Source organism: Callorhinus ursinus, unplaced genomic scaffold (assembly GCF_003265705.2).
Source record: "Callorhinus ursinus isolate GAN/ISIS: 27379988/994484 unplaced genomic scaffold, GSC_fseal_2.0 scaffold1, whole genome shotgun sequence".
NCBI classification, from domain to species: domain Eukaryota; kingdom Metazoa; phylum Chordata; class Mammalia; order Carnivora; family Otariidae; genus Callorhinus; species Callorhinus ursinus.
Genome location: NW_027397063.1, coordinates 140,298,875 through 140,368,474, shown reverse-complemented (window position 1 = coordinate 140,368,474; position 69,600 = coordinate 140,298,875). Strand labels below are relative to the sequence as shown.

Here is a 69,600-nt window from a genome sequence, read left to right as displayed (position 1 = left end):
TTGCTTGTGGTGTGAATCAACAGATAAAACACGTATGTACCAAATCATGAACATATGGGAACTCAGTTATTCCAAGATGTGTTGTAGAGATTCTTGAGTGCTCTTAGGGAAGAAGTCATACAAAGAAGTCTTTGGATGGGAAGTTCTTTTATGAGGATGGGGTCTGAGGGATTTTTTTTTTTCCTTCCCTGCCTCCATTTTGTCTGCTTTCAGATCCGGACGCATTGGGATGCTGGCTCTGCTCTTGAAGGTGGTTCGCACGGAGAGTATTCTGGGCCTTTGGAAAGGCATGTCCCCTGTAAGCTGCCTTTTGGGTCTTCTCTTGCACCCTCTGCTGCCATAGCTAGCCCTTTCTCACGCACCTCACATACCCCCTCTTGTAAGGATAGGTGAGTGCCGGAAGCAGTGGGACGACTTAACGGTCTCCCTGTCTCATGCTACTGCTCACTCCTGTTGGAGGGCTCGGGGAAATAGCTTTATGCCCTAGATGCAGCTTGTTGGAGCAGTAGCAAGTCTAGAGCAGACGCAGCTGGTGCCCCCAGCTGCCGGCGTATCCTTGCACTTGCCCTCCGATGCAAGCAGGCCACACCTGCAGCTCTTCACCTGCAAGCTTTTTCTGGCCCTAGGAACTCAATTTGCTGGGAGTGCCAGGGCATGAATGCTCACCCCAGCCGAATGGAAGATGACAGTTGATGTTTCCAAACCTCACTCACCCTCCTCAGCTGGAGGGCCAACTCTGAGGTGTGCCCTACACCGATTCCCAGAGTTCCCCCCAAAGGGATTCCGTTATCTGGGGCAGTAATGAGTTAGGTAGCCTCCCCTTCATGGGCTGCCTTCTCTCCTCACTTCCCCGTTCTCTTATTGGCGTTCCCTCCACACCTTCAATCAGCTACTTGGATGCAAATCTCCGTCTTTGGAAAACCCAGCTAAGACAGTATCTTAGTGTCGGTCTGTGATTTCTTTCCTCCCTCTGACTTGTTCTGTAGTCCATTGTGAGGTGTGTCCCTGGCATTGGCATCTACTTCGGCACTCTCTACTCCTTGAAGCAGTACTTCCTGCGAGGCCACCCCCCCACGGCCCTGGAGTCGGTCATCCTGGGAGTGGGCTCTCGTTCGGTTGCAGGGGTCTGCATGTCACCCATCACTGTGATCAAGACACGTTACGAGGTGAGTCCGACTGCTTTTGGCCTTCAGGGTGGGTAAACAGAGGCACTGGGCTTTTGTCAGGTGGCCACCGATGTCAACTCCGGATTTAGAATCCAAAATAGAGGCCGCTGTGGTCAGAGAATGCAAGCCACGTGGGAACCAGAGCCCGTGGTGCCTGGTAATGCCACGTACCCCGAAGTCAGGTGGGTTCGTTGCTCGAACCCAGGGTCGCCACGCCAGCCACTGGTTCTGTGCTTCTTTGCAGAGTGGGAGGTACGGGTATGAGAGCATCTATGCAGCCCTGAGGAGCATCTATCGCAGCGAGGGGCATCGGGGACTCTTCAGCGGCCTGACGGCAACACTCCTTCGTGACGCACCCTTTTCTGGAATTTACCTGATGTTCTACAACCAGACCAAAAACATCATGACCCATGGTATGGACGAAAGAAGGTGTGGTGGGGAAGAGCTCTCTCCGAGACGTCATATCCTCACCACTTTCTCTGCGATCGCAGATTGTTTATTGATCTTAGCAGAGTTTTAGGAATGGAACCATGTTGGCCTCGTGTCAAGCATCAGGCCGGGTGCTAGGACACAGTGGTGGTCGTGACAGACTTGGCCCCTGCCCGTTGGAGTTTATAGTCTATTAATGGCACTGTATTGGTAGTACTGTAATTCTTGAGTGGGGTGGGGGAGGTATAAAGCATTTTTTGCAATAATACATCGCAGATATGCCTGATTCTTTAGGTTGCTGGGTCCCGCCCTAGGGCCTCCTAAAATCAGAAACTTTGGGGGAAGACCTGGGAGTCTGTATTTCTCAAGAAGCACTTGATCTGATTCTTATCAGACAAGTTTGATGAGGTTAGGGAGGTTAGCACCTCCCCTTGCCGTGTTCCCAGTTAAAATGGTTTTGAGCCCTCTATTTGGGTGGAGAGCAAGGTGTCAGACCGCAGGCGTTCTGGCAGACCCACACTGCCAGGAAGCTCAAGTTGGCATGACAGGGGCACAATCAGTGGGCTGTGAACATCTACCCGAGCAGAGCCAGATTCCGATAGAAACACATCCTGTGGAATGTGTTTCATTCTGCATGAATGAAATTCACATTCACATGTGAATACAACCTGCATTCAATAAGGTGTCTCTGGAGAATTTGAGCAAGGAAATGCAACCAAGGTCGTGTAAGTGGAAAACCGGCATGCCCCCATCATGACAATGGTGATCAAGTAGMGTTGGGGTGCTTTAGGARTTTGCTGCTCCGTCACAGGCACCAGGAGGCGTGACACTGCAGGTCACACCCTTATTTTGCCACAGAAAGGGCAGTAAGAGAGCTTGGTGTACATTTTTGACCTCTTTTTATGTGTAATTGTTTATTGCAATCCATTTAAGAGTAAGTTGCAGGAGTGATGCCCCTTTACCCTTAGATACCTCCATGTGTGTTTCCTAAGAACAAAGATATTCTCATAGAACCATCTCCTCAAAATTAGTAAATTTAACATAGATACTGTTCTTTAGTCTCCAGTGCCTATATCGGGAAGCTCGTGACATCGGTTTGACTATTGTGGGCGATGTTTAACTTTTTATCACTTGGACAAGATGGTGTCTCCAATGAAAACTCTTTTTGTAATTGGGAGACATCTGGCGGGGGGGAATACTTCGAATCTGTATAAATCTATATAAAACATCCTGTTACTTTCTCCCCAGTGTTTGAGCCTCAGTCAGTGATTCTTTCCCGAATCAATTATGATGGTGATGGTTGTAAAAAAGGCAAATTTTAACTCCATGACTCCCATCCACATTTAGTTATACCTTTAAATGTTTACTTCTTAACCCTGATTGAATCTAGACCCTTCTGACTTTGCGAAAGAATTACTGGGCAACTTGGTATTGATATTTATGTGTTGAATGTGAGATTCATTTGTCACTGAATGTTGCCTTTGTCCTGTTTCAGACCAGTTGGATGCAGTCCTTATTCCTGCTGTAAATTTCAGCTGTGGGATCTTTGCTGGCATTCTGGCCTCCCTGGTGACTCAGCCTGCGGATGTCATCAAAACTCATATGCAGCTCTCCCCAATGAAGTTTCGGTGGATTGGCCAGGCAGTGACACTCATTTTCAAAGTAAGGCTATGGAGTAAATATTGTTTCTTATTGTGGTTAAGGCTCTCTCTCTCTCTCTTTCTCTAGAATGGTAGCTCATGTCCTTTACACATTAGAATCAGCTGGGGAGCTTTAAAAAGTTCCCACCCCCAGGTCACAACCTGGGCTGCTTCTACCTGAATCTCTGAAGTGGGGGTGAAACCCGGATCAGTAGCTAAGTTCCCCACCGATTCCAAAGTGTTGCCAAGGTTGAGGATCACTGTTAAAAACCTATGGTTGGCCGTGTGTTGTTTTTGTTTTTGTTTTTGTTTTTTTGGGGGGTTTTTTGGTGGTGGGTGGGGGGAACTGACTACATTAGGACAACCTGTGATAACTAGTTAAACTTGGCAGATGGCTGGACTCCACCCCAGACCTATCAGGTCAGGCAATCTGGGAGGGCCTAGTCAGCTGATGATCAAGGACCTAGGAGGAACTCAAGTCAGAAAAAAATCACACACACATTATTTGTCTCTAGAAATTTGCTCTAATGCAAATGGACAAAAGGTATTATTAAAGATAAAAAGTACAGTAGACATAAAGTACACTTAAGCATCATTTAAAAGCCACTGAGTTGGTCCTTTGGAAGCATGCACTGTTATCACATGCCAGATATTCTTGTTCAAGCTAAGTTTGTCCCTACATTTTTATATTTTTCTGTACATCTCAGTTTTTCCACGTAGCAGAGGAAATAATGTGAGCATACACATCATGTAGCTGTCTCGCCCTAGATGTAAACAGATATTTGTGAATCTGATCATATTCCTCACCCTGCTTGGGTTGCCTGCTTTCTTATTCTCTATACCTAAAAGCGTAAACTTTGAAAATAATATTCTTCAGTATGTATGAAAATGGAAGGAATAACGACAGGAATGAATAAATCAGTCCAGATTATGAAGGAGTTGGAGGTGTTTTGTCTTTAATGCTTATGTAGGATCGACAAGAGCATACAGTGAATTATGCAAATTAGGCAAAGATGCTTCCTCCAGGCAGACAAATCGCCAAAAAGACACCTTTTCCTCCAGCCTGGAGCCAGGGCCCAGGGCTTGGCATGCAGACTGTGGCCTAGATCTTGGCTGCCAGCTGGGGCTTGGTGCTTATGTGAGCTGCACAAGCTATCCAGCTCTATACGGCCACCCTGTAGAAAGATTTTCAGCTGAGAAATAAATTCTCCTGGATAAAGCAAACCTAAAAAGATAAAGTTTAGCAAAAAATAATTTTTTTCTTTCTTTCTTTTTTTTTTTTTTAGTTCATCGTCACCTTGGATCCATTATTCATAGTTTTGGCATTATCTATAAAAATCCAAAACCCGAGGCTCACAAATGGGGTAACAGAGACCCTCAGTCTCGCACTAGGTGTGTTCATTGTTTTGCTACTCTGCTTCCAGACTGTTGACATTCGTTTTCCTCGTAGGATTATGGGCTGCGTGGCTTCTTCCAAGGCGGCGTTCCCCGGGCCCTCCGCAGAGCTCTGATGGCAGCCATGGCGTGGACTGTGTATGAAGAAATGATGGCCCAGATGGGCCTGAAGTCCTGACTGAGAGGGACTGGGAAAAGACGGGCTCTGTTGCCCTGTTGACCTCCCTGGCTCTTGCCAAGGGCTGCTTTGTCTCACTGTCCTGGAGTTATGAAAGCCAGGCAGATGTGTCCCCTTTCGTTACCCAGTTGGAATAGAGAGTAGATGGGCCTGACTCAAGCCTTCAGAATCTCCCCAAAGAGGAGTTACTGATGCCTACGGCACACGGGGAGTTAGAAGAATGGCTTGCACATCCTGCTAGACCACTTGAAAAGGCATTTCTGGAAAGAGCTCTGTCAGGTGCTTCTGCCACCCACCGATGCTAGGCTGCCTGTTTGGATCTGTTCTTGGGCAAGGCATCGCACAGCCAGAGTTGCTGTGGCTGAAGAGCTCCAGCGGGGGAAGCCAGGTCCACGGAGAGAGGGCTTATTGTCACCCACCAGGCTGTAGTCTGTGTCTGGGATGCTGGTAGGATGAAGAAGAAAAGATGTCATTACTTAATTGGCTACTAATCCCCTTCTCAGAGGCCCTGAAGAAGTGGGGAGAGTGGCTTCTTAGCATGTAAGTGTCCAAATAACGAATTTTGTTTTTGGCCTCTGCACTGTTTCAATTCCAAATTGTTCTGGCATTTTCTTGCAGCTAAAGTTTGCATAAATAAAAGTGAAGCACTTTATCATTGAAAACTGGAAAACCTAAATAGTGTCCTTCCTGTGTTCTAAAATAACCCAATCGTCTAAGGTGGCTGGCTCTTGACCCATATAGGTCCTAAAATCTAAACGTTTTTTTAAACAGCTTTATTTCACACATTGTATAATTCACGCATTTCAAATAAGCCATTCAATGATTTTTAGTAACTTTACTGAGTGGTGCAACCAATCACTATGAATCTTTTAGAACACATTCATCCCCCAAGAAGATCTCAGATTTACAGTTAATCCTCATTCTGAGCCCCAGCCCTCGGCCACCATTGATCTGCTTTCTGTCTATAATTTGCCTTTACTGTACACTTCATATAAAAAAGTCATAGAGTTTGTAGCCTCTTGCATCTGGCTTCTTTCACTTCACATAATGTTTTTGAGATTTCTCCACGTGGCATGTTCAGCACTGTCCTTTTTTGTTTGTTTGTTTATGGTCAAATAATACTGTATGCCCCTATAAGATTTTATTTATCCATTCATCTGTTGGTGATTATATATTTGAATGGTTTCCACTGGGGCGCTTATGAGTAATGCCACTATGGACATTCATGTACAGGTGTTTGTGTGGACCTATGTTTTCATTCCTCTTTCGTAAACAGATGCCCAGGAGTGGAACTGCCAGATCATGTGATAACTGTTGAACCACTTCAGAAACTACCAGACTGTGTACCATTGTACATTCCCACCCGCAGTGCAGAAAGGTTCGGGTTTCCCCACATCCTCCTCAACACTTGTTATTTTTTGTTTATTATAGCCACACTCGGGGGTTCCCAGGTGTTTCTATCAACTTTCAAACTTAGGAAAGAGCCATTATATTATCCCAACTGCAGGAAGGGGAATTTGGGTCTCCTGGTTAAGAATATGGGCTGTGTACTAGGCGGTTCTAGATGGAAAGCCTGGTTCTCTACTTTTTTTAGACACACTTGCAATTGTTCCTGGAAAGTGGTAATGGTGAGGGTGAAAGGAGATGTTTCTGGCACCCTAGGTTAGTCTCCTAGTGCTGCCACAGCAAATGACCACAAACTGGGTAGCTTCTAGCAGAAATGTATTCTCAGTTCTGGAGCCTATGAGTCTGAAATCAAAGTGTCAGCAGGCATGTATGTTCTCTGAAGGCTCTAGCGGAGGATAGCTCTGGTCTCTCCAGGCTTCTGGTGGTTGCTGGCAATTCTTGGCATTCATCAGTACAGTCTGCCTCAGTCTCCACAAAGCCTCCTGTGCATCTGTCTCTGTGTCCCAATTTCAAGGACACCGGTAGTTGGATTAGGGCCCACCCTCCTCTAGAATGACCTCAACCCGATTACATCTGCAGAGACCCTATTTCCAAATAAGGTTACGTTCTTAGGAACTAGGGTGGGGGTTAGGAGTCCCAGCATATTCTTTGGAAGGCCGGTCATCATGGATGTAGTGGCTGCCTCCCAAGAACTTAGGCTCTGACCCTCATCTTAGGCCAGGAGAGCCTAATGCCAATGGGGGCCCTCCCAGGGGCCCTTGGCAGGGGAGGGGCAGAGATGAGGCCCAGAGGTCTAAGCTTCAATTTGCTCACCTTATACTTAGCTGGTGAATTTCAGTCACAAGGGTCACCTTCTAAGCTCATTGTGATGTGGTTTTGGAATATAAGTGAGGTTCGGTGGGGGGGGGGTCCAGAGCCGACGACCAAGAGAGACGTCTTTGGTGGTTTATTAAAGCACAGGGACAGAACCTGTGGGCAGAAAGAGCTACTGCAGCGGAATATGAGGGGTGGCGGATTATATACTTTGGGGTTGGGGGAGGTAAGGAAAAAGGTTTTCAAAAGGATTTTATATGTTAAAGTAGACACGGAGGCCTTGCCATTGTCAAGTTAAGGTTGTTTTTCCTTCTAGCCTGGCATTAACATTGGGATAGTTGGGAACTCCCTGGAGGAACTTTATACTCTGCCCACTTCAAGTATTTGTCAATGGACTGCAGATTATAAGGGCATTTAATTGTACCTACATTTCCTACTGGAAGATAGGTTATTGATAGAAATGCTTTGTTCTTATAAAATGCTAAGACATTTGTAAACTGAGGGACACTCTTGTCTTGCAGGATTGTGATCTCTATTAGTTAACTGTTTTTCCTTTCCTTAGTTTTAGGGCAGCCAGGAGTGCCTGAGGAATGTCACCTAAATCCCATCTTGGGGGGAGGGGGGTTGTGGGGTGTCAGCTTCTGCTTTGTCTTCAGCTTGCCTTCTGTTCCATCAATTAGAACGTTCTTTAGGGGCAAAAAAAAAATCATTAAGATTTGGAGAAACAGTCTAATTTCCTCTACACATGGAGTAAAACTGAAATTTGCCCTTTTTCTAACCTTGATTCCAAAGGCAAGTGGCCCTGGGTATCTCCATATCCCAGGCCCCAAGAATTTTTTTTTCCTCTTTTGCAGTCTGTCACAACTATTAAAGTTTGTGAGTTTCAGCTGGCTGGAAACAGTGCCCAGTGCCTTTTTAAGTTTATTTGTTCTTGGCTGCCTCAGACTTAAAGCAAATTATTTAGAGGCAGAGCTTTGTGGAAGGAAACACTCATCTGGCCACTACAGATAAGGCCTGGTAAGGCATTCGCTAAAAAAGGACAGAAGCAAAGCTCTCAAGCTGATGTTATATTCAGTTTCCAAAAACATATTACAAAATATTTCAGTCACAAAGAGTAGAGCAAATGGTACATGGGCCCTTCATTCCCATCACTGAGATGAAATGATTAGCAGGATTTTGCTACCCTCATCTCTCTACACTCCCCTTTATGAAGTCTTTAAAAAAGCAGATTCCAGACATCACACCATTTCACCCTTCCATAGTTCATCTCTAAAAATTTGCATCTATAAAAATAACATTTTTCTTACATAACTACAATGTTATTATCCCACCTGGAAAACGTTAACAAATTTGTTGCCTATCATCCAATACCCAGCCCGTATTCACATTTCCAGTGGTCTCAGAATGGATTTTTTAGGGGTGCCTGTCTGGCTCAGTCCGAGGAGCAAAGCCCCTAGATCTCAGGGTTGGAGCCCCACATTCAGTGGAGATGATGTGGGATACAAAGGCAGAAGGAACTGTAGATAAGATTAAGTGTCTTTATAACCTGCAGCCCATTGACAAATACTTGAGGCAGACAGAGTAGAAAGTTCCTCCAGGAAGCTCCCACCTCTTAATGTTAATGCCTTGCTAGAGGGAAAAACAACCTTAGTTTGACAATAGCAACGCCTCAGGTTTCCAGCGATTCTTCTTTAGCATATGAAAATCCTTTTGGAACTTCCCTGATCTTTATTTCCCCCAACCACAAAGCACGTAATCCGTTGCTCCTCACAATCCCGGGGTAGCAGCGGCAGTAGTACTTTGTGCCCTTGAGTCCATCCTCATGCTTTAATAAAATCACCTTTTTGCACGAAAGACATCTCAAGAATTCTTTCTTGGCCCTTGACTCCGGACCTCACCAACATTCCAAAACTACATTATAGAGATTACTTAAAAATAAAATCTTAGGGGTGGCTCAGTTGGTTAAGCCTCTGACTCTTGGTTTGGGGTCAGGTCCTGATCTTGGGGCTGTGGGATGAAGCCACCCTGGGCTCAGCTGGGAGTCTGCTTGAAGATTCTCTCCCTCTGCCCCAAACCCCACATGTGTGCGTGGGCTGTCTCTCAAATATTTTTTAAAAATGAGATCTTAAAAAGAAAGGAAAAGTGTTTTTTACAGTTGGCTTATTAGAATCAAGATGCAAACAAGGTCCTGAGTTTCCTTCACCAGATCTCCCACAGGGTAAGTGATTCTGAGGCGAACCACAATTAGAGTGAGTTCCTGAGGGCCTCATCAAATCAGATAACCTAACAGCAGTGACAGTAATGGGCAGTCGCCAAGCTGAGATCTGCTACCCCAAAGAAATGTCCCTTCCATGCCCCACAGGCTGAACAGTGGGCATTTCCAACTTCTTGCTGACTTCAAATTCTCAAATCTCAACTTTTTCACCACTCGGTCTCCAAAAAAAGCTGGCTGAATGCAGTAGTCTCTAGGTGTTATTTCAGCGTCCAAGGTCTTCCCAGTGGTTCTTCCAAGTGGGATCCAGGGGGTTAGGTAGCTAATAAACACTCTGGATCTAAGATCAGTAGTTCTTAAAGCAGGCTGCACATTGGAATCACCTGAAGAGCTTTAAAAACAGCTGATGTGTGGGTCTGCCACCCAGAAATTCGATTGTAATCAAGCTCGGTTGTGGCCTGGGCACGAGGGGTTTTAAAAACGTTACCCAGGTGACCCTAACGCGCAGCCGTGGCAGAGAACCACCGAAGAGCCCTGCAGGGCAGGGTTCCCACTTGGCTCTCCGTCACCTGCTCCAAGGGTTAAGCCGGAGCTAGCGGGGCGGGGGCGGGGCTTTGGGGCGGGGGCGGGGCCGAAGAGGAAACAGGGCGGGAGAGTCCCGGTCACCGCGGCCAGCACGCCCGGCTGTTGCAGAAACGAGCGGAAACGCCTCCGTTTTACAAAACAAAGCGGTGAAGCGGGAGGCGTGCGCGGTCCGCGGGGCACGGACCTCGGCGGAGGGTCCCTCCAGTCCGGGCGCTTCGGCATCTTTGGGTGGCGATGGAGAGAGGCCTTGAGAGCTGCCGGCGCTCGGAGTCCAACGGCCTCTGGGCGCCTCGGATCACGGCGGTGGAGGAGCTGCAGAGCCGCGTGCAGAAGACCCTGGACCTGCTGTCCCCGCAGGAGCTGAGCAACTTCCGCATCTTCCTCAAGTCGGTGGACGAGGAGCCGCGCGTGACCCCCTGGCGACTGGAGTTGGAGGGCAAGAGCACGAAAGGGCTGGCCCGTCTCCTGGTCCAGCACTACTGCGAGCCCGCCGCTGCGTCGCGCGTCCTCATCAGGGTGCTGCAGCAGCTACGCCGCGCCGACCTGCTCCAGTGCTGGCAGGGCGCCGCCGCCGCCGCCGAGGACCAGGGTGAGCTGGGGGCTGCCAGGTACCCGGGCTGGGGGCGGGGCCTGGCGAGCCGGGGGGCCGCGGGGCCTGGGGCTGGGGGTGGGGGGGCCGGGCCCGTGTGAGCGCGGGGTTTGGCTGCGCCGCCCGAGGGTTCCGGGCTCGGCTTGGGGGCGGGGCACCCGGTTTGACTGGGGGTGCGGAGGCTTGCGGAGCGAGGAGCGGGCGGGCTTCCTGGGACCCAGTGACGCGCGGCGGGAAGTGGGAGCCTGGGGGGGGGAGGAGGTGGTCCCGAGAGTCGCAGTTCCCGAGCGCGGAATCCGAATGAGCCGTTGAAGAGCAGCCACCAGGATCTACCAGCACATTTTGGGATCAGATCGACTCAGCAGGCCTGAGATGCTTTGTTAACATGTACCTTCAAGAGATGATGATGTGGGAGATTTCTAAATGATGCAGTGCGGAGCATGGTATTGGAATTCCCGCTGTAGCATCACCAGGGAGTGTACTTACGGGGGCGGAGGGGGAGGGGCCCTGTTCTTGCACACCATGAGACTGCCATTAATCTATGATCAAGAAATGCAGTATGTAACAGGTTAAGGGAGGTTGGGGCTCCCCCCCTCCAGATTTAATAAACGTATGTACACGTAATATGTGTGTGAGAGAGACAGAAAAAGCAGCTCTTACATGAGAGCCGTCGAAGTAGACACGAAAATATACCGTCCGTGACCTCTGCCATTAGTATGCTTACGACCTGATCTGATCGAGCTTTGAGGTGTGTTACGGTTGCTGATGTTTAGACTTGTAATGAACGGATCACAGCGGTAATGGCTCAACGAACACGGCGTGTAGGCAGAATACCCGCTCAGTGGAAACGACTCTCCCTGCTTTGAGTCGCCTGTACAGAATTTGTGTTGTCCCTCCCAGCTCAGCTGTTCAGGTATCACATGAACACCTCTTTAGACTTTGAGTCTCTTAACTGTTGGCAAAGTGGTTTTTTTTTTTTTTCCCCAGAATCATCCACACTACACAATATTATGGCTGTACCCTGTCGGCACCCAGTAAATATTTGAATTAAATGCTAAGAGGTTATGTTAAATTAAAAAAAATACCTAATTCCTTTACTTTATCTGTCCCTTTATTGATGTCTTGATTGCCTCTTCAGAAAGTACATGTAAGGGGCACCTGGGTGGCTCATTTGGTTGGGCGACTGCCTTCGGCTCAGGTCATGATCCTGGAGTCCCGGGATCAAGTCCCACATCGGGCTCCCTGCTCAGCGGGGAGTCGGCCTCTCCCTCGGACCCTCTTCCCTCTCGTGCTCTCTCTCATTCTCTCTCTCAAATAAATAATAAAATCTTAAAAAAAAAAAGTACATGTAAAGTAATGTCAATCAATTACACCTTGTTCTTTTTATCTCTCGCCAGGCTCCTTCTGGCCTTGTGCCTAACTGGGGTCTAAGGGAGGTCTGTTTTAAGTTTCTAGCCTTGTAGGAGTTTGAAAGAGGGTGGGTTCATAATCCAGGGAACCTGTTCTAAAATGAGGTTAAAGCCTACAGGACCTGAAAACGTAAGGCAACAGAATTCTCTGGGAGGAGCTTCCTGTTAAGAGTAATGACAGTGGATTGATTGAAAAGAAAAAAAGTGGGGAAAAAATAATGCAATAATGCCCTTTTTTTGTTTTATTCTCTTTTCATGAAAATTCATTCAGGGATTCCAAGAAAGATTCCAAAGAGAAGCTATGATTGTGTGGATGGCGAACTGGTAAATATTTTTGCTCTTAACTCCAGCACTACACACTGGTGAGGAACAATGGTATTTAGCCACTTTAGCTGACATTGGAACATTTTTTTGTGCTGCTGTCTTGTTAATTAAAGGAAACTGGTTGTCTCAAGTGTCAGATCTCACTGCTTTCTGTTATGATTGTGAAAGATAAACATGAGCCATTTAAAACCGCTGTGCCTGCATTAACCAAATAGGTAGGCACTGCTGCTATTTCTGTTTTATAAATCAAGAAAAATGAGGCACTTGGAGGTTCGAGGATGACAGGCTGTGTGGCCTTGGACGGCTATATAAATTGCTGGTTGTAGGGTTTTTTGTTTTTTGGTTTTTTTTTAAGTTTTATGATGGAAATTTTCAATAAATACTAAAATAGAATAGAAAAACAAATCTCTCAAACTCCAGCCCATTGTACTTATGAGCCTGCTTCAGCAAATTAGTAACATAGGGCCAATCTTGTTTTGTCTGCTTCACGGCCCAATTATTTTAAAGCAAATCCAGATAACCTATCATGTTCATCTACAGATACGTTTGTATGAATCTCTAAATCTTTAGTACGAGAAAGAGGTTGTTTGAAACAACCACAATGCCATTATTCTACCTAAAAACAACTTCCTTAGTGTGTGCAAAGATGTGGTTGGGATTCAGATTTCATTGACTGGGTCCTATGTCTTTTGCAGGTGGTTTGTTTGAATCAGGATGCTGACTCATACAATATGTCAACACAATTACAGTCGATTGCTTTGTGTCCTAAAGCTCTTAACTTAGGATACTTCTCCCTTTAACCTTTTTTCTTATTGTTTAATTATTGAAGAAACCAGGTTATCTTGTAGCATGTCCCATATTCTGGATTTTGATGACTACAGCCCTGTGTGGTCATTTAACTCTGTTCCTCCATCTGCCATGCTTCCTTAAACTGATAGTGATAGCTATACATAGGAATTTAAAACTGAGATTGGCCTATTAGTCCTGGTGTAAGGAAGATATTTGAAAGAAGTATAAATCCAGTCATGCCTCCCCCCACCCTCCTTCCATAACTAATAAGAGAGACAGTCACTGTTGCAGCCCTGATCCAAACTGGGAAACCTCACCATTGATCCCAGAAGAAACTCATTATTTCAGATCGATGACGTATTTGGATTTCTGAGTTTGGTTTGGTTTGCTTTAAATATTACTGGCTTTCCTGGAAAATAGGACTGTTATGACCTGAGGGGCAAGCGGAAGGCTTTTGTCATGTGCGTGGAGAAGAACAGACCAGGGGCTCAGCGGGACATCCATCTAATGGAGGAGTGGCTTGGCCAGTGCCGGTTTGAGCATACACAGTGCATCGATCCTAACAAAATGGTATAATTTTCCTTTTTTTTAATTGGGTTTTGGAGGGGCACCTGGGTGGCTTAGTCGGTTAAGTGACTCTTGGTTTTGGCTCAGGGTCCTGGGATCCAGCCCTGCGTCCGACTCCATGCTCAGTGGGGAGTCTGCTTTAGGATTTCTCTCCCTCTCTCTCTGCTCCTCCCCCTGCTTGTGCTCCCTCTCTCTCAAATAAATAAATAAATAAATAAATAAAAATTGGGTTTTAGTACCTGGCAAGAACCAGGACCTGCTAAACAATCCCACGCATGTCCTGATAAGATTCTTGATGCTTTTGTAATCTTAAGTGTGTGATACCCTACCTCCCCTTCCAGTCAAGCAGGGACCTCTTGGGCTCCAGTCTTGGCTAGGGCTATGCAGATGAAGAGGGAAGGGGACCCAAGAAGGTGTTCTAAGCAAGATGGGCAAGGAGGCTCAAGGACAAGGCGAGAGTCTGGAGTAGGCAAGTTCCAGAGCCTTTGGGAGCAGGAAGGACCAAGGAAACCCCTTTGAGAAGTCACCAGGAGGCAGGCCAGAGGCATTGCAGCACTGTGAGTCCTTGTGGGATTCATTTGGAACCTGGAAGAGGTGTAGAGAGGGAGCTGATAGCCCTGGGCAGAATTGCACTGTGACCTAACTAGTTGATACTGAAAAAATAAGGTGAAAGAGCAGTGGTGGGAACTCCATTTGACCTCTCTGACTCTACCTGAGTCATGACCTAGACCTACCATTTTTTAGGGATAGTAACATGGGAAAGCTCTTCCTAGATCCCAGGAGTCCCTGCTAATGAATGTCCGGGAACAGTGCAGCATGGGGCTGTGGATGCCACATAGACTGCCTGGGCTGGAATCCTGTCTCTTCCTAGTTGTTACCTTAAATCTGGTTCTCACCCAAGGGTGATTTGTCCCCCTCATTTGGCCGTGTGTGGAGATGTTTCTGGTTGTCACACGTGGAGGGTAATGCTGGCCTCTGGTGGGTGCTACAATGCCCAGAAGAGCCCCCACAGCCAAGGGTTTTCTGGCCCCAAATGTCCATAGTGCCATAATTTGAGCAGCCCTGCCTGAAACTGACTACTTTCCTCTCCCGGAAACGGGGTTGATGAGAGTGGCTTATTTTGGAGGGCTGTGGTGATAATGAGCTGCTGTGTCAAAATGCCCAGTAGCGGGCTTATAGCAAGTGCCCAGTAAGCTTTGATTTTATTATTATTTCAAAGGTAAAAATAAGACTCATTTTCCCCAAGGATTGTAGGAGAATCTCTTACCTATTGCATGGTTTTGAATCAGATGGCAGATACGCTGCCGGTGTTCCTTTCGTTTATTCTCTTAGGGGTCTCCGGTGGCCGTTTTGCCTACATCCTGGCAACATTTAGTTTATTTGTAAATATTTAGCAGTATTACTGGCAAAAGTATTTCATCGTTCTTAGTTTCATTTTCCAGATTATTAGTTTGGTTAAACATCTTTTGGCCATTATTTTCCTTCTGTAAATTGTCTGTTCTGTTTCCTTTGCCCTTTTTCCTGCCGGGTAGTCTTTTTCCTGCTCTTATAGTTATTTTCCTGGACTTTATTCATTTACAAAACGTAGTGCACATACTTCTCTCTTGTGTCTGTTACTTTTTTGATTTTTTTTTTGTTGTTGTCTTAAGTTGTATAGAAGTCTTTTTTAAATTTTGTGTGAGTAAACCTGTCAATCTTTTTTGGTGGCTTCTTGATTTTTGTGTCTTGATTAAATCCCATGCCTTACCAACTTAAAAAATGTTTAAATTATTTTTCTGTACTATTTGTATAGTTTAAGGTTTCCTTTCTAACTCTCTGGAATTTTACTTTTGACGTGTGAGGTAAGAAGTCTTACCTTATGTCCAGATGTATAGTCAGTTGTCTCAACGTTTATTGAATGATGTGTCCTTCCCCCACCTATTTGAAACTCCACCTTTATCATGAAATAAAGTCCTATAGATAATTCGATTGGTTTCTGGAAACTAAAATATCCCATTCGTGTTTATTTATACTTCTGCCAGTATATCACTGTTTCATTCACCATGATTTTTTTTAGGACATTTTGATGTCTGACAGGACCTATCCCTCCTTTTTTTTTTTCTTGTTTGACTTCTGAATATTCTTGGCACTTCTTGAACATCATCTGTTCTCTGTGAGCTTGAGAATAATCTGGCTAAGTTCCACTGAAATCCTTTGGGAGTTTAATTGCCATGACACTGAACTGAGATTCATTTGGAGTGAATTGGCAAATTAATAGTGTTAACAGAGCATGGGCATGTCATGTGTATGTTTCCTCTTCTCTGAAGCTTTCTTTATCCTTTTCCTCATCTAGGTGATGTGTGTTTCTTAGGTTTATTCCTAGGTATTGTCCTTGTTTGGGTGTGACCATGAACAGGACCCCCTTTTCATTATGTGGTTTAAATGATTGTTGCCAGGGCACCTGGGTGGCTCATAAGTCGGTTAAGCGTCTGCCTTCGGCTCCGGTCATGATCTCAGGGTCCTGGGATTGAATTCTGCATCAGGCTACCTGCTCAGTGAGGAGCCTGCTTTTCCCTCTGCCCTTCCCCCTGCTCATGCTCTTTTTCTCTCTCTCTCGCAAATAAATAAAATCTTTAAAAATTTAAAAAAAAATAAATGATTGTTGCCAGGTAACTGGGGCGGGTGGTGGGTGGTGGGCATTAGATCTTTGTGAGTTAATCTTGTGTCTGGTCAGCTCGCCGGTCGCTAGTTCCAGTAGTTACTTGGTTGATTATTTTATATTTCTAGATAGTCATGGTATCTGTAAGTAATGAATTTTAGCTCTTTGTTTCTCGTATTTAGACTTCATTTAAAAAATTTTTTTTATTTAAATTCAATTTAATTAACATATAGTGTATTACTAGTTTCAGAGGTAGAGTTCAGTGATTCATCAGTTGCATATAACACCCGGTGCTCATTACGTCAGATACCCCCCTTAATGTCCATCACCCGGCTACCCCATCCTCCCACCAACCGCCTCTCCAGCAACCCTCAGTTTGTTTCCTAGAGTTAAGAGTCTCTTATGGTTTGCCTCCCTCTCTGCTTTCATTTTATTTTATTTTTCCTTCCCTTCCCCTATGTTCATCTGTTTTGTTTCTTAAATTCCACATATGAGTGAAACCATATGGTATTTGTCTTTCTCTGACTGACTTATTTCGCTCAGCATAATACCCTCTAGTTCCATCCACATTGTTGCAAATGGCAAGATATCATTCTTTTTGATGGCTGGGTAATATCCCATTGTATGTGTATACCACCAGGGTAGCTCTATTTTCAACTTTTTGAGGAACCTCCAAACTGTTTTCCAGAGTGTCTGCACCAGCTTGCATTCCCACCAACAGTGTAGGAGGTTCCCCTTTCTCTGCATCCTCACCAACATCTGTCGTTTCCTGAATGGTTAATTTTAGCCATTCTGACAGGTGTGAGGTGGACTTCATTTAACTTTTACTCACTTTACTGAAGTGAGGAGCTAGGATCTTGGCTACGAGGGCCATGGGAGCTGTGATAGTGGCCATTTCTGTCTTGCTTGCCTCTCTGTGGGGCTTGATTCTGATGACGTCTCCCCATAGGTCCTGGCAGACCTGTATTAGGTAGACACTTCCATTCCCTTCCATTTCTAGCTTTTTGAGGGCATTAGTTTTTGAGAATAACAGTTTTTATATGTTAAAATAAGTTAATAATATAAAATTTACATACACTAGCCCCTTGGGGAGCTATCATTCTGTTGTATTTTGTGGTAGAGAATTGGAAATGCCCTAATTCTGTCCAGGAAGAACCAGTGGCACAAGAAGAAATCGTGTGAATTCTGAAAGCAACCAAAAGGGAAGTTACCAGTTAAGGAACTGATATTTACCTCATACTAAGCCTGTTTGAGATGTGATTATTTTTGTATTTGTCATGTCCTCCGATTGCCTAGGAAAGGGGCCATCTCTAGCATTTCTGGTTTTTCTTACCTCCAGTTCTTTTGAATATGTTATCCTATTTTACAGGTGTTAATTGAGAAAATAAGATCATTCCGTGATGGACTCAATGAAAGTAAAGATGATGTTGGCTGTTGTCTTGTTACCCTTATGTCCCACGGAGAGAAAGGGTTTATTAAAATGGAAGATGGTGAAAAAGTCAGCCTGGAGGACATTTTTGAAATGTTTAATAATAAAAATTGTCCAGCACTTCAGGAGAAACCAAAGATCTTTATCATCCAGGCCTGCAGAGGAGGTAAGTGAAGACTTCTTTGTAACAGTCATGTTTCTAGGAAATTCTACGGATGAGTGAGAAAAGAAAAAGAAGTTAAAAATATTTGTTTGTTTCTTTAAAATCAGAGGCCCCTCTGCTGCTGTGACTTTAGTTGTGTAGTGTACTAGCGGCTTTGGGCTGGGAGGAAGGGATAGAAGAAGAACTCAGGCTGAGGAAGGGTCCAAGTCCCTCACGTCGTGAGGTGGGCCAGGGAGCCTCACGTCTGAGAGAGATGTGTGCAGTTTCCAGGGGCCGTCCCACCGTCCATGGGATGCCAGGCGGCCGGCCTACAGGGCCGACATCCAACTTCTGTAGCTTCTGCGGATATTTCTGTCTCTTGTGGAGATACAAGCTTGTTGGGACTTTGATTGAGGGCTCCTGGTGTCTGTGGTGTATTACTATAGTTTGTATTTTTGTTCTTCAACAGAGAAAAGAGACACCGGTGTTGAGACAGACGATGAACCCATGGAGTCTGACGACGTATCCCAGAGGAGGAGGCTGCCCACCTTCAGTGATTATTTCATCATCTATCCCACCCAGGCAGGTGAGAGCTGAGGGTAGATGACAGTGACACACACTTTCTTTCAGAAGGCTTGGGTCAGGGGCGCCTGGGTGGCTCAGTTGGTTAAGCAACTGCCTTCGGCTCAGGTCATGATCCTGGAGTCCTGGGATCGAGTCCTGCATCGGGCTCCCTGCTCGGCGAGGAGCCTGCTTCTCCCTCTGACCCTCCCCCCTCTCATTCTCTCTCTCAAATAAAAAAAAAAAAAAAAAATCTTTGAGGAAAAAAAAAAGAAGGTTTGGGTCATTCGTACCTTTTTTTTTTTTTAATTTTTTAATTATCGGTGCTTTACAAATTGACACGTATAAGGAGATTTTTCATTAACCCATCCATCTCTCTTTACAAGTGTTCCCACTTTTAGAGATGACAGGTTGGCATCTTACTGTTCATTTCTTCCGGGAAGGCACGAACCTCTGAGCAAAGTATCACATGGTAAATAAGATCATTGGCTCTCCTATGAAAAAGATCTTGGCCCAAAACCTAGTTCTGCCACTTGCTATATGGGAGAATTTCAATAGTTTTTGATCTCTAGATATATCAGTTTCTTCATGTAAAACGGGAATGATGGAATTTACTTATGTCATTGAGATGTTACATAAATTGAATAATATAACCACAGACATGCTTATCATAATAACTGGCAAAATCCAAAAAAAGAAATTAGCTACTATTATTACTAATACATTATGCTAATAATATCATCACCATTACTTCATTACTAATACTATTATTAATAAGGTAAGGTCCAAAAGAATCTTGTGTGTGAAGAGCCACCCCTTCACTTGATTCACTTGTAGGAGAGAGAGAATTAAGAGGTCAAGGACATTTCTTTAGCTGGGCTGTTTTTTTGTTTTTGTTTTTGTTTTTTGTTTTTTGTTTTTTTTTTAAAGTCATGTCTGCACCCAACATGGGACTTGAACTCACAACCCGGAGATCAGGAGTCGCATGCTCCACCAACTAAGCCAGCCAGGTGCTCCCCTTTAAATGTTTTTATCTTAACAAAGAAGATTAAGGCAGTTTACAAAAATGTATATGGAATTCAAGATAAATTTTATTTTTTTATTTTTTAAATTTTTTTTAGAGATTTTATTTATTGATTTGACAGAGAGAGAGAGATCAGACAGGCAGGCAGAGGGAGAGGGAGAAGCAAGCCCCCCTGCTGAGCAGGGAGCCCGATGTGGGGCTCGATCCCGGGACTCCAGGATCATGACCTGAGCCAAAGGCAGACGCTTAACAACTGAGCCACCCAGGTGCCCCCAAGATAAATTTTAATAAAGAAATGTAAGCAAAGGAACATAGGGCAACAACTTAAAATGAAACACAGTGGTAACATGTGAAAAACACCTCCATTAAAGTGAGATGTCAGATTTCACTCCTTGGTTATTTGCCCAAGAGAGATGAAAGCATGTGGCCTCCCAGAGTGGCACACAAATGTTCATAGCAGCTTTATTTGAAGTAGTCAAAGACTAGAAACAACCCAAATGACCATCAACAGGTGAATGAATAAACAAATCGTGGTATGCCATATATGGAATACAGCTCAGCAATAAAAAGAAATGAGCTGCTGACATAAACTAACCACAGAATTATTATGGAGCAGTTAAGGGTCAAGGTGAGGAACTTCATGTTCCAGTTTTATTGAATGAATGAATTTTATGACTGTGTGCTGGGCTATACATATTTAAGGGCTAGAGATTCAGTATTGAACAGAAGAACTAAAAATCTCTGCCTCCACAGAACTTATGTGCTAGTTGGAGACAGACAATAAACACATAGAGAAACTATATATTGTGCTATTTTATGATCCCATTTGTATAAAGTTCAAAAACAGGCAAAACTGATCTGTGATGTTAGAAGTCAGGATAGTGCTCGCCCTCCGGCATACAGTGTTTGGGGTGGTAAGGACCAGAGCGGGCAGGCAAGAAGGGGACTTCTGGAGTGCTGGCACTATCTTGTTTCTTGATGAGGGCACTAGTTACAGGGTGTGTTCGTTCCATGAAAATGTATTGAGCTGTTTTATACCCCTAAGCTTTGCACTCTTTTCTGTGTGATGGTTACCTTTCAGTGAAATGTTTACCAAAAATAAAGTATGTTACATGGTGACCATTGCTATGGAGAAAAATAAGGTAGGGACAAGGGATATAGGGAGTGTCCAGGGGCAGGAGTGGAGATTGCAATTTTAAAAAAGAGACGTATAGAGATGTCCCCACTGAGAAGCTGATTGTTGTGTAGACACTTGGGGGATATGAGAGAGGGTGAGCTATGCAGATATTTGAGAGAATTTGTTTTGTAAGATAAGAATACTTCATATAGGGGCGCCTGGGTGGCTCAGTTGGTTAAGCGACTGCCTTCCGCTCAGGTCATGATCCTGGAGTCCTGGGATCGAGTTTCGCATTGCGCTTCCTGCTCAGCAGGGAGGCTGCTTCTCCCTCTGACCTCCCCCCTCTCATGCTCTCTCTCTCTTTCATTCTCTCTCTCAAATAAATAAAATCTTTAATAAATAAATAAAATCTTTAAAAAAAAAAGAATACTTCATATATAGCAGTATCAAAAACTCTATGTATAGCGTGTCCCCACTGAGATAGAAGAGAGAACCTAGAGGCAGAACCAGCTATGCAGGGAAACGAGACATGTGACAAGCCATTGCTGATCAGTGTGGAGCGAATGGGGGGCTGTTCAATATAGTGCTGGGAAAACCAGCTTCCCCGTGGGAGAAAAGTAAAAATTTATTTTCAGATTTCTTGGCCCAGGGTTCAGGGCCTCTTTAATCATGTGAAATGTCCAATCTATAGTAATGCTCCTTTTATCTCTGATATTTGTGGCTTTCTTCTTTTACTCTTTATCGGTCTTACCAGTAGTGTATTTAGTTAAGAACCTATTTTTAGTTTTGTTAATCCCCTCTAGTATCTGTTTTTGATTTCATTAGTTTCCATTTTTCTTCATTTGGAGGCTGTTTATGCTACTCGTCTTTCCCCGGCTATTTCAGTTAGGTACTTGGCTCATTATTTTCTATCTTTTTAAGCATATGAGCATTTTTAAAGCTTTAATTCCCAAACAAACAAACAAAAAAAAGCTTTAATTCCCTCTGAGGACTGCTTTCACTCTGTCCTTCACATTTTAACATGGACCAGTTTTATCCTTCAGTTCTAAGAGTTCTTAAATTTCCATTGTTCTTTTACATGTTAGAACTATCTCTAAATTTCTGTGTTGGGATTTTAAAATTTGTCCTTTTGTTACTGATGTCTGGTTTATTTGTGTGAGGAACTGAGAAAGAATACGGATGACGGTACTGATCTGAAATATGTTGAGACGTGGGTTATGCTTTGGTCTTTAGTAAACTTATTTTAAAGATTTATTTATTTTTTAGAGAGAGAGAGTGAGAGAGAGCATGTGAGCCCCGGATGGGGGTGGCGGGGTGGAGGAGGAGCAGAGGGAGAGAATCTTCACATAGACACTATGCTGAGTGGGGAGCCCAACCCAGGATTCAGTCTCAAGACCCTGAGATCATGACCTGAGCCGTTTGAAACCAAGAGTCGGACCCTTAACCGACTGAGCCACCCAGGTGCCCCTCTAGTAAACTTGTTAATGGCAGCTGGACTCTCCTAGATATTCTGTGTGTGCTTAAGAATATGTGTCCTGCACTTGTTGAATGCAGGGTTCTAAATATTTCTATCAATTAAGCATAATTGTGTTCCATTGTTTTATGTCTCCACTAAATTTGCTTGACCTGCCAATATCTGAGATAAGTGTTTCCATATGTCATGTTATTGTGGTAGGTGTGTCTGTTTCTTCTGTAGTCCCAGTGTTTTTGTTTTCTTTATTTTGACACAACCTGAGTAGAGGCATACAATTTTAGAATTGTGAAATATATAGAAGAAATAAGATAAAATGTTCTAAGCACTCTTTAGTGAACCTACTGTCCCAAGTATTGCTTTTTTTGTGTTAGTTCCTTTTGTCTGGAATTTATATAGATACTTGAGTATTCTTTTGCTCCATATTGGCCTGGTATACCTCCTTCAGACTGTTTTCTATGAACCTTTCTGGGCCGTTATGTTTTAAGTGGGTCTCTTTTAGATAGGATATAGCTGGGTTTTGGTTTTGTTGTTGTTTTTTTTTTTTTTAATTCAGTGTGACATTATCAATCTTTTTATTGGTAAATTAGGGCAATTTGTCTTTATTGTGACTATTGATATATTTGCCCTTTTGCCATTTTATTTTGTGCTATTTATTTTTCTTTGCTTTATTTCCTTCCTTTATGGCTCTTGTGTTTGCTTGATTAATAGTTTAGTATGTTATTCTAACATTTTTTGACCCCCTGCTGACCTAGAAGGTAGGCATCCCATAATTCTTTTTCTCATGGTTACCCGTGAAATTTTATACATGTGCAGTTAGCCTAAAGTTAATTTTAAAAAAGCTTATTTTTACTCCCTGATGATTCAAGGAACCTTAGAACACTAATTCCCATTACCTTCTCCCACACCTACGTGCTACTTTTAAGATTTATTTCTTTTCTTTTTGTATCTTGCTTGACATTGTTTATATAAAAATATTTATGTGTTCTTAAATTGCCTTAAATTATCCTTCCACTGCCCCCTGGTTTTCTTCTGAATTAAGACATCAATTTAACACACTTTCATCAAATGTGTTGGCACACACTAGGGTGGCAAGCACTGTTCTAGGTAATACCTAGTCCTTTTTTTAAAACCCCACAAATTAGAACATTATTTTTTTTTTTAGGATTTTTTTTTTTTTTTTTTTTTTTTTTACAGAGAGACAGCGAGAGAGGGAACACAAGCAGGGGGAGTGGGAGAGGGAGAAGCAGGGAGCTGAGCAGAGACCCCGATGTGGGGCTCCATCCCAGGACTCTGGGATCATGACCTGAGCCAAAGGCAGACGCCCAACCGACAGAGCCACCCAGGCGCCCCTGGAAGGAGGTGGAACCTGAATGATTATCTGAAAGGCACTTTGAAACTGCAGCCATTTAGTAGGTTGACAGTTGAGGAATAAGATCGATAGATCATTCCTCACTTCAGTCCCTTTTTTTTTTTTTTTAAGATTTATTTATTTTAGAGAGAGACAGACAGAGCATGACTAGGGGGAAGGGCAGAGGGAGAGGGAGAGAGAGAATCTCAAGCAGACTCCCCGCTGAGCACAGAGCCCCACGCAGGACTCGATCCCATGACACAGATCATGACCTGAGCTGAAATCAAGAGTCAGATGCTCAACCAACTGAGCCATCCAGGCGCCCTCAAGTTAGAACATTATTATTATAAGTTTACAATCCATGTTTGTTTCTGTTTATTCATGTGATTACCATTTTCTTCTCTATTCCTTCTTGAATCTCAGATCATTTTTCTGGATTCATTTTTTTTCTTCCTGAACTATATCCTTTAGAAATTCATTTAAGGAAGATTTATAGGTGAGAAATCCATTTTAGCACCCAAATCTGGCTGATTATTTGACAGAATCTTTGCTTATTTCTTCTTGTGAGTCCATGTTTTATTTCTTTAAACATTTCAGGCGGTTATTTTATATTTTGTACCTAATACTTCCAACGCCTGCTGGCTTTGGGGGTCACTCATTGGGTTGCTTTTGTTGACTGTCGCTCATGGTGGCTTATTTGTGTGTTTGAAGTCTTAGTTCATTTGTCGAATCTTAATCTGTGTGACTCCTGGGAGCATGAATAGGGAATGCTTTTCTTTAGGGAGGATTATTACCCACGTGGACTACTGTAACCCTCTTTGGGGTCACAAGGTGAATGCAGGAATCTTAGGTTCATCTCCGGCACCTCCGGGCACATCTTAAAGGATTTTGTGCCCTCGCTGGAGGTGCTCCTACTCCCTCGGACGGGGTGCAACTCTGTGTTTCATGTTTACTTTCTGCTCTGAGCTCAGGTTTCAGTTTCCTCGTTTGGAGGAATAGGAGCCTTGGAGATTTCCATGAATTTCCGTCAGCCCAGGATAGCAGTAAAAGTTTTATTTTAATCAAGTTTTATATCTGGAGGAGCATTTAAAGTATATGGTATCGGGCTCCTGGGTGGCTCAGTTAGTTAAGCGACTGCCTTCAGCTCAGGTCATGATCCTGGAGTCCCAGGATCGAGTCCCACATCGGGCTCCCTGCTCAGCAGGGAGTCTGCTTCTCCCTCTGACCCTGTTCCCTCTCGTGCTATCTCTCATTCTCTCTCTCTCAAATAAATAAATAAAAAATCTTTAAAAAAAAAAGTATATGGTATCAGAAGTGGAAAATTTGGAATATGTGTTAAAATCTCTCAGAGTTACCCACTTTTATTTCATCAGAGAACACATAAATGGCCTGGCAGTACTGAGTATATGTGGGGATATGGAGCAACAAGTACTTCCATACACCACCAAGGAGAGCAGATTAGTTCTACTTCTTTGGGGAGCAATGTGTGATACCTAGTAAAGTTAAAAATAGGTTTATGCCATGACCCAGCAATTTCACTTCCACATATATACCGTAGTGCTGTGGTCCCCAACCAGGGGGCCACAATGAAGTCACATAGCTCTACTTAATTCTGGGAGCCGCTAGCTTGAGATCGTTTATGGTTTCTACAATTAGATTATGCTGCATTCTTTTCAATGATACCATATCTTGGGGGAGTTAAGTTTTGGAGGGTTGCTGAGATAAAAAGCAAGTACTTAGGTATCCTAGGTTGAAAAGTCATGCAATGCCCAACAGGTGCACACATCCCATTAGTAAGTAATTATGGTTCTTTAAGAAAGAAATTAAAATATTATTTGTCTTTCAATTTGTGTGAGTTCTTTCGCCCTAAATGGCTAATAAGTTATTTAGATAATAATACGGAGCTTAGACCTAACTACTTTAGTAAATGGAATTCTTAGATATTTCTTTTGGCCTAGGAGCAGTGCAAAAAAAGTTACTAAGACACTAAGGCACATGAACTGAGAAAGTCTGGGAACTTCTGCGTAGGGGAATCTTTTGCACATGTATATGCGTGATATGGGATGACCAACTGCTCTAGTTTGCCAAGAGATGGAGGGGTCTCCTGGGATACTGGACTTTTCAGTGCTAAAACTGGAAAGTGGGTGAATGAGGATGCGTTGAGCACTCTAATCTGGGCGCTCCTTGAAATTGTTTATAGTAGGGAAAGTGAAGAGGCGGGAAACTAAAAGCCACTGGGAGTGGTATATTCATACTGTAGAATATACTATGCCACAGTTGAAAAGAATCCGCGTGGAGAAGTTTTAAATGTAACAATGAATGAAGATAAGGCAGCTGTAACAGGATACAGATAGTATGCCTTTCAAATAAAGATTTAAAAACACAATAATACAATCTATTATGACTGAATATATAGCTGGTAAAAGTATAAAAATATGGCACAAAGAACAGCCAACACCTTTGTAACAGGGACTACCTCTGGTAGAGGTACAGAAGGCAGGGAAGTGGGGCCAAAAAGTAGTCAGGGAGAAAATTCAAATGAGGCTTCAACTGTATTTCACCAACAGAGAAGGGCTGAAGCAAATAAAGCAAAATGTTTCCTGTTTGTTAGATCTGGGTGGTGGATGCTCAGGTGTTCGATACACTATTCTGTGTTCTTCTTTTGGTATTTTTAAAGAGATGGGAGCTAAAGAAAGAAATTGGAAACTGCAGATGCAGCCAGCTCTGATGGAGTTTTGCTATAAAGGGAGTTGAGAAATAGACAATCTGGATGGTGATGAGGGATCAAAGGTTTTTTTGTTGTAAAGATGGGCAGTACTGCTGCACAGCTGCTGATGGAATGATCCAGTAGAGAGGGGACTTTTTTTTTTTAAGATTTTATTTATTCGTGAGAGGCAGAGGGAGTGGGAGAAGCAGGCTCCCCCTGAGCAGGGAGCCCGACACAGGTCTCAATTCCAGGATCCCGGGATCATGACCTGAGCCAAAGGTAGTTGCTTAACCGACTGGGCCACCCAGGCGCCCCAAGCCGGGGGGATATCTTTAGGAGAGATTGCAGGTGCAACAGCTGGTGGAGCTGAAATTTTGAGCATAGGCAGTGTATATCCTCCAGGGATTAAGTTAGACTGATTTTTCAAATGGAAGAAAGAAGTTGCCCTTTTCCTCTGTGGGGAGGACTCCAGGAATAAAAAAAGTCACAGTAGATTTGGGTTTGTTTTGGTTTTATTTATTTAAAGTTCAAGCAAAAACACAATGTGTTGTTCAAGAATAGCATACACACGTATGTATGTATATGGTAAAACTGACATTAGTGGTTTCTGTGTGGAGGAGACGGAATGGGGTCTGGGAGGGGCACACAGGTGGATGCTAATTTTCCTAATACCTGAGTCAGTGAGCAAAAGACCTAATAGAACATTAGGTTTGGGCTATTAACGGATAATTCCTACGGAACACCATTAACATGGAGAAGATGCTCAATTTAGAAGACGAAAGTAAACAATATTGGAGTACCACTTTTCATCTATCAGATTGGCAAGAGATCAAAAAGTTTGAATGCCTACAGGGAATATACTTCTTAATTCCTGGTGGGACTGTAAATTGGTAGCATTTCTTGGGAGGACCACTTGGCATCGTCTAGCAAAATTGTAAATGCACACATAATTCCTTGTCGAGGATTTTATCTTCCAGATATTTAGTACATGTCTGAGTGACATGTGCTCAACGTTGTTCAGTGACATTGTTTATAATAGCAAAAGTATAAGGACAACCTAAACATCTATCTATAGGGGACTCGTTAAATAAATTATGATAAATCATAGAGTAACAATTTAATCAGAGGAAGAAGCTCTTTATGTATTGATGGTGAGCAACCTCCAAGATGAACTGGCAAAAACAACAACAAAAAAAATCAGGTCCTAGAACAGCATGTATAATATACTACTGAGATCGGGAGGAGGGTGGTTATGCCCTCAAATATGTATCAGCCTCTTTGTACGCAGCATAGATCTGGAAGGATACACAAGAAACAGGTAACTTTGGTTTTCTTGGGCATGGAATGAGGAGGGGAGGGAGACTTTGCTGGATTCCTTTTGTAATTTGAATTTTAAAACATTTGTATTTGAGTCTGTTTTTTTGGTTTTTGTTTTAATTTTTTATAAGATTTTATTTATTTGAGACAGAGAGCTACAGAGAGAGAGCATGAACGGGGGAGAGGCAGAGGGAGAGGGAGAAGCAGGCTCCCCGCTGAGCCGGGAGCCCAATGTGGGGCTTGATCCCGGGACCCTGAGATCATGACCTGAGCCCAACTGAGCCACCCAGGCGCCCCTTTTTCTTTGTTTTTAGATTCCACATATAAGTGAAATTATATGGCAGTCTTTCTCTGTCCAGCTTGTTCTACTTAGCATAATACGCTCTGGTCCATTCATGTTGTCACAGATGGCAAGATTTCATTCTTTTTTATGGATGAGTAATATTTTACTGTGTGTGTGCACATGCACACATGTGCACATATAAGATAAATACGTAAAGATATATATATGTATATATACAGACACTCTTATCGATGGATGAATTGTGAGTCATTTGAATGTATTATCCATTCAACAAATAGATTTAATCACTTCTTGGCCTTTTGGCTAAGATCATGTGCAAAAAATGGATTCAAAACGTTTTTAAGTTATCTTCTTTTAGAAATTGGAAGATTTCAACAAAATTCAGGTTTCTGACATCTTAGCTCACCATAGACATTTATACCAGCTACCTGACCGCAGTGAGTCCTTAGAGCTGTCTCTCCTGCTTTGTGACAGAGGCATGTCACCTGTATGCAAGAGAAGCTGCAACGTGCTTTCACCTGCTTATTGGCTATTTGAAGTTAGTCTTGTGATTGTCGCTCATATTCTATGGCCAGAGTTCTCTAAACAACTTATTTTTTTTTTAGATTTTATTGATTTATTTGAGAGAGAGAGAGAGAGAGAGATCATGAGCAGGGGGGAGGGATAGAAGGAGAAGCAGGCTCCCCACTGAGCAGGGAGCCCGATAGGGGACTCGATCCCAGGACTCTGGGATCATGACCTGAGGCAAAGGAGACGCTTAACTGACTGAGCCACCCAGGTGCCCCTCTAAACAACTTTATAATGCAAGTATGGGGAGTCCCGGTCCTAACGATATTTTATTTGACCTTGTTTGGTAAATCTCTGGACATTTACTAGCTTTCGGCCAGAGTCTAAAGTTCTCCAATATCACTCATCAGACTCATTTTTTTTGTGGCCTAGAATCTGTCCTGAGGACTGAACCCGTGGCCATGAACGTAGGGTCGCTGATTATTTTCAAAGCAATGAGATTTATAATCTGTCATTTGATAAGATACTTGGCAGCTACTCTGATTTTCGTTTTGCTGACTGGCATGTGATTCTTCAAAGGTGTTGAGACTGTGTTAGGTCAGAGGTTTTCAAAGGTTAGTTGCCATAACCCACAGGAAGAAATAGCTATTGTGTTTCACTCAGTCTAATGCCTTGATTGTAAGACATACCATTATTTTGTATTCTCCAGAAGCTACCAATTAGTCTGTGCCACAGAAGAGATTATACATCACATCCAGATTTCAGATTGGTGGGAAAAAGAAACTTCGATCTTAGAAGTGATAAAATACATAATCCATTGTAGTCTATGATATCTATTTATATAGAAGTATAAATATACATGTAATACTAGTTTTATAAATCATAGCTGCCCTTGCTACATTTGAGCCACTTTGATATTTTCTATTACAGCCAATTTTATCCCATTGTAAAAAAAGGCAGTTTCAGTCTGCTAAATTGATTTCTTGGCTGATTATTGGGTCACAACCAGCAGCTTGAAGCACACTGGACGAGATGGATTGTCAAGCTTTGTGATGAGGCATTTCTGACTCAGATTTACTCTCAGAGGGACAATACTGAAATTCCTGTGTAGTTCCTACACTGAACAGATAGGTTCTGTGGATTTGTTTACAACATTATGGAGATGTAATTGAAGTATGAGCTGTACGTATTCCACGTATACCATTTGAATGCATAGGAGAATACATTCATGACACCATCACCATGATTAAGATCAGCGTAGACTTCTATCACCCCAAAAAGTTTCCTCATGTTGAAATCTATCCCTGCCTCCATCCCCATCCCTGGGTCACCACAGTTGTACTTTCTGTTACCACAGAGTAGATTACATTTTCTGGAATTTTAGATAAGTAGAATTATATAGTATGTATGTTTCCTGTCTGCCTGCCTGTCTTCCACTCCACATAATGATTTTGTGATTCATCCACATTGTTTTGTCTATCAATAGTTCATTTCCTTTTATTTCTGAGTGGTATTCAGTTGTGTGAATATAACACAACGTGAACACAGTGTGTTCAGCCATTCACTGGTTGAACATTTGATTTGTTTCTAGTTTTTGGTTATTAGAAGTAAAGCTGCTGTGGGGGCGCCTGGGTGGCTCAGTCGTTAAGCATCTGCCTTCGGCTCGGGTCGTGATCCCAGGGTCCTGGGATCAAGCCCCATATTGGGCTCCCTGCTCGGCGGGAAGCCTGCTTCTCCCTCTCCCTCTGCCCCTGCTTGTGTTCCCTCTCTCATTGTCTCTCTCTCTCTCTGTCAAATAAATAAATAAAATCTTAAAAAAAAAAAAAAAGTAAAGCTGCTGTGAACACATGTGTGTAAGTCTTTGGGCATATGATTTTGTTTTCTTTGGGTACATACCAAGAAGTGGAATGGTTGGTTCATACAGTAGGAATATGTTTGACTTTTATTTTTATTTTTAAGATTTTATTTATTTGTCAGGGAGAGAGAGAGCACAAGCAGAGGGAAAAGGAGAAGCAGGCTTCCTGCCAAGCAGGGAGCCCGATGCGGGGCTCAATCCCAGGACCCTGGGATCATGACCTGAGCAGAAGGCAGATGCTTAACCATCTGAGCCACCCAGGCACCCCTATGTTTGACTTTTAAAGAAACTGCCAAATTGATTCTTTTTCAAAGTGGTTGCGTCATTTACATTCCCGCCAGCAGTGTATGAGAGTTCCAGTTTCTCCACATCCTCATTATCAGTTGGTTTGACCTGTTTTAAAAATTTTAGACAATCTGATGGGTGTGTAATAGTATCGCCTTGGGGGTTTAATTTGCATTTCTTGGAGGACTAAAGATTATCTTTTCCTGTACATATTGGCCATTCATATATCTTCTTTGGCTGAATGTCTGTTCATATCTTTTGCCCAATTTTTTATTGGGTTGTTTGTTTTCTTGTTAACTTGTAAGAATTATTTATGTATTCTGGATACAAGTTCTTTGATATGTATTACAGATATTTTTTTCTGGATCTGTGGCTTGCTTTTCATTTTCTTAATAACATCTTTCAAAAAAACAAAAGTTTTGGGAGCACCGGGGAGGCTCAGATGGCTAGGCATCTACCTTTGGCTCAGGTCATGATCCCAGGGTCCTGGGATCGAGTTCCGCATTGGGCTCCTGGCTCAGCGGGGAGTCTGCTTCTCCCTCTCCCTCTGCCTCTCCGCCCTGCTTGTGCACACACACACTCTCTCTCTCTCATGAATAAATAAAATCTTTAAAAAAAAAAAAGTTTTTAATTCTGATGAAGTCCAATTTATCAGCTTTTTCTTTTTATAGTTTATGCCTTTTATGTTCTAAGAAACCTTTGCCTATGCTGAGGTTGCAAAGATGTCCGCGTGTTTTTTCTGTTCCAACCTAGATTTATTATCAGAGGGTACAATTTTGATATTCCCATCAAATTTCCACACTAAACCGACATATTTCATGTTTTTTAATCTAACAGTAAAAATAATTTCACTGAACTTTTGAGGACGCCAAAATGAATTCTATATGGGTGTGTTCTGGGGGTATTTAGCTTAAAATCCTAAAGCAAAAGTCAGAAATTAAAAAAAAAATAAAGAGAATGAAGTAAATATGGCAAAATGATGGTAACTGTTGAATCTAGGGGATGATTATATGAGAATTTGTTAAACTTTGCTTTCTACTTTTGTGTATATTTGAAAAAGTTTTATTTAAAAAATTCATATAAGAGAATTGCCCTCTTGAGGGGTTACGTGCTGTGGTCACAGGAGTCCCCTGGGAGGCTCAGGTGCTTCCTCTTTTTGTGTCTGTGTCTCTTACAGCCCCAGACATACTTATTAATGCAAGAGTGCTTCTGTATTCTCAGTTCAAAGCCATTTTCCAGGTTTAAATGTGGGTAAAAGACAAAGTTTGGTGCAAAGGGAGGAGGAAAATGGACGAAATGTCTTGTGTTTGCTTTGTAGATCACGTTGCTTTACGACACCCTCGCACTGGCTCCGTGATGATTGAAGCGATGTCTGAAGTCTTTAAACAGTACGGAAATAAGTGGCACATCGCTGACTTCTTCACCAAAGTAAGTACATTCCAAGGGAACTCGTGCTCCATTTGTGCTGACGGTAATGCACTTGATGAGAGCATTTTCAGGAGAAGGTTGACTTTAGCCATGAAAACACAAGAGATGCTGAAAAGTTGCTTGGAAATGATGGGCCAATCATGAGTTTCGATGATGGTGGCATTCAGAAAACATGGTTGAGCCAGCTGCTGAGGGAAACGGATAAGTGACACTCTGTTCATTTGTAATACGAGTGCATTGGATATGAGGTGAGCTTTCAAGTTCCTTCCTGCTCTGTGGCCCACCATTGCAGTCAGCTTTGGCCTGACTCAGGACTTCTTTAATGACCGACTCTGGCTCACATTTGTTTCCCCATTTTGTAGCCCAGAGTAAACATTCACTGAATGAATGGGTGCCCAATAATGGCAGTAGATTTATACACGAACCATAGTTTGTGGAGAATGGCCCAATTATTGTAGTTTATCATATCAGGATTAAAGGGCAATTTTCTTCTCAATCTGAGAGTTTTACATCCAAAGAAAGCTAATTAGAAAAGACTGTCAGACTACAGTAACATGGGGCACCTGGGTGGCTCAGTTGGCTAAGCGTCTGCCTTCAGCTCAGGTCATGATACCAGGGTCCTGGGATCAAGCCCCACATCCGGCTCCCTAATCAGTGGAGAGTCTGCTTCTCCTTCTGCCCCTCCCCCTGCTCCTTCTCTCTCTCTCTCTCACTCTCTCTCAAATAAATAAAATCTTTATAAAAAAAAAAGTACAGTAACAACAATGCTAACATCTATTATCTGTTGCATGGCTCACTCCATGTCAGTTACTATTCTCTGTGCTACACAGATATTAATCCATTTAAGCCTTCCACACCCCTCAGGTAGCTACTGGGATTCGCATCCACTGTGACAGGTGGGGGCTAGTCAGTGGCTGCGCTGGCATCCCAGCCTGGGCAGAGTGCTTCTAGAGTTCATGCTGTAATCACTGAAAAAATGTTTTGCCTACCAATGTTCATTAAACCTTTACTGAACACCCTTCATTTTTATTTTTATTTATTTTTAAAGATTTATTTATTTATTTGTGAGAGAGAGAGTGAGTGCATGGGAGGGGCAGAGGCAGAGGGAAACAGAATCCTCAAGCAGACTCCTTGCTGAGGCGGGACTCGATCCCTTGACTCTGAGATCATGATCTGAGCCTAAACCGACAGTTGGCCGCTTAACTGACTGAGCCACCCAGGCACCACCCTTCATTTTTTTAAAGCACTTGCTGAGTAGGCCCTAGCAAAAAAAAAAAAAAAAAAAAATCCAAAAATGAGCATGATGTGGCCTTTGTATTAAAGGCACATACAGCTTAGTTAGGTAGCAGATGGTAAATGTGCTCATAACCAACCCCAAGATTGTGGAGCTGTGGGATGTTTTGGACATAGCTTTATCCAACCCTTTCATTTTACCACGTGTTCCCAAGGCTTAGAAAGGGTTAATACCTTGCCTTCTATTACCCCAGGGCAAGTTGAGACCAAACCTAGGTCTGTGGACCTGAGTCTACTGCTCTTCTCATCCAGAGTGCTGCATTCCAAGCACTTGGTGGGACATGCTCTTTCAAATGCCATTTGCATCGCTTTCCGGAATGCATAGAATTCGGCCATTTCACTCTGTAGGGTTTACGAAAAGTCTTTTGCTCAGGGCTTTTAGACAGTTTGTGCTTTAATCTTTCAGGTGAATAATAGAGTGGTGCACACTGAATTTCATCTACATGAAGAACCAATTAAAGTATCACTCGTCATGGAATCAACTTTAACTAAATTTGTGTACTTCTGACATCAGGAAGATGAAAAACTAAGGAGTGCTTTGTAACAGACTTTGTAAAGAGCTGAGAGCATTTGTAGCATAGTACTCTTAGTTACCATTTTGCATTATTACTGTCAACAGCTGTATTTCTGCAAATCGTTTTGCATATATATAGTATTTTTCTAAGATTGAACCGTGCTTTTTTGACACTTAGAAATAATTTGACTTCTTTTAAAAGATCACTGTTTTTTGAAAATGATTTTTCCTGAACTGTTATCAAAACATGGAAGTCCAGCTCTATTTGTGGACCATTTTTATCATGTGCTTTTTTTTTTTTTTTTTTACTGATTGCACCCCATCCTCTCCCACTTGGTGCTGGTGTTCGTCCTCATTTTCTTGGCTGTCTTCAAGAACTGTCTTTATGTAGTTTTGTCCTATGTTTCACCTGATTTCCCCCATATTCTTGTCTGTAGCCAGACTTGTCTCCTTTTGACTCCATAAGCCATTCTCTAGTCTTCCCTGGATGTTCTCATTTGCAGTCTGTGCCCTTGATGCCTCATGTTTCCACCTTCCCCCATCCCCCAGCTTCCTCCCGGCTGCACAGTACCTTTGAACTGCTATTTTCTCTGCCTGGAACACTGTTCCACCCCAATCTATTCAGTCCTTCAGAGTTTGGCTCAAGCATCCTTTGCACAGGGAGGCTTTTCGCAACCCCTCATGCTAGGTCAGCCTTTTCTACGTGCTCACAGACCCCATGCTTTTCTTCTGCAGCAGTTAGCACTACTGTACTTAAGTGACTATGTAGTAGCTGTTAAATCTCTCTCTTCCAGTTCAGTCATAAGCTCCGAGAGGCAGAGGCCATGTGTCTCATTCATTGGTGTGGCCCAGCTTCTATCCTTGCCTGAAGACACAGAGAAGCGCTGTGATGAAGGTTTACTGAATGACTGGCCTCTGTCTTTCAATTATTTTGTCCATTCCTCAGACCTCACCTCATAACCTCTGTGCATCTAGCCACCTTCTAGTCATCCCCACCTACTTGGACGTCCTGTGGCCACTTTAACTGAACAAGTTGGAAGTCGACCTTATGTTTCCCTTAAACCTCTTCATAATACCCATCTCATTGTTAATAATCCTTTGACTCCCCACTGCCGGCAGAATACACTCAAATTCCCCTAGGAGAATATCCCAAATCCTTCTCTGTCAGGCCTTAACCTATACTGCTTGTATACTGCCTACTTGTCCTGGGTCTTGACCACTCCAGGTGATTTGCCCTCCCCTCAATAACCCCCTCTCACAGAATCAGGCTTGTGGATTACTGAATGTTGAATGAATGCTCTTGGCTATGTTATCATAGTTCATTCTCTCCTTTCTGCCTGAAATGCCCTTTGTTCTCACTGTATGCTTCCTCTATACCATGCATTCCTTAGGGTGCAAGTTGGGTCCCATCCCACTAGAATGAAAACCTGTATGTAGGCCAGTGTTTTTAGAGTAACAAACTCCGGACTGAGCATGAGTTTTCATTGTAACTGTGTTCTAACTTCCGGTGTAACTTTGGACTATATTAAACCCCGGTTTCCACATCACAGCTGGAGGTCTGGTTCGGCTGGGAACTCATTCCACTGGACTTCGATGAACTTTGGCTTAATAAACTTCGTGAATATCCTGCAGGTGTGGCTTATTCCTGAACCTAGAGGTTCACACTGGCAGTTGCATAAGACTGTTGGGCCTGTACAAGGTTACAGGTGTTTGGTGAAAATGCTCTGAAGATTGAGGGTCACGATGACTGAAGCAACCCGGAATCTCCAGGCCTGTCTCCATTTCAAGGGACAGTTATGTCCTTTTTAGTTAATGTGATTTCTCAAGTATACATATGTGTGATTGAATTTTTTAAACTTTGAGTTTTGATATTTGGTATGTAACTTTGCTTTTTTATAGAGCATTAAACTGTCACCTTGGTTCATAAAATATCTGGTGAGCCTTCTCTGTTCACTTGCATGCTCTGTGATCCTAGGATTCCCGGAACAGGTGCTCATTTCAGGGGAACGGCAGCAGCTGAAATAGGCAATAGCTCTCATTTCCTGAGAGAGGTTAAAGGACTTCTTCAGAGTCACACCATGTGGCGAAGCTGGGATTCTAATGCATGAGCACTTAACCGACTGAGCCACCCAGGTGTCCCCCTTTTTATTATTTTTTAAAGATTTATTTATTTTAGAGTGTGCAAGCAGGGGGGAGGGGCAGAGGGAGAGAAAGAACCCTGAAGCCGACTGTGCCCTGAGCGTGGAGTCTGACATGGGGCTCAATCCCATGACCCCAAGATCAGGAGCAGAAACCAAGAGTTGGAAGCTCAACGAACTAAGCCACCCAGGCGCCCCAAGTTTTTATCTTTTTAAATATGAACCCCAGAAATGAAAAGTTTACAAAAGATAGGCTCTGAGATTTTTATTAAAAACTGGCATGAACAGGGGCACCTGGGTGGCTCACTCAGTTAAGCGACTGACTTGGTTTTGGCTCAGGTCATGATCTCAGGGTCGTGACATTGAGCCCCTTGTTGGGACTCTGTGCTTAGCTCAGAATCCACTTGGGACTCTCTCTCTCTCAAGTAAATCTTTTTTTAAAATGGGCATGAATAAAAAATGTTGCAAAAACGTGTGCAGAGGACGGGGAGGCAGCAAGGTGGCACAAGAACACTACAGATATTCTTTGGTAAATGCCTCTTGGGGCAAGGGCTCCTCACCATGGTTTACTGCCACCACAGTCAGGCATTCATCATCTCTGGACTTTTGTCAACTCATTTCCTCGCCAAGGATTTTCATCACACAGTTGAGTTCTCAAGAGCAAAGGTATTGGGGCGCCTGGGTGGCTCAGTCGGTTAAGCGTCTGCCTTCAGCTCAGGTCAGGATCCCAGGGTCCTGGGATCGAGTTCCGCATCGGGCTCCCTGCTCAGCGGGGAGCCTACTTCTCCCTCTGACTCTGCCTGCTGCTCCCCCTGCTTGTGCTCGCTCATTACGTTTCTCTCTCTCTCTCTAATAAATAAAATCTTAAAAAAAAAAAAGAGGAAAGTTATTTTGTGAGAAAAATATTTTGTGGAGAAACACCTAAACATAATTACAGTACCATGTTCTCCTTGTATCAAAGGAAGTAGTCTTGGGACTGGAGTGTGCATATGGGAGGGAGCCTAGGGTGGCTTGGGAGTGTCCCAGAAGGCCCTCCAGAGGTCATGCAGTGACAGAAAACTGCCCCTAAAAGCCAGCCATTACCTTTTCATATAGCTACTTCTTTTTCTTGTGAAAGCCAAATTGTCATATTTTCAGCAGTTTCTAAGGATGCTTATTGCCATGACTAAATTTACTTCTTTCCATCTGTATCAGGTTTTTAAACTGCAATGGGGTTTTGTTGCAATGTAAAACTGTGTTCCTCAGAAAATTTCAAAAATACTAAAAATGAGAGGGGAAAAAAACTCACCCAGTTTCTCTACTTGTACATTAGCGGTTCTCACCCTGGCTGCACATTAAAATTATCTAGGGAGCTACTTTTAAGAATCAGATTTTTTAAGTCCTGGAAATGCAATATAATATACAACGTGGTGACTATAGTTAATACTGTGTTGCATATTTGACAGTTGCTTAGAGGGTAAAAGTTCTCGTCACAAGTACAACAAACTTTTTAACTGGATGGTGACAGATGTTAACTGGATTTATTGTGATCATTTCACAATATATACAAATATAGACCATGTAGTACAAGTGAAATGTTTTATGTCAATTATACTTCAATTTTAAAAATCGGATTTTTAAAATTGCGGCTGGGCATATGTTTAAAAGCTCTCCAAGTGATTCTCAGGTGCGGCGGAGATTGAAACCTACTATGTAATTTAATAACTCGGCTATTTTTTTACCATCATCTTTTAATGTATAGGGCTTCAATTATTTACTTATTTCCAGAGAGAGACCCCTCCCCAGGGAGCAGTGGAGGGAAGGGAGAGAATCTTAAGCAAGCTCCATGCTCTAAGCAGGGCTCGATTTTACGCTGAGATCATGACCTGAGCCAGCATCAAGAGTCGGTAGCTTAACCAACTTAAACCCTTTTTTTTTTTTAATTGAAGTACAGTTGACACGGGTTTCAATTTTTTAAAATAATCTCCCTCACCCTGCAGTTCTTGTTTGTACATAGAGTATCTTTTGAATATTTCTCGGTGGCTGCACAGTAATATATGAACAGGATACATTTTTAATAACCTATTGATATTCCTTTTCTTCTATTAAAAAACAAACAAACCTTGCCATCTGTACAGTCTTTTCCTTTTAATTATTTCAGGAAATTTCCCGTAAGTCAACTTTAAACATCTGAATTACGTACTGCCAAGTTGTTCTCCAAGAAATGAAAATAATTCCAGCTTTTGTTAATCGAATATTTAGGCACGTTGTGTTCAACAGCTTCCTACGTAACGGAAACTGCAACTTTGAGGACAGATAGGTACCGGCTCAAGCTCCCGGCGACCCAGGCCTGAGCGAAAATCGCAACCGCTCTGACTGGCCGCCCGCAGGCGCTCGATTCTGACGAAGTACTGGGGTGGCGGCTGCCCGGCGAGGAACATCTTTGCGGCGCCGGAAAGCACTAACGGTCGCAAACGGCCCTGCTGAGTTAGGGCGCCCATCCGCACTTCCGCTCGGCTTTTTTTTGTTGTCATTGGTTGGCGGAGGAGTATATAAGAACGTCATTTCCGCCCGCCTGTCCTTTCCGAGCTACCCGGGGAAGGGTCCATACGGCGTTGTTTTGCGTGAGTGCCTTATGGGGTTCCCCAGCCGCTCCGAAAGCCACCGGAACAGCTTCCTGCCGGAGTGAGGGGTGCGAGGACTGGGATAGAAGCTAGGAGGGAGAGCGGCTCTGTCTCCTGCCGACGCGCTCCACCTCGGCCCGGCCGCCCGCACGGTGCCCGGCCCGGGCCCGCGAGTTCCCACAATGCCCCGGGAGCGGGCGGAGGTCGTGCTGGAGCCGGGGCGGGGGTGCGGACCGGCCTGCAGCTGGGCGGCGGAGCTGCAGAAAGCATGGCCCACGCCCTGCGCTGCGATCGCTTCGGACCCTGGCGCTCGGCCGTGAGTTCGGGCCCAGGCGCCAGTTTACAACAGCTGTTTAGGCTGTTGGTTTTTCCCGTTTGTGTTAAGATTCTTGGCAGGGTTTTGCAGAAAATTAGTTGTAACCCGAGAGAGAAAGCAATCTGTTTGAAAATAGACTTGTTCGCATCAGCACTCGCGTTGCTCATCCATACCTTCACTCCAGGTTACTCTGGAGTGTTACGTGGCAATTCACCATTTTCGTCGTTTAATTATTTAGGTGTTTTTCCCATCTCCACACTCAAAGATTTGCTGTAATTTTACAATGTGTAGGATATGTCTGTCTCATCCCCCTAGATTGTAAACTGAAAGGTGTGGTCCTTGGGTTGCATTTAAATATGAAGGTGTTGGCTCTGGAGTAGTTAAGAATGCCTCTGGTCCCTTAACCCACCTAAGTCACTGGAATGAAAATGAATGGGTCATTAACTTGTTTTTCAGGTTCCCGTCGTAACTTAAAGGGAAACTTTCACAATGTCCGGAGCCCTTGATGTCCTGCAAATGAAGGAGGAGGATGTCCTCAAATTCCTTGCAGCAGGAACCCATTTAGGTGGCACCAACCTTGACTTTCAAATGGAACAGTACATCTACAAAAGGAAAAGTGATGGTCAGTCGTTCCTTTGATTTGTTGGGAAGGGCATTCCAACTAAGTAATAAATGAAACCAGATCACTACTTTGGAAATAAGCTTTAAAACTAAGTAAAAGTGGGGTGCCTGGCTGGCTTAGTCGGTAGAGCATGCCACTCAATCTCAGCGTTGTGAGTTTGACCCCATGTTGGATGTAGAGATAACTTGTAAGAAATTAAAGTGTTCTGGTGGTTTTGGGAAGGATAGCTTTCTGGACTTCAGTGCAAGAGTATGTCTGTTGATAGGTTATGGGACTTGGGTTGCTCCATGAAAGAGCTGTGAGATGATGAGGAAACTCATTAGTTTATTTTCTAGAGTGCCTTGTATTTCACAGGTACTGATACAGGTTCGTTTGAGTTCTGAGAGTAAAGTAGAGCAAGAGATAGGAAAGAACAATTAGGCTTGGAAGGTACTAGAAAATGGAAGGTAGGTTGTGAAGCCTTTATAGTAAGGCATGTTGGGCAAGGGAGTGCTTCACTCAGAGATGCAGCCACTGAAGGACATAAGCGTGGGAGTGGCATGTTGTAAAGCAGTTTTGGGTGAATCTGGCATGGAGGTAGGTTGAAAGGAAAGTGTGGCTAGAGGCCAGGAAGTGGGTAAGAACTTGTAGGAATCCATATGGGGGCCTGATGGAGGCCTAATGCAGGAAAAGAAAAAGATGCACTTTGCCTACTGAATCAAGGGTGCACACTATTAAAGCTCAAGGTTGAGGCCAGCCGTGGCCAATGAACTTGTGAGTGTCGGAAGTGTGCTATAAAAATGGCAGGATTTTCGCTAACACCAGTAGAGCTTGCCTCTATGACTGGAGTTTGATAGTACTTTCTGCTACATTCAGTTTTTTAAAAGAAAATCCGTTGCAAATTAGGTCAGGTGTTACAAAGCTTTCTGCTATCACCTAGGTATCTACATCATAAATCTGAAGAGAACCTGGGAGAAGCTTCTGCTGGCAGCTCGTGCCATTGTTGCCATTGAAAACCCAGCTGATGTCAGTGTCATATCGTCCAGGAATACTGGCCAGGTTTGTAAACAATATGCTTGGTTTTTATTATAAAAAATAAGCTTACAGACATTGTGGGATATAGGGGAAAGTATAAGAAAATAAAAATAGTCTGTAATTTAACTACTTAACACAAATCTTGTATTGCCAGTATTCTATGTCTACAATATATATACTAGGCATCTGGTGGTTTGTTGCGCTTCAGTTTTCAAGAAAGGTTTTCTTATAGGATACCAGTCCTCCAAGGCTCATCACGTCTCCTAAGAGTAAGAATCTTTGCCATCACAAGTAACTTAGTTTTTTTTAGTGGCCAGGGGGGATAAAACTTGTATTTTGCCCCATTTCTGTTTTGACAATTTTTCTGTTGAGAAAACTAGTGAATTTCTTGAAAATTGATTTACAGTTGACTGTTGAACAACACTGTGGATTAGGGGCACTAACCCCATGCATGACTGAAAATCTGTGTAACTTGACTCCCCAAAAACTTTACTAATAGCTTACTGTTGACCTTCAGAAGCCTCACGAATAAGAAAAGCAGTCAATTAACACATTCTGTATATGTATTATGTATTGTGTTTTTAGGAATACGGCAAGCTAGAAAGGGAAATATTATGCAGTACTATAAAAAAAAACACATAAGTGGATCAGTGTGGTTTAAACCATGTGGTGTCCAAGAGCCCACTAGATTAAGAGCTCTAGTAAGGATTTCAGTCAGCCCATTTCTAATTTGAAAAGGATGTTTGACTTGGATTTTGACAGGTACTTAAATTGTCTAGTGAGACAAGTTCTTCTGTACTTGTTTAGATTGATGGTAAAACTGGTTCCCATGAATTTAGGGTGTATTTTGCAGGGGGTTATTCCTCAGAGGCTGGCTTGTGACAGGACTTAAAGTTGGGTGCATAGTAGAAGACAGTTTTTGATTAGTACTGTGAATGAACTTAGTGACAACTCATCATGGCTTCCCTCAACAAAAATTTACAGGGCATGTATATTGACAGTCCAGGCAGTGTTGCTAGGGGTTTGGGATATAGCAGGAAAATAAATACCCTAGTTTGCCTTTCTGAAGGGATGCAGGAAATACATTTTTATGGAGGTAAAAAGGAAGGGAAGGGAAAGAATATGGTATATTCCTGCTTTATATAGGGTAGCTGTGATGAAATTGGACCACATCATGGGAGTGCTTATTGGTTGTCAGGCACTGTTGTATTGATGAATTTAATTTTCATGACCCTGTTGGAAGCACACAAGTAACCTGCCCAAGTCACTCACAGGAGTGGCTTTCTTGGTTCTTGAAGCCAGGTGGTGTGTCTCTGGAGCCTCGGGGATTGAGAGTAGGGAGAGCATTCCAGGCAGAGGGCCTGGGGGTGGGGTATGCTTAGCATTTCTGGACCCTAGTTCTGTAAGTAGTTCTCAGGTAGCACAGAGGACAAAGAATTGCTGGGGGTGTGAAGTGCTTTGATGTTTTCATTGTTGAGCAGGGGAGGTGGGAGGGCTCCCAACTCCGTGGGCTGCTGCAGGTAGTTACAGAACTGGGTGGGTGTCTGCACATGGACACTTGGGGAGTTCTGTGATGCCATCTCTGGAGCACTGCTAACTCTTGATGTTAATTCTTAAGCGAGCTGTGCTGAAATTTGCTGCTGCTACTGGAGCCACTCCTATTGCCGGCCGCTTCACTCCTGGAACCTTCACTAACCAGATCCAGGCAGCCTTCCGGGAGCCGAGACTTCTGGTGGTTACTGATCCCAGGGCAGACCACCAGCCTCTTACAGAGGCGTCCTATGTTAACCTGCCTACCATTGCTCTGTGTAACACAGACTCTCCTCTGCGCTATGTGGACATTGCCATCCCTTGCAACAACAAGGTAACAGTGTGATGACATTCACTAGAGCCTTGAGTGAATGCTCTCGAAACAGTTGGGCATTCCTCTGCACATTGTTAGAGCTTGGAGTTGAGGCCACTGGCTGGCCGATGAACTCACAAGTGTAGGTAGTGTGCTACACGAGGGGCAAGTCTTTTCGCTAACACCACAAGGGTCTCTGGGCCCAATGAGTGGAGTTTGATAGTAATTCTTGCTACAAGTAAAATTTCAGATATGTCAGCTTTAAGGAGAAATCCTTTTATAAATCGTCTGTGTTTTCTTTTCTCCGTATTTAACTGCTTGGGCCTCAAACGTTACTGGGCCTTTTCGATTTTCAGGGCAACTTGATGAATCCTGCTATAAGGTCCTAAAAAGGTGGGTTGTGTATGGTTCACATCGGTCCAGTTTACTGGTCTCAAAATCTTGGTTCCACATAGGAATCATCCAAAGAGATGTTTTAATACCAGTGTACAGGCACTCATTCCGGGTATTTTGTTTGATTGCCTAGGGTGGAGTCTTGACAGTTTTTTTTTTTTTTTTTAATTCCCATGGGTCCAGTGACAAGGTTGAGACCCACTAATACACAGAGTACTCCTTGTTAAAAACAAGCACTTAACAAACTAAGAGACATGTCTATTTTGTTGATGCCAGGGATCTAGATGATGGGACAAATAGGTGGGATGGGGAGGTGCAAGCTGTTGGGGGTTGACCCAAGTGTCACTTCTTAACCTGGCGCTCTTGCAGGGAGCTCACTCAGTGGGTCTGATGTGGTGGATGCTGGCCAGGGAAGTTCTGCGCATGCGTGGCACCATTTCCCGAGAACACCCATGGGAGGTCATGCCTGATCTCTACTTCTACAGAGATCCTGAAGAGGTAAGCTTCCTCCACAAAGGTCTGTGGTCACATAAGCAAATCAGACATCTTGGTCTGCTTCTTTGAAATAAAATTTGTCTCTATAAACTTTTTTTTCCCTTAACCAGATTGAAAAGGAAGAGCAGGCCGCTGCTGAAAAGGCTGTGACCAAGGAGGAATTTCAGGGTGAATGGACAGCTCCAGCTCCTGAGTTCACTGCTACTCAGCCTGAAGTCGCAGACTGGTCTGAAGGCGTGCAGGTGCCCTCGGTGCCTATTCAGCAGTTCCCTACTGGTATGTGTTGTGATAAGTCAGGCGGATGTTTCGGGTTTTTGGTATTAATTTAACTTTTAAAGGATCTCCATGGCTATTAGCATTGAAAGGTTCTCATCCTAGTGTGCTGTAGCTGTGCCAATGACTTGACAGCTTGAATTCAGGTGTTTTTGACATGGTCTGGCTGGCTTTGGGTGACAAGGACAAACGTCCTCTGAAATATGTATTTGGTGGAATTCAAGGCCCAGTGTTGGTGGGAGTGGGGCTGACTGTGTTTTTTGGTGTTTCCTTAACAGAAGACTGGAGCGCCCAGCCGGCCACTGAAGACTGGTCTGCAGCTCCCACTGCTCAGGCCACTGAATGGGTAGGAACAACCACTGAGTGGTCTTAAGCTGGTCTTCCACAAAGGCACACAAAATGGAAATAGAAATGGAAAAGGTTGACGGAAAATAAACAGTTTGTGAAAGTCGTGTCCATTTCTGTTTATTTTGCATTCCAGATCAAGAAATGCCTGGTATTACTTCAGGTCCTGACTTGTTTACTTCTAAAGCCCACTTAAGAGAAACTCTCGAAAGATACTGGTTCTTGAGAGTTTCTCTTCACTTCCTTTTTGTGTAAGGAGCAGCTGTTCTGAAAATAGATTTAGGGGTGCCTGGGTGGTTCAGTCTGTTGAGTGTCCCACTTCTGATTTCAGCTCAGGTCGTGATCTCGGTTGTGGGATAGAGCCCCAGGGGCGTGGAGCCTGGTTAAGATTCTCCCACCCCACCCCCCACTGGTGTGTACTGTCAAAAAAATTGATTTAAATAATGGTAAATAGGTGGTAACCCTGGGAATACTTTTTCCAAGTTCAGACCTGATAACTCTCTCATTGCCATCTGCCCTGGCAAATTGTGGAGCCAGAGTTCGAGCAAATTGCTCTTCAGTGACACCCTTGCCGTACGCCAGTTGGGTGGCCAATCCTCGAGTAACATACGGTATTTGAAAACCTGCCTAGGGCAAAGGTGGGATGCAGTCTTCCCTATTCTGGAACCACTGGAGGGGCCCCAGCCTGTCACCAGGTCAGCTTGCCTACTGGTTCTGGGAGGGTTGTACAGGTGTATAAAAATGTTACCACGTTGTGCTCTCCATTATCTGCCATTTTCTATGTATTTTCCATTTTATTTAAAATGTAGCACTCCTGCATTGATTTCACAATAACGTTTGACCCATTAAAGATTCCAGAGAAATAGGGTGGACCCAGGTTTTTGACGAACCTGAATGAGTACATTGATTGACTCCCCTCTTGGAAGAGCTATAAATATCCATGTGACCTGATTCCCAGGGCCACTTCCAATAGTGAAGGGATTCCATAGCTCAAGCATCATTGGCTTCATGGGGATTCTGCCCTGGCTCTGCAGAACAAGTTTGGATGCCTCTACCATATAACTGCAAAGCTCTAGTGTGCTTAGGCCTTGAACCCATAGCACTTTGTAGTGCTGCAAATGGTCATGAACACCAGTTAATTCCTGGAATCAGGATGGCTGGAGGGAGGGACCAGGTGCATGAGGAGGACCAGAAAGAAAATTGGGAGTCGGGGAGAGGTGTAGCTCGTTTAACAGCCTATTAGTATGTTTTGGGGTGGAGGGGAGGGGAACAAGGAAAACGCATTTCGTGGCAACTTAATCTGTATTCTGGAAAATAATGCTGGCTTCAAAGGCTGACTCCCAAGCTGTGTGTGCTAGTGGCCAGGACCTCCAACCTAGAGCCCTTGCTGTGTTTCTTTTTGCCCCTTGCTTGGGCACCTGTCCCCTGGCATTCACACGGTAGTTCCACAAACAGGCTTCTTTTCCTGGAATCTTAAGTTCCTAAACAAGTTCAGAGCGAAGACCACCAGCTGACCTCTCCGGGCATGGTTGGTTTATGCCCAGCATGATGCAGCCAGGAGATGGAAGTGGAATTTTTCACAGATCTTACCCACCTGGCTTTAATTTGCGCAGGGCTTCACACCCTCTTCCTGCCTCCAGGAGAATTATTTGATCTCGTTTCTCTTGTCAACAGCTGCTGAGATTCTGCTCCAGTTTGGGACCACAAGGTGGCCCAGACCTAAGTCACACCACTCGGACAACAGCTGCCCCATGGCTGCAGAGCCTGTACCTTTAAGCCAGCACGAACTGGAATAGGCATTTTTAACTAATCCAAACTCACTTCGGCTCGATGGTGCCTACCTGATGGTTAGTCCCTAAGGCCTGCTGAATCTAAGTGACAAATTAATGTCCCCCTCCACGTGTTAACCCTGCAACTGGCAGCTTTCCCCCTTGGGTGTTAGCAGCCTTGATCTTCCCCGGGGACTGCTGGAGGGAGGAGGACCTTCCCTCCCTCCCTCCCCTGCCCTGCATTTGATTTGGCCAAGGGGGCCACCTCCTTTTTTCCCTTGGCACCTCTCCCGTCTGGTCACACTAGGACAATCTTCCAGGATGCAGTAACTTAGTTCTCTTGTCCCACCTGATCTTGGAAACTGCTGTGAGTAACACATGGCTTATGATTTTTTTCCTCTTTATTGTGGAAACAATACCATAAGAAGAAATGTCCAGTTTAAGATTTTTCTTGTTTTTATCACAGCTTCCAGCTCTTGATGCACTTCTTGGATTTTTGTCTTCTAAACTTACAGAAAGTGAATTACATCCAGAAGTTTCGTAGAGTTGCCCCTTTTGTCCCTCTGCTTTCCTAAATACCTTGGGGGCTTCTTGCATAGAACACATTTCTTAGTACATCCCAGTACAAAGGCAAATCAGCATCCCCACTGAATTCAGCCTAACACAGAACTTGACGCTTGGTAGATACTAGTGAGTGAGTACTCTGAGTGAACAGAGACGATGGTTAAGGATGGCTCGGTCAGTTAAGCATCCGACTCGACTTTGGCTCAGGTCATGATCTCAGGGTTGTGAGATTGAGCCCCGCGTTGGGCTCCATGCTGGGCATGGGGGCGGCTTGGGATTCTCTCTCTCTCCTCCTGCCCCTACCCCCTTGAGTGCTCTCCCTCCCTCTCTTCCTCTTTCTCTCTCTCTCTGATAAAATCTTTTTTTTTTTTTAAAGATTTTATTTATTTATTTGAGAGAGCGAGAATGAGAGAGAGAGAGCACATGAGAGGAGGGAGGGTCAGAGGGAGAAGCAGACTCCCCGCCGAGCAGGGAGCCCGATGCGGGACTCGATCCCGGGACTCCAGGATCATGACCTGAGCCGAAGGCAGTCGCTTAACCAACTGAGCCACCCAGGCGCCCACTCTCTGATAAAATCTTTAAAAAAGAATAAGTCTTAGAGATTTACAAAGCATTTAAGAAAGAGCTGGAGGGTTAAATTCCATTTGGCAAGCCTCAGGCTCTCAACAAGACTGGAGGTGCCCACTCTTGCACAATATTCGGCAGCACAGGGCTCACTTCACAGGCAGCTGCATCACCTGCTCTAAAACTTCCCTAGGGTGTTACAGTCCGCTCCCCTACGTCAAAGCCTTAATTTCATACGGTGTTTCAGGGACATGCTACACTCCCCAAGGTTGGCTTGGGTTGAGGTCTTCTGGTGAGGGGGTGGGTGAGACTGGGTCTGGTCTGGGCCATGGCCCCGCACCAAGGACACCCTCACCCAGTGACCTGTGAAAGGATTCTGGCTGTTGCATTACCCTGGACATCATGTGCTATGGGTGAAGCCGATAGCAGAGCATACTTGGGAATCAGCTGTGCCTGAGATGATGAAAGCAAGCCCTGCCTAGCTCCTTCCTCATGTATGGCTCTGGGCAAGAGATGTCTCCCAGTGGCCCAAGTGGGGATAATCATGGGGTTGTTATGATTATTGTTAAAAGATATATGTTGTTAAGATATAACAGAATCTTAACAGATTGTTATGCACAGCAATTAGCCTGGATCGTGGCCTGTAGCAAACACTCATTCTACGTATCACATGGTCTTTTGTTAGTGCATAATTTAAAAAGAATTTTTAATTGTAAAATGCATCATGTATGCAGATGACTACAAAAGATATATTTGTATATTCTAGAAAAATAAGAATCAAATGAAAGCCTCTGTAATCATTACATGGGTTTTGAAATAGAAAGGTACCAGGACCTGAGAAAGTTGTCAAGTGAGCCTCCTCTTCCTTGCTTGCCCCTGTAGTCACAGGGTTCCTCTCCTACAATCCCTTGGTTCGGCTGATTTACCTAAGTGTGCCCTTTCAATCAAGAATTGTTTAGTTTCCCTGTTTTTGAGTTTCCTATAAATGTATTCCTAGCATATTTTCTTGTGTCATTTGCTGCTTTTTATTTTAATTTTAATTTTTTTGGTGGGGAGGGCAGAGGGGGAGAGAGAAAATCAACCTCACAACCCTGAGCCATGACCTGAGCCAAAATCAAGAGTTGGATGCTTGGGTGCCTGGGTGGCTCAGTTGGTTGAGTGACTGCCTTCGGCTCAGGTCATGATCCTGGAGTCCCGGGATCGAGTCCTGCATCGGGCTCCCTGCTCAGCGGGGAGTCTGCTTCTCCCTCTGACCCTCCTCCCTCTCGTGCTCTCTCTCATTCTCTCTCTTTCTCAAATAAATAAAATCTTAAAAAAAAAAAAGAGTTGGATGCTTAACTGACTGAGCCACCCAGGCGCCCCTTGTGTAATTTACTTCTTGCCTTCAGTGTTACTTTGTGCTTTTCAATCCAGTTGCCATGTTCCTACAGAATCACCCATGATATCAAAATCCTGCAATGGCCATTTGGGTTGTTTCCATGTTCTGACCATTATCAACAGAACTACTTTGATATTTTTGATATACTACTTTGAATATTTTGATAGATCCTGGTGCACCAAAATTTCCCCACTGTGGCCTTCAACTCTAACTTCACCAGATAATGTCAGATGGTTTCACAATAGTATACAAAATCCTATGAAAACACAACCACAACCCTCAGTACCTTGTAGTGAAAACACCATCCTTTCTTCACTGCTCAGAACTGTTGCCTCTCAAGATCTAGGGACCGTCCATGCAAGGTCTGATCCTGATCTCTCTATTCTACCCCTGCTCTAGGAGTCAGTCCCTGGGCCAAGGCCACACTGTTCTTCCTCTTTACTAGAATTTTATAACATCATGGCAATAGGTAGAGCAATCCTACTCCCTTCCTCTTCTTGATCATTTTGCATTGTTATGTACATTTTTTAATCAGTACAGTTCCACTATAAATCCAGTTGGGATTGTATTGATTCTATAATTTAGACCAGTATTGACTGACATTGAGTTTTTCAATCCATGAACAACCCCTATATCTTGCCATTTTCTCATTTTATGTCCTTCCCTCAGTGAAATTTTATAAGTTTTCCCGAAATGGTTTTGCACATCTTTTGGTAAATTTATTCCTAGACACTCAAGATATTTTAAATTGTACTCTTTAAGAAGCCACTATCAGGAATCCTGTTGTAACAACTTAATCCATATTCCAAGTAACATAGATACCCAGTGGTAAATGGTAAATGTCACTATTGCCGTGGGGCTTCTGACTGCCTGAGCAATCCAGACCTTTTGTGCAAGGCAAGAATGACCTTACTAAATTCCATCCATGAAAAGCCTGCTCCAAACCTACACACCACACATTGTACTCATTCAGTAGAGCAGAACCTGTCTTACTTCTGGTGCTAAGTGCAGCAGGTTTCACTTAGGAATAACCCAAGAATTATCCAATTTTATCTCTGCAAAGAATCTCAAGTAAAATAAGAATTCAACATTCAACATATTTATTAAGGACATACTCTATGCCAAACATTATTCTAAGCACTGGGGATAGAGTAGTGAATGAAAACAAAGCTTGTGACCTTGTGACCTATATTTTGATTGGGGAGGCAAGTAATTAGTTAACAAGGAAACCATTTTCTATGGGAACAGAAGTGAGGATGATGGGAACATGGAGAAGATATGTCTAAAACAGAATCATAGGCATTAAGCTATAGAAAGAAGCAAATGGAAAGTACTATTGGGGAGAATCAAAAGAGTGAAGAAAGAAACCCCTCTGGAAGGAGGAGTCTCAGCCCCGTCTCACCAAGTAGAGCTGAGAGAGGTCTACCCTCAGAGGGAGCTGGGGGTCTTTACCATAGGCTCTGGAGTCTCTTGGAGCCCATGCTGTGTGAAAGGTGTAGATCTCCCCTATCTGCCCCACAGAAAAGGCACCTACATTTTTTCCCCTCCCTTTTCCTTTAGATATTTCTGGAAATGAGTTGGGAACCAGGAAAATAATCTCTAACTGCATAGACATCTACCCCAGTTCCGCCCCCTGTTGTACCCTCACTGAAAGACAATGTCCCAAGGAGCACTCTCCCCTCTCCATGGGTGGTTGGCTCAGTTCACACTAGTATGAAGAGCACCCCACATTGCCAGAAGTGCCCACCATCATGTCCCCACCAAAAGGCCTTCCACTACCTCCTCAGCCACTGACCTCTGCATTTCCTTCTATCCAATATCCGATCCCAGCCCAAAGGTGTCTTCCATTTATGATTTGCAAGAGAAAGTTACAGCTTTGTTAAAAGTAGTCCTCCAGACCATACACAGGACTCTGCTCAGGGCCTCAGAGGCTTTCAAGCCTGAAGGAATGAATGGGCTGGTTTGACATTTGTTTCAAAAATCCCTTATAGAGGATTTTTTTTTTGTATTAGTGTATATCATTTCATATAGATATAATTGTGTTAAATAAATTGGTGTTTCAAAACAATGTCTATTAATACTCTACATTTGCAATTTAGAAATGAAGAAATATGATCACAATTTAAAATACAATGGACAGATTTAACAATAAGACACTTGGAGAGAAGTTTGGAGAGAATTTAGAAAAACGAAAAAATTACAAGAACAGAGACAGGGACAGAAGATCAGAATGAGAAGGTAAGATACACAGAGGGTAAAATGAGAAAGTCAAATATCTAGCTGGGAATTGCAGCAGGAGAGAGAGAATGAGGGCAGTCAGTGTCAAAGAGAAAAGGCTGAAAACTTTCTGAAATTCTCACGAATCCACAAATTCAGGAAACCCACTGTGTATCAAGTAGGATCAATTCTTTTTTAAACATTTATTTATTTATTTGACAGAGAGAGAGCACAAGCAGGGGAGCAGCAGAGGGAGACGGAGAAGCAGGCTCCCCGCCAAGGAGGGAGCCTGATGAGGGGCTCGATCCCAGGACCCTGGGATCATGACCTGAGCTGAAGGCAGGTGTTTAGCTGACTGAGCCACGCAGGTGCCCCAAGTAGGATCAATTTTTAAAAACCTATCCTTTACATTGTTGAGGAATCATGGAAACACCAAAAACAAAAGTGTTCTTGAAAGCAGCCAAGGAGAAAAAGAACACCTGAGTATTCCTCATCAAGAGTGACCGCAGACAGTTGGTGGAGAAAAATGAATGGTCAACCCAGCTCTCTTATCCAAGAACTAGGACAATATAAGGACATTTCCAGAAAACAAAAATAAAGTTAATAAGGAGGGAAAAAGTGATGCTGGTAGAGTGACTCACTGCTGGTGGTCCAATGTCCATCCTCCCTTCTTCCATAGTAATAGTTCCCCTGACTTCTATAGCTGGCCACAGGCTGAGAAGCTGGTACCTCCAATTACATGGTGGTAGAATGTTTGGTCGGGTTTCAAGGCCTGCATTACTTTGGACGGTAGACTATAATTTGACCAAATCTGTAGCATTAGGGAAATGGTAGGAAAGATCCAGAATGATGGCTTCAGTTGATAATTTTTTGATTGCTTTAAGCGAAGCCATGAGAAAGACAAGAATTCCGGCTAAATCTGGCCAGCCTGTAAAGCAGCAATGGAAGCATCCAGAGTTTTGCTAATACAGGCACATTCTGTCTCTGGTATCCATATACTCAGCCAAATATTTCTGTACAACCAAGTCAAACAGTTATGAGCTATGCAATGGAAGGGGCAAACTTTTTAGGGGAAAACTTTCTTAACTCTTTGGGAAGATGGCATGCAGGAAGGTAAGATTAAGGTGGGTTAAGGTGTTGTTTTCCATTTCAAAGCTACCATAAATAAGAACAAAATCTGGCAAAATCAGATTATGGTTAACAGGGTTATGGAACAGGAACTTTCCTACTGAGTAGTGGGAGTACACATCGGTACAGTTTGGCATTATTTAGTAACATAAGCATCTCTAATATCCCTCTTAGGGATATACGCCAAAGAAACTCATGCACATTTGCACTAAGATATGTGGACAAGAATGTGAATCAACAACCCTGGAAGTGGCCAGCAGTCCACCTACCGCACAGTTGCTCAACTGTCATATATTTACATCACAGAGTGCCGGGCAACCACGAAAATGAACAAAGCACATCTACACAAAATGACATGCATCAGTTTTGAAAACAGCTTTGGGCAAAGAAAGTGGTAACAAATTATTCTTAATATGTGATTCCATTTGTAAGAAGCTCAAAGACAGACAAAGGGAAACTATATTCTTTGGAGATGTATTCCTTGGTGGTATACCTTAGCATCCAATTTATGGGGTAAAAACCAAAAAAAGAAAAGGGCATCTGGGTGCCTCAGTCAGTTGAGCGTCCAACTTGGTTTCGGCTCAGTTCATGATCTCAGGGTTGAGGGACCGAGCCAAGCACTGAGCTCCATGCTCAGCAGGGACTCGGCTTCAGATGTCCTCTCCCCTCTTCCTCTCTCTCTCTCAAATAAATAAATAAATAAATAAATAAAATCTTTTCTTAGAAAGGAAAAAAGCATTCAGTGAAATATATACGAAGAACAGACGGAGCATGTTGAAGATAAAGTGTTCCAATGCTTTGTTAATGAGAGAGGTTAAAATATCAACTCTAGAATATAAGAATGTCTTTCATCCCATACGCTCATTGTATAATACAACCTTGCACTACCTCATGGATGGAATCTTTGTTCTCCTCCTCTTAATCTGAGTGAAACTTTGGGATTCTCTCAACTAATAAGGAACAGTGGAAACTATATTGTATGATTTCCAAGGACAGAGCATGAAAGTGCCTTTGGTTTGGATCTCTTGGGACATTTGTTCTGGGAACTCAGCCATTGTCCAGTGAAGAAGCCCAAGAATCTGAGGAGAAGCCCACTTGGAGAAGAAGCAAGGCCCCTTGCTCCCAGACCCCAGACCAGCCAAACTGCCAACCGACAGCCAGCATTAACTTGCCAGCCATGTGAATGATCCGTACTGAAAGTGGATTGTCCAGTCTCAGTTTGAGCCATCTCTGTGGATGCCATATGGAGCAGATGAAAGTCATTCCTGTCCAGCTCTATGGAAACTGAGTATCTGTGAGCAAAAGAAATGTTGTTTCAAGCAACTTCGCTTTAAGAAAGCTTGTTATTCGACAATAGACAGATGATACAATGGAAAAATTCTAGAAGCATTTCACTATGGAAAGAAGACATGGATGCCCACTATCACCAGTCCTTTGTATCATAGCAATGACCTTCTCAGGCAATGCGATTAGGCAAAAGTAATCATAGACATAAGAATAGCCAATTGACTTTTTCCTATAGAATTTACAATAAGCATTTCTCCATGATATTATGGATATGTACCTATTGTATATGTTAGCTCTATAATATAAACTGTTGACTACCAAATAGTTTATATGTTTATTTTCCTATATTTTACAGAATTTCTACTTCATAAACATAGCTGTCATGAACATCCTTATGGTTAGCTGGATCAAATGACAGGGACATTTTAAGGGTTTAAAATAAAATCATTACATGTTCTTAAATTGCATTTTTAGTGGCATCAAAAGAGAATGCAGAGTTCAATTTCTCATCACCCACAATAATTACTGATCTTTGTTAATCTGATTAATGAAAAATTTTATCTCGGTGACGTTTCTTTGCATTTCAACTAGGTAAAAAGCAGTTTCTGACCTGCTTTGATTTGAATATCCAGGAAGAGGCTGCAAGACTTCCTTCATGCAGGGGGAAGTGGGTCTAGGTGGCATAAAGTCCTTTCTGCCAAGAATAATCTATGCATAAGATAATCAAATAAAAAAGCCACTGCCTGCCACATTTGCTGCAAGAATAAAGGGAAACATAACATAAACTCTTACAACTTGTAATTTTGTTATTCAACAATATTTGCTGGAAACCATGTGCTCTTCATTGAGCTAGGAACATGGGATCTGACAAAGAATTGGAAACATTCCCTACCCTCCAGGAATTTGCCTTGTAATGTAGAAAGAAGACAAATAAAAAGACATTTATTATGTGAGGGCGCCAAAAAGCAGAGATATTTATACCACTTTTTTTCCTGTAAAATAGTAAGTTTATTAATTAAAGATACAGTACTTGAGAACAACCTTCCATTTCATATATCAAAGAATTTATATCTTTCACCTTACCCATGCCTATAATAGAGACTACCATCTAAATTAAATGGGAAAATAGAGGAATGTATGGCTTTCATTCATCTAAATCCACAAAGGAAAGCCGAGCACCTGACAGATTACGGTCAGTCATTATGTTAACCACGGGAGGGCAGCGGCAGCCTGCCTATGAAATGCTTCCTGGCTAGTACTTTTCCAAACCTTGGTGAAGATCTGTGCCTGTTCCACCATATGAGAGTTGGTGCTCAGGATCTGAACATGACCCAGGTGCTTAAAATATGGCTTCTCTCCTGTTGGTAGGGTTCTCAGCCTCACAAGGGTTCCACAAGACAGCTCCAAGGTCCCCTTTTGTGACAGATTCACAAGAATTGCTTTGAAACACCTGCATCTTGCCAGTGATGGGCAGTCCCAGGGGCTCAATATCGCAGAGGACTTCCTCCAACTCAGATGGGTGCTCTCGATGAGAAGGTGCCATGGGAAATGGGCGTCTTTCCCACGGGGCCTTCCTGAGGCTGGGGGGTGGGGGGCACATATTGTCATCACCAGCGCAGTTCCAGTTGTCTGCGCAGGCCCGGAAGGATCCTACTCTCAGTTAGTGTGAACAAGCTGCTTATTGCTTTTTCTTGTCTTCTCTCTTAGATGATTTCATTTTATTCGAACCTTCTAGAACCCAAACTAGTACATTATTTATCATAGCACAGACCCCAAACACTTGCTACTGTAGAAAATGCCATCTACCATTGTTCAGGAAACCAGAACCTTAAATATAAGACTGAAAAATTCAGCAAGAATATATCCGATTTAACTCCCTGTACAAAGAACCTGGTACATATTGTACACATTCCAGATTGAAGTCTGCTTTTGTGAAGCAACATAGATAAATCTAATTGAGTTCTTGTTCTTGCCTTCTAAAGAATCCCCTTGGGCAGCAGCTTGGCCACCTTACTTGGGAGGTCACAGCTTATTACCACTCTGGAACTCCTCTTGGGTGCTCCCCCTCCCCAAAGCCCTTAGCTCAAGGGGCTTTGAAATATTTTCCAGGGTGGGAAATCCTTATAAGAGAGTGAACTGAATTTCTGGTACAGACTGAAAGAAGTTTGGAATCCATGAGGTGAATAAAAGGGCAATCAAATTGCATATTACCACCCGGGATGGAAAATGGAAATGGACTCGACAGGAATGAGACCAGGTTCTATGAATTCTAAGCTGGCTCCAAAGGGTACTTCCAGCGATGGGTCCTAAACATATTTTGAACACCTATAGGGTGTTCCTTCCTATGCAAGTCCAGTCTCTAGGTTAAGGGTCAGTCATGAAATTTCACTCATATTTCTTAGAACTTTGTTAACAGATTGGACCCACTCTTGTAATGGCCAAGCAGCTCCTATCAATCTCCCATGGATAAACACTAAAAACTCAGGAGGAAATATAAAAATCTGTTGCTGGAAAATACAAAAAACAAAACAAAAAAACCCCAAAAGTAGGTTTTGGAAGAGAGTTGACCCCTATAAGAATAAAATCACTAGATGAGTTTCCCACTTTTTGTAGCTGTTATCTTTTGTCAAGCCCAGTCTACTGGCAGCGGGACAGCTAAAGCTGGAACAGAAGCCCGCAGTCTTCAAGCATGCATAACCAGAACTAGTTCGAGGCAGTTTAGTTAAAATCACCTGTAACCCTCCTGGCACTTATTGGCTATCATCTCACACAAAGAAAGAAATGCATTTTCTATCTACGTTCTCACACATGCAAGGATGGAATGTGTACCTGAGATTGTTCAAGGACAAAGGACATCTTTATGAAAGGACCAACTACAGGGGGTACAGCGATCATCACAACCAGGCCTTCCTAATTCTATCATCCTTGCTTACCTGTATGCATTTGTCTGTTTCAGTGGTGTGGGTGTAGGAAGCTGACTTGTCCTACCTCCACGGTGCCTAAATCTAGTGGCGAAGCGCACAGCCCAACCGTGTGTCTCTCAAAGCCTTTGTCGACAAGCTCTTGGTAAAAGCGGACAAATCTGATCTAAGCCTGACATGGAGAAATCTTCCCTCCGGAGTTGCGTCTTGGGGGTCAGGACAGCTCAGGGCTTTACAAGATCTAAGTCACCGAGGTCCGCCCTGGCGATCAGTGTTTCAGCCACTAGCGCACAGCCAGTGAGTGAGCACTTGGCAGGGCGGCCGGCGAGACCTCCCGCGCACTCACCCTTAGCCAGAACTGGCAAGAGCCCGTGGCAGGTAAAGGCCCTGCTAGCAAGCCTGGGCTAAGCTCTCCCTTCCACAGCCTCTAAAATTGGAGCCTGTGCTCAAACAGGTCGGGAAAGAGGCACAGGAAGACGGGAAACTGAGCGCAGTCCCACATCCCTCGCCGCTCCCGCGGGTGCAGCGGGCGAGCTCCGGGCGCCTCTGGGCTCCGGGCAGTTGCCACCGGGGACTTGCCGGCGAGCTGAGGGCTGCGCGGTCCCGACTCCCCGGACGACTCGCCAGGGGGCTCGGCCTCCTCGCCCCAAGAGACCTGCTCCTCGCCGCGGGGGCGCCCTCGCCCGGCTGCCCGCAGAGGGCCGGTCCCAGCAGGCTGCTCCGGGGCGCCGCAGTTCTCCCTCATCCGCCCGGAGCCTCGGCGGCTGGGCGCTCCCGTTGGATTCCTCCTCACTCCGGGTCCAGGGCGCCGGCGGGCGGGGATCCCCACCCTCCAGCCCTGTTTGTCTCAGGAGACCCACCCCTGGGTGTAAGCCCGGCCTCCCTCCCTCAGCGCTCGCAGCAACTGCCCGCGCGGCCCAAGATCCCCGGACAATCCCCAACGGCCCCCAGCCAGTTCCCCAAAGGCACCCAGTCAGCCCCCAAGGGAATCCAGCCAATCCCAACGGACCCGGGCCAATCTCCACCGGTTCCCAGCCAATCCCTAACGGCACGCAGTCAGCCCCCAAGGGAATCCAGCCAATCCCAATATCCTGGCCAATCCCCGGAGGAACGCCCCCAAAGGCCTCCAGCCAATCCCCAATGGCCCCCAGCCAGTCCCAAAGTCCTCCTGCCAATTTCCAACGGTCTCCAGCCAGCCCTCAAAGGCTTCTAGCCAATCCCCAGTGGCCCCCAGCCAACCCCCAGTGACTCCTGGTCAGCCTCTAACAGACCTCAAGGACCCTACATTCGGATCTTAACCTACTTTCTGGACAGGGTGGGGAGGGTTCTGGGAGGGCTCCCTAGAGGATGCTGTCTTTAAGAGGGACAGGAAGGACGAGGAGGAGCTGACAAAGAGGGTCTGCAGGGTGTTGTAGGTTGAGGGAAGGAGGGTGCCTAGAGAAGTCATAACTTGGGGGGCCTCTCTGGTTATCTGCAGCTGGAACTTAGAACCAGGGGAGACTGGAGAAGACAATGCTGGGTAGGAGAGTGGAAACGAGATCATAAGGACTCCATGCTCAAATGGAGAGGGTTGACTGGTGCAGTCAGCTGTGTGGTGTGGAAGGAAGCTCTGGAGACAGGGGGGACAATGGACGAAGTTCGCAAGCAAGTCTGGGGCAGGAAGCTGGCTAGGAGATTGTGTGGGTGACCTAGGTAGGAGGGAAGGTGGCCTGGGCTAGAAGATGGCCCTTCAGGTGGGGAATTGTGGACTTGTTTTTTAAAGCTACAAACAAGAACCTAAGTCACACAAAGCAGGAAAGAATATCCAATGGAAAAAAGACCGTCTCTTCAGCAAATGGTGTTGGGAAAATTGGACAGCCACATGCAGAAGAATGAAACTGGACCATTTCCTTACACCACACACAAAAATAGATTCAAAATGGATGAAAGACCTCAATGTGAGACAGGAATCCATCAAAATCCCAGAGCAGAACACAGGCAGCAACCTCTTCGACCTCTGCCACAGCAAATTCTTGCTAGACCCGTCTCCAAAGGCAAGGGAAACAAAAGCAAAAATGAACTATTGGGACTTCATCAAGATAAAAAGCTTTTGCACAGCAAAGGAAACAGTTGTCCGAACCAAAAGACAACTGACAAAATGGGAGAAGGTATTTGTAAATGTCTTATCAGATAAAGGGCTAGTGTCCAAAATCTATAAAGAACTTATCAAACTCAACACCCAAAGGAGAAATCATCCAATCAAGAAATGTGCAGAAGACAAGAACAGATATTTCTCCAAAGAAGACAATCAAATGGCCAATAGACACATGAAAAAATGCTCAGTATCACTTGGCATCAGGGAAATACAAATCAAAACCACAACGAGATAACCACCTCACACCAGTCAGAATGGCTAAAACTAACAAGTCAGGGAACGACAGATGTTGGCGGGGATGCGGAGAAAGGGGAACCCTCCTACACTGTTGGTGGGAATGCAAGCTGGTGCAACCACTCTGGAAAACAGTATGGAGGTTCCTCAAAAAGTTGAAAATAGAGCTACCATACGATCCAGCAATTGCACTACTGGGTATTTATCCTAAATACACAAATGTAGTGATCTGAAGGGGCACGTACACCACAATGCTTACAGCAGCAAAGTCCACAATAGCGAAACTATGGAAAGAGCTCAGATGTCCATTGACTGATGAATGGATAAAGAAGATGTGGTTCATACATACGATGGAATACTACTCAGCCATCAGAAAAAATGAAATCTTGCCATTTGCAATGACATGAATGGAACTAGAAGGTATTATACTAAGCAAAATAAGTCAATCAGGAAGACAATTATCATACGATCTCATAAGTTGAATTTAAGAAACAAAACAGGATCATGGGAGAAGGGAGGGAAAAATAAAACAAGACAAAAAGAGGGAGACAAACCATAAGAGACTTTTTTTTTTAAAAAAAGGTTTTATTTATTTATTTGAGAGAAAGAGGGAGAAGCAGGCTGCCTGCTGAGTGGGGAGCCTGACATGGGGTTCAATCCCATGACCCTGGGATCATGACCTGAGCCAAAGGCAGATGCTTAACCGATTGAGCCCCCCAGGTGTCCCAGGAGATTCTTAATCATAAGAAATAAACTGAGGGTTGCTGGAGGGATGGAGGGTGGAGGGATAGGATAACTGGGTGATGGACAGTCAGGAGGGCATGTGATGTAGTGAGCACTGGGTATTATATAAGACTGATGAATCACTGAACTCTAGCTCTGAAACTAATAACACACTATATGTTAATTAATTGAATTTAAAATAAAAAATAACTAGGAAACCATAAATTAAAAAAAAATCTTGTCATCTGCAAAAAAAAAAAAAAAAAAACAAACCCCAAAAGTCTAAGTCACAGACCAGGCAGGATGGTGGGCACAGGGCTGTGAAGACAGTGGGCCGAGGGTGAAGGTGGCTGAGTTGCCCCTGCCCCTACCTGAGATGGGGAAGCAGCAGTAAAGGCAGGTAGGGCTGGGGTGGGAGGATGGGTTAGCCTGTAAACAGAGATACCCTGGGCCCATCCAGGATTCACAGGGAGAGGTCCAGGGTGTGGACTTGGGAGTCAGATATGGGCTGGATTCACCGACCTATACTGGAGCTACTGGATGATATCAGAGAGCTGGGCTCAGAAATCTGTGGACAGCCCCATCTGAGGGCTAGGTAGAGGGAGAGAGAGGTCACAGGAGACTGAGGCGGCCAGGTGGGAAAAGATGAAGAAAATCAAATGTAAAGGTGTTTTAAAGGCTGATGGAAAAAATCAGCTTTGGGACGCCTGGGTGGCTCAATTGGTTAAGCGACTGCCTTTCAGCTCAGGTCATGGTCCCAGGGTCCTGGGATTGAGCCCCGCATCGGGCACCCCCTCCTCTGCAGGGAGCCTGCTTCTCCCTCTGCCTCTGCCTGCCACTCCCTTTGCTTGTGCTCTCTCTCTCTGTCAAATAAATAAAATCTTAAAAAAAAAAAAATCAGCTTTGGAATGGTTTGCAAAAAACATTGGGCAGTGCTCATGAACATTGAAATATAATTCCACTTTTCAGTATCTACCAGGAAGACAGAGAAGGAAGGAGGGAGCAGTCCATTCCTGAAGGCAGTAAGGGGTACATTAAGTGGAATTCAAAAGCAGTTACTGAGTAAATGCATTTCTTCTGCTAATTAACACCATTCAATAGAAATTCTAAAGAAAGGCATGGATAGACCCCCCCCCCCCCCCCCGTAGCGGATTGCTGCCTTATGGCCCTCCAGCTGGGCAGGGGATTATTATTGCTGCATTGCTTATAACAGAGGAACTTCAGGTACATCCTAAATGTCCATCCACAGGGGAAAGGCAAAATCAAAGATGATCTGTGCAGGTGATGAAACAGGACACACAACAGTTACAAGGAATTCATATACCTATATATGTGAATAGATTCTAAAAACACTGATGAACAAGCAAACATAAATGAATATATTCATATTGACACTTTTTATGAAAAAGTACCTCCTATAAAGGAATTTATATATAGGGATGGGCTGAAACAGCCTGGCTGGCTGAAGGCACCGAGCTGGGTGCTTGTGGCCTGCCAGACTATGCATGCTGAGTGGAGCATGTGGTTGGGCTCGCCTCTGCGCTGTGGGGTCCACATGTACCACGGTTCGTGGGCACCCGTAGATGCCTTCTCACCTCAGGGTCACGGCCGTCCACAGACAAGAGCAAGAGGACCAGGGACCCGCCCTGCGCCTTCGACCAGGCGCTGCTTGAGTTCCTGTGCACCCGCTCTCCCAAGAAGCCACTCAGATATGAAACATCGGCAAATGAACTGATTAATGAAGAGTTGGGAATAGCCTATCCCATTATTGATGGGATCCCTAATATGATACCGCAGGCAGCTAGGAGGACACATTAAAATAAGAAGCAAGAAGAAATGGAGCAGCACTAGATCATAATTAAAAACCACAACACACACAATGAAATTCCTTTTAAAGATTGTATTTGAGAGAGTGAGAGCGCATGAGCAGGGGAAGGGGCAGAGGGAGATGCAGGCTCCCCGCTGAGTAAGGAGCCCCATGCAGCGCTCAATCCCAGGACCATGACCTGAGCTCAAGGCAGACGCCTAACTGACTGAGCCACCCAGGCATCTCACAGACTAGATTTTCTTAATACCACTTACATTTTTAAAAGAGTGGCAGGTAATAAGTGGGGGAGAAGAATGTTTCTGTCTCTTCCTACAGTGACTGCCCTCATTCCGTTGGTATCTCTAGCAGGACTGTTGGCAGCCTCCGTGGAAGAAAACTCCCCACAAGGCTGCACCAACACAACCAGCTTGTGCTTTCACGGTCTGCTCCTGCCCATTACCATACCAGTTTCTGTGTTCTTCCACCTTTGGACCTGGATGGGTATTAAACTCTTCAGGCATAATTAATATAACCAGAGCCAAGATGATATATATGTATTAATGATACGTTGTGAGCATCTATCTCTGAAAGCTCAACTACATGGAAATACTAGAAACCCACTTAAATTGCAGGAAAATTGCTTTGCCTTGCTTCTCTCAGAGGTTTAGGACTATGGGAGGCTTAAGCTGCAGAAGTTTCTTTTATTGTACTTTTGTTCTGCCCTTGTTTTTTGAAAATTCTAATTTATAACTACTGTATCAGAAGAAACATTTCAACACAGTTTCTTCTTGGAAATGAACAGTTCCAACCATCACCTGATAACTTTCTTACCCCATTCATCTAGAAGTTAATAATTAAAATTTTATATGTTTATTTTAGATTCAAAGTATTTGGCAGAGTCACATGTTAAGGATGACTGAAATAATTCCAAAGGAGTTATGTTGAAGTAGTTGTAGAGAAACGCATTTGAACTAGTGTGGTAGAAAACTACAGTAAAATGGAAATTTTATGTACTTGCAAACATTCTGCATTTGTAAAATTACCTTCATTTCTTTGGCATCAATGCTTACATTAGTAATAATAAAATAAGATGACACTTCTCCATTAAAAAGAAAAAAAGGAATTTATATATATAAAGTGTAAGGACGGGCCTAGAGAGACACACCCCAGAATGGGTTACACTGAGCAGGACTTGGGGCACTGGGGTTGGTAGCGATACCAAAGAGGATTTGAACTTTGATTTCCAGCAAAGAAAAGAGGCAAATGCAAAGTTAGGGTATAACTAAAAGTGGCACAACTGGAAGTAAACAAGTATTTTTTTTTAAGTACCTATGGTAAGGGGCGCCTTGGTGGTGCAGTTGGTTGAGCATCCAGCTCTTGATTTTGGCTCAGGTCATGATCTCAGGGTTGTGAGATTAGGCCCCAAGTGGGGCTCTGCACTGAGCGTGGAGCCTGCTTAAGATTCTCTCTCTCTCCCTCTGCCCTGCCCCCCGCCTTTCTCTCTCTAAAAAAAAAAATTTTTTTAAGTGTTAAAAGTACCTATGATGAAAAAAAGGCATCAGCCTCTTTACTCCGTTGTTTAGAAAGTACACCACTGTAGCCCACACCAGGTTTCCTTCTGCCTTGACCTCACTCTGGGGACATGAGTGGGACACAGGAATATCATGGCCACCCCTCACTGACTTATGATCCCACCTGTACATGGAACCTCTCGGGTGCCATTCAGGCCTTTCCACAGCCCTGCCGTTTCTGGGGACCCTAAGCGGGGTGGGTCCCAAGAGTCATCTGGAAACTGCTGCTTGGGGCCAGGCTCTGCTTCAGGCTGCTGCCTCCTGGGAGGGTGGAGGGATGTCTAACTTGACCTATCAGATGGACCTAGTACATGGGTCAGAAGCTGAGGTAAGACTCAAGGAGTGGCTCACCCTTCGGGCCATGTGGCCCACTTTTCCTCCTTTGTCCTGGGTTCTGTAAGATGGCACTACTTCCTCCAAACCCCCTCCCCAAGTAGTCACCTCTCCAGGCCACCTGCGCAGCCTCCAGGCCAGGTTGTCAGGCTCTCAAGCAGGCCGAGGCAGCGCTCACAGGGAGGTGGGGAGCTTCAGGGCCTTTTTGCTCTCCTTAGATTTACTTGGCTTGCATAAATATTGTGCATTTAAAATTTATTGAAGTTTTAAAAAAAATTATTGAAGTTTTCTTTCTGGCAATGATTTTTTAGCCATACAGGTCAGCTTCCTTAAGGTCCATTTTTATTTTCTGGAATTTAGACTGAGTCCAAAAGTAGGCACCAATACCACCCTCTGCAGTCCAGTCCCTGCAGTGGGATTTGGGTCTCCTTGAGGACCATCCCTCTGTCTACACTGGAGCCCCCACTGACCATTGCAAAAGGCTGGGAATTTTGTACTCTATGCCCCCAAGAAGAAAAAGAAAAGGTGGGGGGAATGATCTTCTTGAATATGGACCGACCTGGAACTTCCCTCCTGTCCTTCCCCCAGCCTGGCCGGCATCCGCTGCTCATTCTGTCTTTTGCACAGTTCTCCAGCTGCACTCGAGATCAAGGAAGCCGAAAGCCCAACCTCGAGAGAGGATGCCTCCACTCTGGAAGAGATGTCTTCAGTCCTCTGGTGGCCGTCTGCTCATCTACAGGCCTTGGAGGGAGTGTGCCCTGTGGGGTAGGGGACAGGAATTCTTATAAAGCCAGAACCCCATGTCCAAGATGGGAGGGTGGAGTCTGGAAGAGATAGGTGGGCACTGACTTCCTCTCCTGCCCTTTGTCCTGGTGCTCAAGGCCATGGGGAAGGGCTCTGAGCTTAGGCAAGGGCACCACTAGGCTAGAAGGGGAGCTGGAGCCCTGAGTTTTGGTAGGGAGAGGATCAAGTCGAAGCCTTTCCAACCCAACTGTGCCCCAAGGGTCACTCTTGGAGTAAGCACAGCAAGTGAGGTGCTTGTGATTTCCCCCCACCTCCTGTATCTGCCACGCACTCCCTTGTGAACCCTCCTCCCTCACTTCTTTAATCCCCACCCCTCCCCACAAGCCCCTGTCTCCTCTGTGACATCCCACCCAAGCACACCCCCTTCTGGCCCTGGCTGGGAAGTCAGCATATATGCTTTTGCCCCCACAATCAGAATGTTTGTCACAGAAGAGTACAATATCAGGGCAGCATGTGAAGTAAAGGAATTCTGGAAAATGTGAAATGTCCTAACCATCTCCACAAAATATGTTCTTTTGAGAACCTTGAACCATGCAGAGAGCCCAGGGTGCCACCGTGAGAAGCAGGTGGGAAACCCAAGGGTCAAGGGGAGGTGCCTGCGCAGGGGGCCCAAAGGACACTGTTATTCTCGGGAAGGGCATTTTTAAACGTGGTGGGGAAAACACAGGTGTCGAGACTGGAGGCTGAGGAGCTGGCCCAGTGGCACTGAGGAGTGGTGGCAGGGATTCTGAAAACAACAGGGTGCTCAGCTCCAGCTCTGGCCTGGCCCTCCGTCTGTGCAGAAGGAAGGGAGCGGTACGCGCAGGTGTAGGTGTGTTTTCAGGGTGTGGGTGCCCTGGGATGAGGAGGGGCTGCCCCGCACTCCACACTACACGCCCAGCCTGCTCTGTGATTCACAGCAGAAGGAAGCAGGAGGGGTGGCACGTGGCTCTGTCTTCCCAGAAAGGCTGGAGTTATTTCTTTAACTATTTTATTTGCTCTCATCTCACTATATAGACATTTTCTTTTTTGTTTGCTTGTTATTGTTTTTGTTTTTAAGTAGGTTCCACACCCAGTGCAGAGCCCAACACGGGGCTCGAACTCATGATGGTGAGATCAAGACCTTAGCCAAGATCAGGAGTTGGATGCTCAACCGACTGAGCCACCCAGGCGCCCCAATAGACGCTTTCCTAAGAGAATACCATGTGAATTGTTCTTTGACATTTCTTTTCTCCCGAGGTCACAGAGCTCCTACTCTTGTGATACCTTGGTTAACTTTATCATTTTACCCCAAAATATGCCCCTTTGATTCATACATTATTCAGTTTTTATGTTTGTTTTTTAAAAAAAGAACCTTATTAAGATCTAATTCACATACCATACAATTTAGCCATCTAGAGTGTACAATTTCCATGGTTTTTAAAATGCTCAAGGAGTTGTGCAATTATCTTCACAATCAATTCTAGAACATTTTCCCTATCCCGAAAGGAAACCCATGCCCATCAGCAGTTATTCCTTACTCCCCCACTACCCCTATCTCTTTTTCCTACCATAGGCAACTGCTAAGGTGCTGACAGTCTCGATAGATATTTCCATTTCAGACATTTCATATAAATGGAATCCTACAACATATGGTCCTTTGTGACTGTTTTCTTCCTCACAGCATAAGGTTTCCAAGGTTTGTCCATACAGTAGCATGTATTCATACTTTCTTTTTATTGTTGAGTAATATACTACCTTATGGATATGCCACATTTGAAAAATCTGTTGATCAGTGATGGACATTTGGACTATTTCCACTTTGGGGCCATTACAAATAATGCTATTATGAACATTTGTCTACAAGTGTTTGTGTGGGCATAGGTGTTCATTTCCCTTGCATATACCCCTAGGAATGGAATTGCTGGATCATACCTTAAGAGATTACCAACTGTTTTCCAAAGTGGCTGCACCATCGTACATTCCCACCAGCAGTGTATGAGAGTTCCAATCCAATTCCCTCCAATACTGCTATTATCTGCCTTTTAAATTACAGTGTTGATGTGCATTTCCCTGATAACTGTATGCCTATTGGCCATTTGTATACCTTCTTTTAGAGAACGGTCTCTTCAGTCCTTTGCCCATTTTTGAATTGGGCCCATTTGTTTTTGAGCTTCCTGTAAATGGAATCCTAGCATATTTACTATGCTTCGTGTGACCTGCTTTGTTTCCTGGATGTTATTTTTGTGCTTCTCATCAACAGTTGACATGCTGCTGTAGTCATTCATGACATGTCCAGCTATAATTAAACAACACTGCCTGGGTAGTTTATGAACAACAGAAATGTATTGCACACAGCTCTGGAGGCTGGAAGTTAAGATATCAGGATGGCAGCATGGCCGGGTGAGGGTCCTCTTCTGGGTCAGGGTGGAAGGAATCAGGGAGCTCTGTGACATCTATTTTATAAGGGCACTAATTCCATCCATGAGCGCTCCATCCTCATGGCCTAATCCCCTCCCATAGGCCCCACCTCCTATTAACCATCACTTTGGGGGTTAGGATTTCAACATCTGAATTCTGGAGGGACACAAACATGCAGACCACAGCAACTGGCCATTACCCATAAGGGTGCTTTGAACATTTTTGATAGATCCTGGTGTGCCAAAATTTCTCCACTGTGGGTTTTAAACTCTAACTTCACCAGATAATATCAGATGGTTTCATAATCATATATAAAGTCCTATGAATAGAGCCACAACCCAAGGCAATTTATGTTGAAAACACCATCCTTTTTTCACTGCTCAGAACTGCTGCCTCTCAAAAATCGAGGGCCCATCCATGCAAGGTCTGATCCAGGTCTCTCTATTCTTCCCCAAGCTCTATGAGTCTGTCGCCGAGCCAAAGCTACATTCTCCTAATTACTAAAGCTTTATAGTTTATTATGACATGTGGTAGGACAGATTTTTTACCTATAGGTTTTGGTTACAGAAAGATATTTTGCATGGCATGTTTTGGGATACACCAAAGGCATTGATTAGAATAAGGGAAGGGTGGTTTGGGGGAACTTCTATGAGCAGAAGCCCTGCAGGATCCATTGTCACCAGGTAAAGTGATAGCTGTGATTGGAAGGAACATACTGGCCAGAGGGCTGGTGGTACCAAACAAAAGGAGTGAGGTCTCGGGGTGGAAACAGGACTGTCCGTGATCCTTTGTTCTTCCTTCTCGTGGTCTTTCCCTCCATAGCCTTCCAGAAGTCACAGGATTGTCCCAACTACTTCCTACTGTTCCTTGACCAGTCCCATCTTCTATATCCCAGCCTCAGAGATGAAAGATTACTTACATCTTGGAAAATAATCATTAAAATAGAAGGAAAGTGCTTTCAGATTTCACCAAGGAGGATTATCACTTTGTACCTCATAAAGAAATGGAACTTAAAAACTCATAGCAAAATTCCCTGATTCCAATTATAGAAGCACCAATGGATTTTTCCACTTTCTTATCAGTGTATGTAAGAAAGTGGTGTCCAAACTACAAGGAGTAAACCCTTAATCCTTCTTTTAGCCCACCTAGCATCTTTATAAAGAAATGGAATAGATTGTGAGCAATATAATAAAATAGAAACCAGAAAAGCGCTCCTAATATGACTGAGCAGGGTTTGGTGAAATTGCATTTCAGCTATTTATAGCGTGAATGAACAAATTCAAGATGCCAAATGCATTTTTTAATTTTTTTAAAGATTTTATTTATTTGACGAGGGTCGGGGAGAGAGCACAAGCAGGGGGAGCGGCAGGGGGGAAGGAGAAGCAGGCTCCCCACTGAGCGGGGAGCCCGATGCAGGATTCGATCCCAGGACACTGGGATCATGACCTGAGCCGAAGGCAGATGCTTAACCGCTTAACTGACTGAGCCACCCAGGCGCCCCAACCGAATGCATTTTTAAATGTAGGTCTTGTCAAAGATTGTTAAATACAGAGTTCTCACCATAGATCTAGGTGTCAGCTCGAGCTGGAGAAACTTCTGAAGTGTCTGTGTAGGAATCTGTCCCCAGGGGGCGGTGGGCAGGATGCTTTGGCCCTTGGAGCCCACTCTGAGTGAGATATGGGTCCTCCACTCTGGAGTCTTACCTTGATTTTTTTTCTCTTCTCTTCATTAGATATGACTAAAAGTGGACCAGAAAGGGGCATCTATCTTTATTTACCTGGGTAAATGAGGTTAACAGAATTTTCCTATAATTCTTCTTCTGTGGTATAATAAAAAAATATATTTGGTCTTTGCCCCCTGTTCCTGGCACAGTGCTCCTAAAACCCTTGGAATTTCCTAAGTGAGAAAAAGAGGGCCTTGAGTGTAAATAAGATGACTCAAGGTGGGGGCCCCTACATAGCTTCAGGGTGGTAGCCATTCACCCAAAAAGCAACCAGATGACTAGAGGGCCAGAACTTTCAGCCCAACCCCAACCCCCAACCATGTGACCTCCAGGAAGGCAAGAGGGACCAGAGATTGTGTTTGATCATCAATGACGGATGATTTAATCAATCATGCCTAAGTAATGAAACCTTTATTTAAAAAAAGAAAACAGCCTTTAAAGAGCTTCTGGGTGGGGGACCCTGGCTGGCTCAGTTGGTAGAGCATGCGACTCTTGACCTTGGGGTTGCAAATTCAATCCCCACGTTGGGTATAGAGATGACTTAAAAAAACAAAGTACTGCTGGGTTGATGAACACATCGTTGTTCTGGGAGTGCGGCTGAACCAGAGAGGACACAGAAACTCTGTGCAAACCACTCCCCTACCCCAACCCCCAAGGGATCTCTGCCCTAGAGTCAAGTCTTCCACTTGACTGTTTCTGAGCTACATCCTTTATAATAAACCAACAATATAAGGAAAGCTGGGGGTCCATTTATTTCTATGTATAATAATTTCTCAAGTGAGCATGTCAAATAAGGCTCACTAAAGAGATTCTTCTCAGGACTAGAGCAGCTCTACACAAAAGACAAATTCCAATCCTACATTTATTGTCAAAAAAGGCAGTTTTAGAAAGCTTGCTTTGTCCTGCTTTCCAGAGATGCAGAAATACGTAAAAAGTTGCAGAAATATTAAAATCACTTTTCTGCTACTGGAGATTGGGTCTTGGGACCCCACAATGATAGAAATGAGGCCAGACCCAAAATTCAAAGGCACAGGCAGCAGCTGGAGCTGAACAGAAACTCAGCAACACCAGGGTGCAGTTAGGCGGGCCTCACCCCAGCAAAGCTGAGGCCCCGGTTCCTGCTCAGGTTCTCACACTGTCCATTATGCTAATGAGGGCTAAGAAGGTTGTCTCCCCCTGACTGGTAGATACTGGCAGGCAACTCAGGCAGCTCAGGTAGCTCACTGGTGGTTTTGAAGGTTTTTTTTTTTTTTTTTTAAGATTTTATTTATTTGACACAGAGAGAGAGAAGGAGCAGGGGGAGGGGCAGAGGGAGAGGTAGAAGCAGACTCCCTGCTGAGCAAGGAGCCCAATGCAGTGTTCGATCCCAGGACCCTGAGATCAGGATCTGAGCCGAAGGCAGATGCTTAACGACTGAGCCACGCAGGCGCCCCTTGAAAGTTGTTTTGCAGGTTTGTGGAGCCTCCATGAACTGGCTGTGACTGCAGCTGGGGCACTGGACCATAAGCAGTTTAGTAATCACAGCCAACAGGAAATGCATAATATATTTTTCACTTGGGGCTTGTTCCCAATGGTCCCTGATCGTCTCATTTCTACCCAGTTCTTTAACTCTAAAAAACATGAAGCTAGGATTATTTTAGTGCCTTATTGTATTTAAAAAACTATTCTTTAATCAAGTAAGACACTAAAATAAAGAAAGAGAAAGGAAGGGAGAAAAGAAGGAAGGAGAGAAGGAAGGAAGGAAGGAAGGAAGGAAGGAAGGAAGGAAGGAAGCAAGCTATGTCAGTTTCAATTCCAGAGAGTGGTAACGCTGTATTTTAGAAATGTTGCATATTTTGTCCAAATTTAAAGTAAAACCAATAGATCTCTGAGATTTCGCTTTATCTATAAAATAAGGAATTTGGTTAAGTGATCTCTAAATTCCTTTTTCTCCCAAGTAGTCAGTGATAGAGCTGCCATCAGAGTTTTTCTCTGCTCATGTCTCCTGGCCCATTTCACTATCCTTTTATAAAAACCTTACCCTCCAGTCACACTGAGGAGCCCATCTCTCCCTTTCAGGACTTCCCAGGAGCTGTTCCCTCTCCTTTTGCAGCTTTTTGTTTTGTTTTGTTTTGCACATGGCAGCTTTCACAATTTCCCTTAGAGAAAAGGAAGGAGAATATATTTTTGATTTTTTAATTCAAAGTGTGTTTCATATTTTGGGTCCCTGGCTGGCTCAGTCGGTGAAGCATGAAACTCTTGATCTGGGGGTCGTGGGTTTGAGCCCTGTGTTGGGTGTATATATTACTTAAAAAATAAAAGAAATTAAAATCAACCCCCTCAAAAAAGACTCCACCCAAAATATGTTTCAGTAACAATGAAATACCATATGCCAATAATTCAAATAAAAAGGAAAGACTGTAATAGATACTTGGTTCAAAGATGCCCCTGAAAAATTCAGAATCATAGCTCTTTATGAATCCTCTGATGTCTCAATTATCTGTGCCAAATTATTTATTGTACGGAACCCTATCTGTGGGAAAACTTCAAATCCTAGGTTGCTCTTGGCTTTCTCTCTGGATACAACATCCGGAACT

General features: G+C 44.0%; 4 protein-coding genes, 1 long non-coding RNA gene and 2 other non-coding genes across 10 annotated transcripts in view; 6 read left to right on the top strand and 1 right to left on the bottom strand.

The window, feature by feature from the left end:
- The window catches only part of SLC25A38 (solute carrier family 25 member 38), a 10,429-nt gene extending 4,945 nt beyond the window's left edge, over positions 1–5,484 (top strand). The window contains exons 3-7 of one of the 2 annotated variants that reach the window (XM_025883983.2): positions 214–298; positions 987–1,166; positions 1,411–1,579; positions 3,091–3,257; positions 4,686–5,484. In XM_025883983.2, coding sequence (XP_025739768.1) covers positions 214–298; positions 987–1,166; positions 1,411–1,579; positions 3,091–3,257; positions 4,686–4,808 — 724 coding nt within the window. In that variant the 3' untranslated portion in view covers positions 4,809–5,484. The remainder of the gene's footprint in view (positions 1–213; positions 299–986; positions 1,167–1,410; positions 1,580–3,090; positions 3,258–4,685) is intronic. The other variant, XM_025883992.2, reaches the window with a different exon arrangement.
- A 4,395-nt stretch (positions 5,485–9,879) lies between these two features.
- On the top strand, positions 9,880–35,375 carry LOC112833031 (caspase-14-like). 2 transcript variants are annotated; one of them, XM_073901747.1, is made up of 7 exons: positions 9,880–10,414; positions 12,095–12,147; positions 13,357–13,506; positions 17,511–17,736; positions 18,182–18,298; positions 31,530–31,639; positions 34,997–35,375. In XM_073901747.1, the coding sequence occupies exons 1-7, from the start codon at positions 10,060–10,062 to the stop codon at positions 35,093–35,095; spliced, it is 1,110 nt and encodes a 369-aa protein (XP_073757848.1). In that variant the 5' UTR covers positions 9,880–10,059; the 3' UTR covers positions 35,096–35,375. The 2 variants fall into 2 exon arrangements, with proteins under 2 accessions (XP_073757848.1, XP_025739748.1); XM_025883963.2 differs by having other exon boundaries at positions 33,339–35,375.
- A 2,656-nt stretch (positions 35,376–38,031) lies between these two features.
- RPSA (ribosomal protein SA) lies at positions 38,032–43,591 on the top strand. Of its 2 annotated transcripts, none has more exons than XM_025883929.2 (7): positions 38,032–38,187; positions 38,960–39,125; positions 40,045–40,163; positions 41,758–42,003; positions 42,745–42,873; positions 42,981–43,146; positions 43,422–43,591. In XM_025883929.2, exons 2-7 carry the CDS (start codon positions 38,993–38,995, stop codon positions 43,514–43,516), a joined length of 888 nt encoding a protein of 295 aa, XP_025739714.1. In that variant the 5' UTR covers positions 38,032–38,187; positions 38,960–38,992; the 3' UTR covers positions 43,517–43,591. The 2 variants fall into 2 exon arrangements, with proteins under 2 accessions (XP_025739714.1, XP_025739734.1); XM_025883949.2 differs by having other exon boundaries at positions 38,155–38,255.
- On the top strand, positions 39,828–39,978 carry LOC112834591 (small nucleolar RNA SNORA62/SNORA6 family). Its single transcript, XR_003210954.2, has one exon. It is a non-coding gene; the product is annotated as a small nucleolar RNA SNORA62/SNORA6 family (small nucleolar RNA).
- Positions 42,067–42,222, top strand: LOC112834587 (small nucleolar RNA SNORA62/SNORA6 family). Its single transcript, XR_003210953.1, has one exon. It is a non-coding gene; the product is annotated as a small nucleolar RNA SNORA62/SNORA6 family (small nucleolar RNA).
- Positions 43,592–50,205: 6,614 nt separating the features above from the next.
- LOC141371411 (uncharacterized) lies at positions 50,206–56,232 on the bottom strand. Its single transcript, XR_012376361.1, has 3 exons — positions 55,329–56,232; positions 53,006–53,150; positions 50,206–52,400 (listed from the first exon to the last, which is right to left on the bottom strand). It is a non-coding gene; the product is annotated as an uncharacterized lncRNA (long non-coding RNA).
- Positions 56,233–60,528: 4,296 nt separating this feature from the next.
- On the top strand, positions 60,529–60,742 carry LOC112823237 (phosphatidylinositol N-acetylglucosaminyltransferase subunit Y-like). The gene has a single exon (XM_025870852.2). The coding sequence runs from the start codon at positions 60,529–60,531 to the stop codon at positions 60,739–60,741; it is 213 nt and encodes a 70-aa protein (XP_025726637.1). The 3' UTR covers position 60,742.
- Positions 60,743–69,600: the final 8,858 nt, after the last annotated feature.

Bases quoted from the DNA above. Each gene is read 5' to 3' on its own strand.
- LOC112833031 (XM_025883963.2), top strand. From the start codon at position 10,060: ATGGAGAGAGGCCTTGAGAGCTGCCGGCGCTCGGAGTCCAACGGCCTC. The intron at 10,415-12,094 runs GTGAGCTGGGGG...AAATTCATTCAG, and splicing joins CGCCGCCGCCGAGGACCAGG to GGATTCCAAGAAAGATTCCA. The intron at 31,640-33,338 runs GTAAGTACATTC...TTAATCTTTCAG, and splicing joins TCGCTGACTTCTTCACCAAA to GTGAATAATAGAGTGGTGCA.
- RPSA (XM_025883929.2), top strand. From the start codon at position 38,993: ATGTCCGGAGCCCTTGATGTCCTGCAAATGAAGGAGGAGGATGTCCTC. The intron at 42,004-42,744 runs GTAACAGTGTGA...GCGCTCTTGCAG, and splicing joins CCATCCCTTGCAACAACAAG to GGAGCTCACTCAGTGGGTCT. The intron at 43,147-43,421 runs GTATGTGTTGTG...TTTCCTTAACAG, and splicing joins TATTCAGCAGTTCCCTACTG to AAGACTGGAGCGCCCAGCCG.
- LOC112823237 (XM_025870852.2), top strand. From the start codon at position 60,529: ATGTTTCTGTCTCTTCCTACAGTGACTGCCCTCATTCCGTTGGTATCT.